Source organism: Panthera pardus, unplaced genomic scaffold (assembly GCF_024362965.1).
Source record: "Panthera pardus isolate Hobbes unplaced genomic scaffold, ASM2436296v1 HiC_scaffold_7, whole genome shotgun sequence".
Classification (NCBI taxonomy): Eukaryota; Metazoa; Chordata; class Mammalia; order Carnivora; family Felidae; genus Panthera; species Panthera pardus.
The window spans coordinates 38,777,595-38,849,683 of NW_026527002.1; the positions used below are offsets into that span (position 1 = coordinate 38,777,595).

Here is a 72,089-nt window from a genome sequence, read left to right on the forward strand (position 1 = left end):
CTACACATTAGTGAAACTGAATTCAAAGATGATTCCAACGCTGCTGCACACAGATGAGCCCTGTATCTGGATCGCATCCAAGCCCAACGGCTGCGCGCACTGTAACTACCATGTGTTATCTGCAAACCAGATCGTTTCTGTGCGGTAAAGACCAGCCAGCTTTCTTGGCCAAGCTGCTGCCATAAAACACACTACTGATTTGGTTTCTCGTGTTTTTTAAGGATATTACACTTTAATGCACGGTATACGCTGGGTCTCAAATTGTCCAGAGCGCTGTCGCAAATGACTGGTTGATGAACGTTTTGCCAGAATCGGGTCACATTTTGTCAGGTTGTTTTGTGTCACTGCAAATCATTGCTTTACCATGAGGACACTTTTTTTTTTTTTTAACTTTTAAATCTTATGTAAAAGAATACAAAGCGCAGTTAAACATTCTCATTAGGAATAATCTGCCTGTAACAATTTACATGCATCAGCTGCCTTTTGATATCGGCTGTGAAAAGCAAAAGCATCATGGGATCTCTTAAAAGAACCGGAAAACTAAATGTCAGAACCGCATTTTTTGCACTGGGCTAGAGAGATTCCCGCCTTGTATAAAATACCTACATTCCAACACCTAGTGTTTGCTTTGGAGACTTACAAAGAGTTAATACAGCTTGTTTGGCATCAGATATCGGTATAATGGGCTTTTACTGAAGTAATTAAAATTTGTTTATAATTAATACAGATGAATTGGTTTCTGCACAATAATAGTTAGGAGATTAACAAAGGCCACATTTTGGCAACAAGACTACATTCTTTTCCAAGTGCTGTGGGACCTTATCCAATGAATGTCTGTCCAATCCGGCTGATTCTTCAGAGATGCCATATGGCACGGCTATGCATTATGACTTTTTTTTCTAAAAGGCAGCCATATGACATAACTGATCTTTAAAACGTTGTCAGAAGGCATTACCTGGGTAGGCTTCGAGCTGCTTTCCAAAAACTTAGCAAGCACAGGGGCTATTAATTATGAGCAAAAGAAATGTGCACGCGCACACTGGAAACTTGGCCTTCTTTCCTCTCTGGTCACAGCTGATCATGTCTCAAGCCGTCCTAACTGGGGAAGGAAGGAGTCTTCTTTTTTTTCTCTCTCTCTCTCTTTTTTTTTTAAACTTAACAAAAGTGAAAAAAAATTCTTCTTTAAAACACATTTTCATTATAAAATGTCGTGTACTTGACCCTAACAGGCAAGTAGTTGGCCACCTGTATGTCACTATATTTACTGATTTTCAACAACAACAACAACAATGCTATTTACAGCTAAAAATTTTAGAACAATGTTTAGGGTACCATGACTGAAAGAGAAAGAATTTTCTAGCTGTGGTGGCAGTTGATTTCTAGCTGACATCTACACCCTCTGTGTTCAATTTTGGATGGCAGAAAATGTAAATAGCTCAAATATTTTCTTTCTGATTTCCTCAGAAAATTAGTTTGTGCAAGGGGGAACATCCATTTTAAGCTTTCCATTTTCGTATGTGTGCTAAGAACAAGTTGATGCATTAGTTTCCATTTATAAATACACTACTGAAATTTGCAGAACTCCATAGAGGGGAGAAACAGGGAATCGAGAGGAAGTCAATTAAATCAGTGGGGTCCACGCAGCTACGGCACCAGTGAGAACGTAAGTAAGTAAGACTGGGTGCTTACTCCCCCTAACCTACTGCTGCCATCTATCTCTTCAGATATCATTTACTGGACTTCTCCATTTGCATCTCAAATTCAAGGTGAATTGAACTTGGACCCCCCTCAGTCTTCCTCTATCTCTATAAACAGCAACTCCGTCCTTTTGGCAAATGAGTCCAAAAATCTTGCAGCCACCTCCGATGCCTTCTTCCTTCGCACCCCCGTCCAATCCACCAGCAGATTCTGTGAGCTCTAACCTCAGAACGTATCCTAACTTACCTTACTCCCCGCTACTTCCCCTGCTAGAAGCCTAGTCCTGGGCACTGCCATCTTTTCCCTCTGCCATTGTGCTAGTCTCCTGTTTCTCTGGTTCTGCCCCTCCACGCCTACAGTCTGTTTCTGTGACAGCAGCCCCAGTGACCTTGTCAAAGTAAATGTCAGACCATGTCAGTTCCCTGATCAAAATCCTCCCTCCACTGGCTTCCTAGCTCATTTTGAATAAAAGCCCTCACCAGAACTTCCCAAACTGAGTCTCGTTTCTTTTCTAAACTCACCCCTACACTCTGCCTTGGCTCACCCCTGCTCCACACTCACTGGCCTCCAAAAGAGCTCTCGAAACTAGAACAAGCAATCCTAAAATTCATATGGAACCACAAAAGGCCCCGAATAGCCTAAGTAATTTTGAAGAAGAAGACCAAAGCAGGAGGCATCACAATCCCAGACTTTAGCCTCTACTACAAAGCTGTCATCATCAAGACAGCATGGTATTGGCATAAAAACAGACACATAGACCAATGGAATAGAATAGAAACCCCAGAACTAGACCCACAAACATATGGCCAACTCATCTTTGACAAAGCAGGAAAGAACATCCAATGGAAAAAAGACAGTCTCTTTAACAAATGGTGCTGGGAGAACTGGACAGCAACATGCAGAAGGTTGAAACTAGACCACTTTCTCACACCATTCACAAAAATAAACTCAAAATGGATAAAGGACCTGAATGTGAGACAGGAAACCATCAAAACCTTAGAGGAGAAAGCAGGAAAAGACCTCTCTGACCTCAGCCGTAGCAATCTCTTACTCGGCACATCCCCAAAGGCAAGGGAATTAAAAGCAAAAGTGAATTACTGGGACCTTATGAAGATAAAAAGCTTCTGCACAGCAAAGGAAACAACCAACAAAACTAAAAGGCAACCAACGGAATGGGAAAAGATATTTGCAAATGACACATCGGACAAAGGGCTAGTATCCAAAATCTATAAAGAGCTCATCAAACTCCACACCCGAAAAACAAATAACCCAGTGAAGAAATGGGCAGAAAACATGAATAGACACTTCTCTAAAGAAGACATCCGGATGGCCAACAGGCACATGAAAAGATGTTCAACGTCGCTCCTCATCAGGGAAATACAAATCAAAACCACACTCAGATACCACCTCACGCCAGTCAGAGTGGCCAAAATGAAGAAATCAGGAGACTATAGATGCTGGAGAGGATGTGGAGAAACAGGAACCCTCTTGCACTGTTGGTGGGAATGCAAATTGGTGCAGCCGCTCTGGAAAGCAGTGTGGAGGTTCCTCAGAAAATTAAAAATAGACCTACCCTATGACCCAGCAATAGCACTGCTAGGAATTTATCCAAGGGATACAGGAGTACTGATGCATAGGGGCACCTGTACCCCAATGTTTATAGCGGCACTCTCAACAATAGCCAAATTATGGAAAGAGCCTAAATGTCCATCAACTGATGAATGGATAAAGAAATTGTGGTTTATATACACAATGGAATACTACGTGGCAATGAGAAAAAATGAAATATGGCCTTTTGTAGCAACATGGATGGAACTGGAGAGTGTGATGCTAAGTGAAATAAGCCATACAGAGAAAGACAGATACCATATGGTTTCACTCTTATGTGGATCCTGAGAAACATAACAGAAACCCATGGGGGAGGGGAAGGAAAAAAAAAAAAAAAAAAAGAGGTTAGAGTGGGAGAGAGCCAAAGCATTAGAGACTGTTAAAAACTGAGAACAAACTGAGGGTTGATGGGGGGTGGGAGGGAGGGCAGGGTGGGAGGGAGGGCAGGGTGGGTGATGGGTATTGAGGAGGGCACCTTTTGGGATGAGCACTGGGTGTTGTATGGAAACCAATTTGACAGTAAATTTCATATATTAAAAAAAAAAAAAAAAAAAAAAAAGAGCATGGCGTAAGCATGCACCTTCTGCCTCAGGGCTTCTGCACCTACTATTTATTCTTTCAGTGATGTTTTGGGGGTGGGATCCAGCTGGCTTGTGAGAGTCAATGTTAAATTGTCATAGACTATGCCAGCCAGTTGTTAAGCCAGTGGTAGCTAGAAACCAGCCGAGGTGGAAATATTTACACCAAGGAAATCGGCAAACTCTAAAAATCAGATCTCCTCATCCCATGGAGAATCTGTTGTTAAACCCTGACCAGAATCCCACTGTATTCTCTCTTCCTGGAGTGTGGCTCCTTTTCTTCCTCACCTTCTTTAGGTCTCCACGCAAGACCTTGGAAGTGAGCCACTCTCAACTCCCTAGCTCTTATCTCTTCATTATTTTTCTCATTAACTGCTAATTTTGTAATTTTCATATTTATTTATTTATATTTTATTGTCGGTCTGTGCAATAGATATGGAATGAACGCTCAAATTAATTAATTAACGATCAATATATCTTCTACTCTGCCAATAGCCAGTTCATATCCATCAGAATTCTCCCTTACCATATATTGCCTGAAGTGCTAGTTTTTAAAACTATTTATTTCGACATGATTGATTTTATTTGAAATAATCTTAATCTCATAGAAGAGTTGCAAGAACAGTATTAAAAAAAACCTTGTACATCCTTCACTCAAATTCAATAGCTATTAACATTTTGCCACTTTTGATCTATGTTTCTTTCTAATGATCTATTCATCATCTAATTTAAAAAATTTTTTTTAATCTTTATTTTTTTATTTTTGAGAGAGAGACAGAGTGTGAGCAGGGGAGGAGCAGAGAGAGAGGGAGACACAGAATCCGAAGCAAGCTCCAGGCCCTGAGCTGTCAGCACAGTGTCCGATGCGGGGCTCAAACTCACGAACCGTGAGATCACGACCTGAGCCGAAGTCAGATGCTCAACCGACTGAGCCACCCAGGCGCCCCTAATTTTTTGTTTTTAACCAGAATCACTTGAGGTATTTTGCCCACTTTATGAACATCTACCTAAAGCATGTAGAATGTCTTTAGGTAGAATGTCCTCAGAAAAAGGCATATACACACACACACACACACACACACACACACATATATATATATAACCACAGAATTATGGTCAACTTCAGGAAATTTAATACTTACATATTTAATATACACTCCATATTTAAATTTTGCCAATCATTCCCCAAATGTTCTTGTAACAATTTCTTCTCTCCAGTCCAGGAACGGAAGTTGTGTTCAGTTTTGTCTCTTTCTTCTTAAAATGGGACCCACACAAGATAGTCCTGAAACAGCTTCTCAGTTTTTATTTTTTTTTGGTCTTTTGTGACCTTTTGGAAGAGTATAGGTCAGTCATCAATATAGACTGTCCTTCAGTTTAGGTTTGTCTGATACGTCCTCTCGATTAGATTCAGGTTATGCATTTTTAGCAGAAACACTGCATACAAGACATCATAACCTTCTTAGTGCCTCACACCAGGAGGCATACAGTAGCAATTTGTCCCCTTACTGATGAAACTTTGATTGATTAGTTAATGTCTTGTCTGCGGGTTTCTTCACTATGAAGTTATCATTTTTCTCTTTGAAAAATTTTTTTAACGTTTATTCATTTTAGGGAGACAAAGTGTGAGCGGGGGAGGGGCAGAGAGAGAGGGAGACACAGAACCCGAAGCGGGCTCCAGGCTCTGAGCTGTCGGCAGAGAGCCCAACGTGGAACTTGAACTCACAGACCGTGAGATCATGACCTGAGCTGAAGTTGGACGCTTAACCAACGGAGCCACCCAGGTGCCCCATCATTTTTCTCTTTGTAACTAATAACTAACTTATAGAAAGATATTTTAAAACTGTATAAATATCTTACACCTCTTCAAACTCCCATCCAGTTGTTTTACAATCTTTTGATGATTCTTGCCTTAATAAATTATCATTACGATAAATGCAAAATAGTGATATATGTACATATATATACACACACACACACATATATATATACATATATATATATATATACATATATAAAGTTTATTTATTTTGAGAGACAGAGAGAGAAAACTGGGGAGGGGCAGAGGCGGAGGGAGAGAGAGAATCCCAAGCAGACTTCGCACTCTCAGCGTGAAGCCTGATGCAGGGCTCAAACTCATGAACCGTGACATCGCTACCCAAGCCGAAACCAAGAGTTGGATGCTTAACTGACTGAGTCACCCAGGTGACCCAAAATAATAATTTTTTAAGTTATTTTTTTCTGGGGCACCTGGCTGACTTGGTTGGTAAAGCACATGACTCTTCATCTTGGAGTCATGAGTTTAAGTCCCTGGTTGGGTGTAGAGTTTACTTTAAAAAGAAAGATAAAAATCTCTTTTTTCTTCTGCTTCCATTATTTGGCATTCTACCACAAAGAAGACCTTTCCCTTTTCCTTTATTTATTACCAGTAAGAACGAATGGATTCTTACTTTATTTGATGGGTTCCAATCTATTATTGCCATTATTTATTTTGATCTAAAGTTGTCCTAGATGTGGTTGGTGGAGCCCCTTAAAATTGGCTCATGTGTACCTTTGACATGTCCCATCTTTCTTTGGAGCACATTTTAGTATAACAAGATTTTTTAGGCTAATGTTGTACTTTGCTGCCCTTACCCTGGAATCAGCCATTTTCAAAGGAATCTTGGTTCCTTTTATCCAGAGAATGGTACTTATTAACCAAGATAGGAGCCCTGGGTGTTTTCATTGTTACCAAGGTGTCATTTCTTCTAGGTCTTTTTAGCAGACAGAACTTGGGGGAAAAGGAATTGTATATGAATCATATGTGTGTATGTGCATGTAAATATATATATATACACATATATACACACACAATTACATATATATACACATATACACACATATATACACACACAATTACATATATATACATATACACATATGTTATATGTATGTAAATCACCAATATTTTTGGAACACACATTTTATGTGTGTGTGTGTGTATGTGTGTGATGTGTGTGTATAAAATCATGAGTTAATGGTCTCTAATTCCAAATTAAGACCAAAGGGTTCTTCTTTATTTTCCATCACTGAGTATTTGCATCTCTCATAGTGAGAACCCTCTCTTCTAAGAATATTAACAATCTTAGTCCTTTGGTCAATCCTACAATACATAATAAAAAGAGTTTCAGAATCACTACACCCATGCTTGTCTAGAAACAAAAATACATCTTCTAAGTAGATTCCAAGGTTTGCTTAAAGTTCTTTTTGGCTTTTATAATGAAGATTTATAATTAAAGTACTGTGTTCAAAAGCTACTCAGTTTAGGGGCGCCTGGGTGGCTCAGTCGGTTGAGCGGCCGACTTCGGCTCAGGTCACGATCTCGCGGTCCGTGAGTTCGAGCCCCGCGTCAGGCTCTGTGCTGACAGCTTGGAGCCTGGAGCCTGTTTCGGATTCTGTGTCTCCCTCTCTCTGACCCTCCCCCGTTCATGCTCTGTCTCTCTCTGTCTCAAAAAATAAATAAACGTTAAAAAAAAATTTAAAAAAAAAAGCTACTCAGTTTATGTGTTTTTAAAAACTCCTTCAAGGTGGTTATATTGTTTATTTGAAATATAGTTGGGGTCTCTTGTTTCTGTGTGTATACAGTTTGGCATTGTTACCCTCTCACCGTTGTTGGTTTAATTTTACATATTGAATATGTAAAACATCAATATGGCTCTAAAAGTCAAAACTGTACACAAAGGGTATTTAGAGAACTGTGGCTGTCTTTACTGTCCCTGTCACCCCATTCCCAACCACCCTTTGTGAGAAATCAGTTTCACTAGTTTCTGACTTATCCCTCCTGGGGTTTTGGGGTTTGTTTGCAAAAATAAACAAATGGGTACTTTTTTTTCATTCTTTCTTCTTCCGTAAACAAAAGACAGCATACTCCATGTATACTTTTTCACATTTTTCATTTTTTTGAAACAACACACACTAGAAATCACTCCAAGTCAGTTCACATAGGTCTTCTTCACTCTTTTTTTTTTTTTTTAACAACTGTATGATACTCCATGGTCTGTATGAATGATAGTTTACTCAAGCAATCTATTATTTATAGATTTCTCATATTTTGCAACTATAAGCAATGCTACAATGATGAAGCGCCAGATTTCCAGAGTTTGATTTTCTTATTTTAAGATCATTGATAACATGTGCAGAAGCTAAACCACGACTCCGTCATTTATATTACACTGTGAGTGCACGGTAGGATAATGCCCGGTTACACTATGCACTAGGAAGACCTTAGAAAACAACAGCATCTACTCCCCGTGCAAGAGAGTGTGCATGGGTGTGTGGGCGTGAGTGGGGGAACAACAGAGGTGGGATTGGGGGGCAGAACTAGGGCAGCTGGAAAGGCAGATTTCTTCTACTTCCGAGCTGAATTTAAGCCTGGTTTACGCTAGGTATTTCATTCATTCAACAAACGCTTATAGGAAACTTGCCTTTTGCTAGGCATTCTTCAAAGCTCTGGAACACGGCAGTGGACAAGACGGACAAAGGTATTTTGGTTGTGGTTATCAGACTTACGGTTACCACAGGTGGGGGCGGGGCAGGAGTGGGTTCCTGGGTGAAGGTAGTCAAAAGGTACAAACTTCCAGGTATAAGATAAGTAAGGACCAGGAAATAGAATGTACTACATGATGTCTATAGTTAACACGGCTGTATGGTATATTTGAAAGTTGTTGAAACTAGATCCCAAGAGTTCTCATCAAGGGAAAAAAAATACTTGCCTCTTTCTTCCTTTCTTCCTCCCTCCCTCCCTCCTTTCTTTCTTCTTCCCTCTCTTCCTCTTTTTCTCTTTCTTTCTTTCTTTCTTTCTTTCTTCCTTTCTTATATCTATATGAGATGATGGATGTTACCTAAGCTTACTGTGGTAATCATTTCACAACATATGATGGCCGAATCACTGTGCTACACATCTTAAACTTACATAGTGCCGCATGTCGATTGTATCTCAATAAATTGGAGGGGACAAAAAGAGACAAAAACTGTGGCCTAATGGAGTTTGCATTCTGCTGTGGACACAAACAATAAATAAATACACCAACTGATAAACATATAATTTCAGAGCTGATCTATATGAAAAAGACAAAGTGACTCAGAGGAGGGAAGGAAACATTATTTTAGGTGGGGTGCCAGAGAATACCTTCTGTAGAGGTAAACTGAGCAGAGATAGGAGTGTTGTGAAAAAAAATATAAACAAACAAGCAACTTTGAACAAAAGTTTTGAAAAAGATTATTCCAGGCAGAGAAAACAACCAGAACAAAGGCACTGAGGTGGGAATGCTCTCTGCTCTTAGTGGCTTCTAGGAACCTGAACTCAAATGAAGGAGAGGAGGGGTCTATGAGGAGGCAGGTGAATGATCATTTAGGGTAAGGATTTGGGTTTTGTTCTAGAAATATTGGCAAACTGTGCTTTTTAAATGATCACCCTGGGTATCACGTGGAGAAATCTGCAAGGGGCAAAAGTGGAAGCAGAGGTGAGGTCACTGTAGCTTAGGTGAAAGATGGTGGCCTGGGGGCGCCTGGGTGGCTGGGTCAGTTAAGCGTCCGACTCCGCCTCGGGTCATGACCTCATGGTTTGTAAGTTCGAGCCTCCAATCGGGCCCTGTGCTGTCAGAGCTCAGTCCTCTTCGAATCCTCTGTCCCCCTCTCTCTCTGCCCCTACCTTGCTCACATCCTCTCTGTCAAAAACAAGTAAAAACATTTAAAAAAATTTTTTTTTTTAAATACGGTGGCTGGGACTAGGGTGGGTACTGTGTGGGTAGTGAGACTTAATGATATTTAAGATAAACTTGTAAGGTAGAGCTCATGGAGACTTGCTAATGGCTGGTGGAGGGGAAGAGAGAGAAATTAAAGATGACTCTTAGATTTTATCTCACCAAGCCTAGGTAGGGAATGATACAACTGTGTTCTTTTACAAGCCCTCAGGAGGTACAGCCCAGTCTCATAAATGTAGGTCATCACCGTGCTTGTTCATTAAAGCCTTGTCAATTTATTCCATCCTTGCCAGAGATAAAGAATTTTCTGAAAAGAGAGGGAAATATGTGAGCCATGAGCATCGACAGAAGAAAATTCTTCCCCAAATGAGCTATGCCAAAATCCAGGCCGCTTTGTAATGACTGAGGAATTAATTCATTCACTCTTATTTTTTTTTCCCCCTTTAGCCAATGAGTATTGACTGCCTACTACATAGCAGGCCCTGTGCCGGGTGCATGTTGGGGGATATACTATCACAGACGTGGACCTGCCCCCAGACAGGTTAAGTCATCCTCACAGCATAGTGGCGGTCAAACACCGGGAATTGCAAACACTGGTTAATTCCAGTATCTGACCTCCACTGCTCTCCATCTGTATTAATTTGAGATTTAGCATCTGATGGCAAAGAAATTTAAGGAATCAATTTATACTAAATGAGGGAAAGTATTTTTTTGTTGGTGGTGGTGATATTTGCTTTAAATGAAAACGGTTGCATTTCTAAGCATTATTTTGTTGACCTTACTAAGATTAAGAGTCCTCAAATTGATAAGCATTTTATGAAGGTTGGCCATGCTTTCTTCATGGCTTTATTTAACCTAAAAAAAAAAAAGAGGTGCAAATAAAAAAAAATTTAGGATGAGATTTTTTTTAAAAAGGACCTAACTGACCAGTAATAACCATTCCTGGTAAAAGGCTTAGAAGATATTAAAATTCCTTGCTTTCGCAACAAATATTTAGTGTGGTTACAATAATTGAAAAGGCATGCCAGATTGCCTTCAAATATAAAAAGTTAGTGCTCATTGATATAGATGTTGATTCCACCATATATGTTCAGTTTGGGCTGTATGCAGGGCAGATCCTGGACTAAAGCAGCAGTTCTCAAAGTGTGGTTCTGGGATTAACAACATCAGCCTCACCTAGGAACATGTTAGAAATGCATACTTTGGGGCCTCATCCTAGAGCTAGTATATCAGAAATTTGGGGAAGGGGGGATGTAAGGGGGTGGCAATCTATGTTATAATAAACCCTCCAGGTAGTTTTGATACTTGATAAAGCTTGAGAATCACCAGACTAAAGGATGCATTTTCCATTCATTCATTCAGCACATTTTCCTCGATTACTTATTGTGTACCTGGTACTTTCCTAGGTACTAGGATATGGCAGGAAATAAGGCAAACTAGGTCCCTCCTGTCAAGGAGTAAGCATATTAGAACAGCTGGGACTAAACGGCGAAACACAAACTGCTTTAAATATTCAGAACAGAGGAAATTTAATACAGGAATTGGTTACACAGGAAACGGAAGAACTGTGAAGGCAACAGGCCCTGAGAGCGAGGCAGTCCAGAGATTAGCAACAGCAAGAAGTCGCTGTTACCCCTGGGCTGGAGCACAAAGGGAGATGGTGTTATCAGAGCGCAGGGGGTCTAGGTCACCTGGCAGGTCTGTGGATAGGCAGCTGGAGAGGCACAGCGCAGGCAAGTGTCGCTTCAGACCCCAGGCCACCTGCGCAGAGAGGGATGGGGAAATATATCTTGACTTTTTTCTTCTTTCCACTGCCCCACCGGTTACTTCTAATTTTCCGAGCCCCGTAGGAAACCTGCTGGCAAAGGGGGCTGGCCTGTGCAGCCTGCAGGGGAAAGCCTGGCAATACTGAGCGGAACAGAGAAGGCTGGAGAGCCAGGAGGACAAACAGCATAGCATTAGGGCACATACGTTCTAGGGGATTTAGAGTATTGCCCCCAATCCTCTGCCTAGGCTGTTCCTTGCACCTGTAATTGGCAGATGAAAGTTGAGAAATATTTTAAACTTGCACAATATAGGAGAAGTCGGAGCAAATTAAAAAACAAGGAGTACGGCAGGGAAAATAAAAGTTCCAATTTATTTTTTTTCTGTCATTGTAATACATTTGTATTCTCTCCTAAATGAATGAGATATTTAGCATGAAAAGATGTTCATGTGCAAATAGAATAGGTGGATTAATTATACCACATTTCCTATCAATTCATTTTTTAATACTGACTACAGTGATTTAAGCTTTCAAAAAGCTAAGCGCTCACACAAATCATGTCTCCGGAGACTGTGTGCTTTGTGCTGATCAATAATTATTCTGTTAATTATGGAGATATAGGGAAAATTAGGCCATTTATAATTCTGCATGCATAAGAACAACTCTTCAAAGCTGAAAATACCTTTCTGTTTAGGTTGGCTTAATGCTCTGGAAGATGATTAGACCACATCCTCAATTAATCTTTTGGCAAGTACAATTTTCTTATTTTCTCTACCAAGCTTATTTTGCTTTGGGAAGACTAAAAACTAAAAATCCCCATCAGCCCAAATATATATTTTTTCTCCTGTTGCGTTTTCTACCAACCTTTAAGACCTTTTCTGTGAAGGGATCTTTGATTCATCGAGTGTTTAGTGCAGGCATCTCTGGTGCAAAAATACTGTAGAGGGTAAAAATACTTTTCATAAGAATGAAGCTTGTACAGAGAGCAGTCTCCAAGCCTGGGTTTGAACAGTCTGCTGGCCAGATAGGCTGTACCTGTTAGATTTGTGACCTGGTTTGAATTAAATTATCTGAGTCCATTTCTTTCTTGGTAAAATGGGACTCATCATATCCGTCTCACAAAAAGCTATGAGAATTTAAAAATAATATATATTTCTATAGGTCTGATGCTGTGTCTGGAATACAGTGAGTGAGTACACTTATAACAATAAGTGTTAGTTTCCTTCCTAAATATTCTGCATACTTTCCCTCTCCCTAGATAATGTCATTCTTTTTTTTTTCAATTTTTTAATGTTTATTTATTTTTGAGAGAGAGAGAGAGAGAGAGAGAGAGAGGTGAGGGGAGCAGAGAGAGAGGGAGACACAGAATCTGAAGCAGGCTCTAGGCTCTGAGCTGTGAGCACAGAGCCTGACCCGGGGCTCGAACCCAAGAACCGTGAGATCATGACCTGAGCTGAAGTCAGACACTCAACCGACTGAGCCACCCAGGCACCCCTGATAATGTCATTCTTTTATATTTGTTCTTTAATATCACTGAGCTCCCTCTGTACCTTTCTCACGGTCTATTTTTCAACATCAGAATAATTGACTGCCATTGGCAGTCATTGTGGAGAGAAAAATCTCTCTAGCTCACTCATATTGTACTTTGACATTGACTTTATTCATTCAAAGTATTTATTGAGGCTCTGTGTTCCAAGCACTCTTCCGATGGGTCCAAAGTTCTCCTAAAACAGACAAGATGTTTTCTCACTCAATTAGAAAGGTGTTTCAAGAACCAGCTACTAAGTGTATATGACATGCCAAGTTTGTTCTAGCAGTGAGAATACAACAGGGGACAAACAAGTCTTTGCCCTCATGAAGCTGAAAAATTAGCAAAGACCAACCGATCGATTAGCAGCCAATGCTAAAATACGTCGTGTAGAGATAAGAACTTGGAAGACAAATAAAGCAGGGTGAGGGCACTAGGGATGGCAGGTGAAAACACGACTCTTAGTCAGAAAGCAGAATGAACAGGGGGAGTAAGCACCCGGAGCGTCGGCAAGACGAGAGGCTGTGGGCAGTGGAGAGGCCAAGTGCCATGACGAAATGCCAGGACACGGCTGGTGCGGGGACGGTGGAAAGCAGGGTGAGTAAGGAGCACAATGAGGACTGAGAGGCAGTGGGGCCAGTTCCCATTGGGCCGTGTGAACCAACATGAGCACTCTTCATCTTGTGAGAAATGAGGGGCGTTTCTGACTTATTTTCTAAGGAGCCCTCCGGCTGCCTGGTGGAAGGTCTGCAAGAGGGAGGCATGGAGAGGCAAGCAGAGAGGTGGCTCTCAGGGAACAGAACTGTGGCTCTGCTTTAGTAGTGTTGAAAGAAATGAGGAGGGGGCAGGTTCTGAATATATTTTCAAGATGGAGCCAATGGGATTTGCAGAAAATTGTAGATGGAGGGTGAGAGGAAGACAGAAGGCAGGCATGCCTTCAAGGGTTTTAATTTGAGCAATTGGAGAAAATCCCTTGCAGAGTGTAAACTCTGGTGGGGGAGGAAGGCACTGAACAAGTAAACCTACTGGAATGGCATTGACTAACCTGATGGGTGGTGGTGAAGGTGGGTCAGGCGGCCAGCGACACTTCTACAGGAAGTAGTATTTAGTCTGGGACCTGAAGGATGAGTGAGAGGTAGCAGGGGGAAGAGGAGAGTCTTAAGGGGGAGGGGAGGCAGTGGAGGGCACAGATGTCAACATATGTGGAGACCCTGACACAGACAAGAGCTTTATAACCGTCTGACTGTAGAGTAGACTCAAGGGGGACCTAGCCTGGTTTGTTCATTTGTATCTCTTCTACCGATGCACAACTTTTGCCCAAGTCCATGTATACCAAAGGTCTTTTGTTTGTTTGTTTCTCATTCAGCAAAATTCCAGTTTTAGCTTCTGGTTGTATAGCTGTCTTATGTTAAAAACCAGTAATTTTTACTTTGAGAAATTAAAAACAAATAAAGTTCAGAAAACAATAAAACACTCGCATGCCCATCATGCAGAATCAATAGCTAGGAACTAAATTGGTTTCCAGTCTTTTTTATTTTTAAGTTGTAATTTTTTTTTTTTTTTTTTGGCTGTTAAAGATGTAAGTAGAACTAACATATAATGCTATATTTGTTTCAGGCATACAATATAATGATTCAACAAGTCTATAAATTACTCAGTCCTCATCAAGATCCATATACTGTTAATTCCCTTTGTCTATTTTACCCATCCCACCCATGTTTTCCTGGCAACCACCAGTTTGTTTTCTGTATTTAAGCTTGTTTTTTTGTTTATCTCCATTACTTTGTTTTGTTTCTTACATTGATTTCTTGGTTTACTCTTTATTTATTGACTTCTTAATATAGAATCTGTTTCTTAATATAGAATCGGTTTTCTCTCCTTATGCTTGCCACACATAGATCCATTCCGTTCCCCCATGGACATTTGTCGTTTAATATTTTTACTGTTATGATTCTATTAATGCTATTCACAACTGACCATAGGGTAAATCATATGTATTTTTCCTTTCCTGTACACTTTTGCTTTCTCTGAAGTTAATAACTACCCTTTTGTTTTGATTGTTTGCCTGATTTTTTGTATATTTAATCACAAATCTAATCGCAGACTCTCATCCTGTTGCCTGAGCTCATGGTTCAGGCACTTCAGATATTCTATCCATTTAATTTTCTGCTGGAATGACATCGGAGACCTTGGCCTGCTTCAGTCCTGGCTGGGGGTGTCTGCGTCTCGTGTAGAAGTGGTCTTCTGGGACCTCCTTCTACCACTATTCTAGGAGTTCCTTTCTCCTCCCTCCTCCTGTGGGTACCTGTCTCCCTGAACCTGATGTCCTCTTTGCTTTTGTTGTTGTTGCTGTTGTTGTTGTTTTACTCCCTCGTTTGGATACTGCTAATCCTTAGTAGCACTGTGAGAAAGAAGGCACGAGCAACACATTTTTGATACCTTCTATGCTTTATTCTAGCCATACACTTGTTCCAGTTATCTGGGTGCCTCTTGCTATGCTGGAGGCTCTGTGAGGGCAGGGACTCTCCATTCTTCTTAGTGGTCCCCTGGGGCCAAGCCCAGCTCAACAATTAAGTACAAGAACAAATTGGTGAAGTTTATAACATGTACGCTTGGTCCATCAGTATCATATGTTTGAAAACAAGTTGTGAAACTTAAATTATCATAGAGGCATTTCCAAATACTTGTACACATGGCATCGGGTTGACCAACTATACGGATACTTGAGCTTTTTGGCATTAATGTGGATGTTTGATGTTTAATAGTCCTCTAGGCCCATTGTCAGATTTTATTTTGGGGTTGATAATTTCCATTTAAGTGCGTCTAATATATATCAATATATCTACACATATCTATATCTAAAACTAAAAAATAAAAATAGATTATATAAAATAAACACATAAGGGGTGCCTGGGTGGCTCAGTCAGTTAAGCTTCCGACTTCAGCTCAGGTCATGATCTCATGGTTCATGAGTTCAAGCCCTGCGTCGGGCTCTGTGCTGACAGCTCAGTGCCTGGAGCCTGCTTCAGATTTTTTCTCTCTCTCTCTTTCTCTGCCTCTTTTCCACTCATGCTCTCCCTCAAAAATAAGTATTAAAAAGAATAAAAAATAAAATAAAATAAACAAACAAAATGTAATTACATATATGCAATTAATATATAAAAATATAAATACAAAATATGTTGCGTAAAATTATATCATATAATGTAATTATATAGTATTAATACAATATAAAAAATATATGCAATTTTATATATGCAATTTTATATAAATGAATCAATGCCATTTTTGTTGCTTTTTTACTGTTTTATTGTGGTAAAAAAAATAAATATGACAAAATTTGCATCTAATACTATTTTGAAGATCAGTCTTTAATGTAGAAATTTGTGAATCTATGACTACCTGTGTCTGATAGGACTAATGAAGAACTCAGACTGAAATTCACAGGGCAATAATGGGGAAAAGATCTGCACTTTTAAGAGTTTAGATAGTTTTTTCCGATGTAAAGTCAGTATAAATCTGTGTTGCATAAAGTAATTGCATATGGTCAGGATGGGATACTACTAGATAAGAGTTAAAGCAATTGTATATGTTATATGTTACAAACCGAATAGAATTGTAATAGTAACCAAAAATTATTGGGCTATTCGTATCTGCTGACACAATGCTAAGTGTTTTACATATATTAAGTTTTTTTGCAAAAAAATTAGTTCTCATACAAATAGTGAATTAAATAGTACTGTTTTTCCCCTTTTTTATATATGTGGCATTAGGCAAAAAGTACAAAGTTATGTAATATTAACTGGTCTGGCCAGGAGGTGAACCAAGGCAGTCACTCTAGAAACTGGACTCCTCGGGGCACCTGGGTGGCTCGGTCGGTTAAGCGTCCGACTTCGGCTCAGGTCACGATCTCGCGGTCCGTGAGTTCAAGCCCCGCGTAGGGCTCTGTGCTGACTGCTCAGAGCCTGGAGCCTGTTTCAGATTCTGTGTCTCCCTCTCTCTGATCCTCCCCCGTTCATGCTCTGTCTCTCTCTGTCTCAAAAATAAATAAACGTTAAAAAAAAAAAAAAAAGAAAGAAAGAAACTGGACTCCTCACTGCTAGGCCGTCCTGTCCGTACTGGAATCAATCTTCGCGCTTTTGGAACGAGAACTTGATTTAGATTCAGAGTGTATTCAGTTTAGTATTCAATTTAGAGTTGAGTTCCTATCTCAGCTATATCACTTACTAACTTTTTAAACTTGGCTTCAATCCACATGACCTCACGCCAAAGAAACAGGGACAAATAATATCGATTTACGCCGAAAATTACATGTGGCAGTAAAGGATAGCCCGTTGCTTTTTTCCCTTAGGACTTTGAAATTCATCTCAGCATAAAAGATATTGTTCTATACCCAAGCATTAGTATGTCTAGGAAGACAGTATTTGTAATAAGAATTGACCATCAAAATCAGGAGAGCACCCCTGTCCTTTCAAAACTAGCATATATTAACTTTTTGCAGGAGTTGAGAGATATAAGATTCACAGACATCCAATTAACAGTCTAACAGGACAGAAACAGTTACAAAATTAATTACCTATGATTATCACACAAAAGGAGGTGATTACATTACTTGAGCGACAAAAAGGAAAGTGTTCAGCGAAGACAAAAAAGCACCAGTGGTTATAAACTGATAAAAACAAGGTTACCCATGGTTCACATAGAAATAGCACGCTTTGGTTTCTGTTTTTACAGTAACATTAAAATAACGTGTTTTCCATTTTCTTAGGCATCAGTACATCTTTTCAAGGAACATATAGTTATCATTAAACCTTTGTTTTGCTTTTCCCTTGCTACATTTTATAAACATCCATCACTAGAGAAAAGTATAAAAGAAACAATCTAGTGGCAGCTGAATCACATCAGAGGCATAATTAATATCTTCCCAACTCCTGCTAGTCCATTCAGATTCAGCTTAAAACCCTTTTCCTCACAAGCTTTGTTTAGCCTCCTTGATTATTAGGTGCCTCGTAAAATTATGCTCTCGGAGCACCCTGTATTTCCAGAGGAATTAAAATCATATACAGTTGCTCGCTTAATGTTTTGTCATACGGCCTGGAAGCTTGCTCTATAACCATGCGCCATATTGACTTAGTCCATGCCCTGGCCGGTGCCTGGCATTCCGAATACTCTAAAAACTTAGTTCTATACTTGACACTTTATGCTAATTTGATGTACACCTTTTCTTGTCTCAGTCTCTTTTCCCCACTAACCTCCAGACCCTCTCATAGAGCACTTACTCTTAATACTCTTCAAAAAAACAAAAGGGAGAGAATAAATCAGGAAAAGCTTTCATCTTTAGACACTGCCTCATCACTGACACAGTACTGTCCTCAAAAACATGTCACCTCCAAGCAAGTTTCTCGTCACTATATCACGTTTACCAAGGGTCAGTCACGGGAAGAAGTCTATCATTGCTGTCAGCTTTTTATATTGTATTTTGTAAGTCTAGTACTCCAGAGGTTTCTTCATAGTATTTTCTCTGTAAATAAAGTGCATGGTCACTTGGTGGCCCATGTGACTTGGTTATTTTTTTCATTGGGTCCCTACTGATATTTGAAGGTAAGTAAAGATACGGAATTCAGACTTGTGGCAAAGTCATACAGTAAAGAAATAATTAGAAAAAATGTTAAAATTTCTTTGCTCCCTCTTTAGCAAGGGAGAAATTAAAGAGTTGTCTGTCTTTGTTTTTGCCACTTTCTTCCCTCTCATTTTCTCTTGAGCTTGTTTTCATCAGGCTGTTATCCATTTCACTCCAATTCAAGAACTCTTGTCAAATCACTAATGACTTCTCGCATTACCAGATTCTGCGTTCAATTCTCAGTCTTTATTTTACCTGAACTTCTTGGCCTGTGGCACAAATAATTCCTGAACCACGCTCTTTACCCAGCTTTGGGCCACCCCTAAGATATGGCGAACAGACCCCTTTTGGACCTCATTCTTATGTACGAGATCTATTTGCTCAAGTGCCTAACTTTTCTACTTACAGATGATGTTCAAAACTGAACTCATGGTTTTCTCCCTGAAGTCTGCTCCTCTGTTGGGCTCTCCACCTCAGTTAGTCACAAACCTCAGAGTCACCCTTTGCTCCTCTCTTTTTCATTTAACCTTATCTCAGCAAAGCCTCTTGTGTCTATTTGCAACATCTGTTTTTTGAATGTATTCTTTGATTACTACTTCCAGAATGCTCCTTGGTCCACACCAATGTCCTCTCTTATGCAAGGCTGTAGTCACTTCCTAACCGGTCCTAATCCCCCTTTCTTCACCCACTACCCACCCCCACCTCCCCAGTCTATTCTCACAGCAACCAGAATGATCCTTTAAACGTATAACTCACATTTTACTCCCGATTCGAAAATATTGTCATGGCTTCCTCCGAATAAAATCCAAGTGCTAACAATGACTGAGAAGGCCCTGTGTGATCTGACATCTATCTACCATTCTGACCTAAATTGTACAACTCTCATTGTTCTTGTTTCAGACACATCAGACTCGCTCACATCTCAAAGCCTTCACATTTGTTCTTTCTGCCGGAATGCTCAGCTATTCCGAGGGCCCACTCTCTCACTTCATTTAGATCCCTGCCCAAACATTACTTTCGTATCTAAAATAGCATCTACTTGTCATTCTCTAACCCCTCAGCAGCTTTAATCATCTTCACAATATTTATTAATGCTTGACACTATGTTATTCTTTCTAATATGTTTGTTTGATGGTTGCCCATTTCCCCAATTAAATGTCAGCCCCATGACAGCAAAGGTTTTATTTTGTTCCCTGCATCCTCAGTGCCTAGAACAGAGTCTTGCAACAGAGTAGGTACCAAATAGTATTTATTGAATGCATAGATGAAGAAATATATAGAAAGCTAGAAGTGGTGGTCATGTAATATACTTAAAGTACTGAAGAAATTGTCAGTGTTTTCATTCAACAGACCTATTCTGAGTGTCTATTATCTGTGACACTGTGCTGAGCAATAAAGCATGAAAAAAGATTCCTGTCCTCTGAGTTCTCATGGAGTCCATAGTGGTAAATATGGAAACATACCAGTCACTTTAGAAACAGGGACACAGTGTTCCCATTGAGATTTCTTATACCGGCCTTTCAGTTTTGTCCCATTAGTCATACTGGAATTACAGATCTTCAAGATACATTGGTCCCCTCATAGTCAACCAGGATGAAACCAGTCATTTGATTTCGTCCCCAGATGAAAGCGATTCCACTTAAGGGTCCCCTTGTGATTCCATTCAGGGTGGAGGCCGTGTCTAAAAAAATAAAGCCTTTGGAATATATCTGAGTTGTGTCAATAGTTCAGGTAGTCTTAAAACTTGATTTATTTATAAGCATTTTCTTTAGAAATAGATTTATCCACATCCATTTACTCTGCTATCATAGGGTTAATAGGTGTCAAGATATTTATCTTAAATAGAGATTAAAAAATGGTCAAGCAAATGCTTCCATATAACATCTACGTGAGGATTGTTTATATAATTGTCACACCTGCTGTCTTAGTCATTTTGGGCTGTTCTAACAAAATATCAGTCTGGGTGGCCTAAAAATCAGAAATTTATTTCTCATAGTTCTAGAGGCTGAGAAGTTCAAGATCAAGATCACTGTCTTCAAGGGCAGTTCATTGATTTGCTTTCTTGTAAGGACTCTTCCTGCCTTGCAGATGTCTGTCTTCTCGCTGTGTCCTCATATGGCATTTGCTCAATGCATGCCACCTAAGGGATGCGGAAAGGGTAGAGAGAGAGACAGAAAGAGAAAAAGGAAGAGAGAGAGGCAGAAGGAGAGAAAGGAAGAGAGAGAGGCAGAAGGAGAGGGAGAGGGAGAGAGAGATCTTCCTCTTCTTGTAAGGTCAATAATCCCATCACAAAGGTCCCAACTTTATGACCTATTCTCACCTTAATTACCTTCCAAAGGCCCCATCTCCAAACACCATCACATTGGGGGTTAAGGACTCAACATGTGACTTTTGGAGGGACCCAGGCATTCAGTCCATAACATCATTTAGCACAATAAATAATGTTTATTGTATTAAGTAGAAATTACAGGTGTGCTGGTTGATGGGGAAGAGGCAGGAAGACAGGATCTGGAGACCCAAGAATTGCTGGGAATAGTGAGGGTTGAGGTCTGTCTAGGCTCCATAGGTTCAGAGCCCAAGGAAAGGATTCTAGAGTGGTCTAGCACAGGAAATCATGATAAGGCAGAGGGTAAGAATTCAGAGAGACAGCAGATAGTAGCACAGAAGACAAAAGGAGATGTGTTTTTGAAGCAAAGGTAATTAGTACCTGATGCAGCATAACCTTTATATGCAGCCTGCCTGCAGGCAGGGAAGTCGGTCCTCCAAGCGGCCAGTTGGGTTCCTGAGAGTAGAAGCTACTAAGTCACATAAAGGATGAGTTGTACATTACACTGGCTGGAGTCAGGTCTGGGAACAGAAGTAAGGGCAAAAATGGACAGTTCTTACCTACGCTATAGCTGACTAGATAGCAGTTTATTTATTATGTTTTCAAGCAACACCCATGCTCTCAAATTCCACCAGCATCTCAAACATCCCAGCCATTAACCCCGAGCCTAAAACTATCTCGTAGGGAAAAACACTATGCTCAAGACCCAGGAACCAGGGGAAGGAAAAGATTTATGATGTGTCTCCTCTTTTCTTATTTCTTTTGACTTATTAATAAACTATAGAGAAAATTGGCCTCATCTTTGTCTATTCTACGACTCCTGCAGATTAGGAATGTGGTTTTAAGCAAACTATTAATTTTAACACAATTATATTTCAATAAAGCATTCTCGATTTCCCATGGAGTTTATTACAGTGGGGGGTTTACTTGAATTAAAAATAGTTTTGTGGCACCATTTGTCGCACTTTATACTAGACTGAATTACACAATAGCAAGCAAACAGTGAGAGAGATCTGAAAGTAATTTATCCACTCCGTGTTTGAATTCCTTCTGTCGTATCCTGGTCGCATTCTTCCCCATCCTGTGCTTGAACACCTCCAGTAATAGAGAACTCACTGTCTTCAAGGGCAGTTCATTTCATTTTTTTGGACAGACCTGAATTTTACCAAGTTCTTTCTTATCCTGAGCCAAAATTTATCTGGAGAATTGGCCTAAAGTCAGTCCTGCCTCATGGCAGAGGTGCTAACATCACCCTAATGGCAGAGGTGTTAACATCACCCTAATGGCAGAGGTGCTAACATCACCCTAAGTGCTAACTTGGATGTGCTTTTCTCTTACTCAGCTGCTTCCTCAATTTCCCAGTTTTCCTTTATTTTTGCTTCTTATTTTCTTTATTTTTGAGTTAAAGAAAAACAACGAGATGGAATTTTTGGACTATTTAGAAATGAATGACACTGATAGTATAAGCTGTGCCCTAAGATAATATAAATCATACACTAAGAGTTACTTGGGAAAATTAAAAGCCTTAAATGAATTTATTATTAAAAGGCATAGATCAAAAATACATGGGTTAAGTATTAGACTCAGGAAACTAGATAAAATCTAACAAAATATATCTAAGCAAGTAGAAGACAGAAATGAATGAAGATAAAAACAGAATAAGTGACATAGGAAACAAAATGAATATTAGATTTGATCAATAATATCAGAGTTTTTTTTTTTAGATCAATACAATAGAAAACAAAATCTTTTTGTAGGTGAGTTAAAAGATAATGAGAGTGTGTGTGAGAGAAAACACAAGAGACATTAGTTAAAGACCGATAAGAGTTAGTATATTGTATGATTGGAGGAACGATTATAGAAAAAATGAAATGGTTAATCAAATATGTAATACTTAAATAAATAACAGATCTTTATAAATGTTACCTGACCATCACATCAAAGATGTGTTATATTATTTAAATTCTAAAGGGGCACCTGAATGACTCTGTCAGTTCAGCGTCTGGCTTCAGCTTAGGTCATGATCTCCCATTTTGGGAGTTCAAGCCTCACATCAGGCTGGCTGCTGTCAGCCTGTCCCCCTCTCTTTGTCGCTCCCCCGCATGCACTCTCCCAAAAATAAATATTAAAAAAATTTTTTTAAGTAAAAAAACCCTAAATTCTAAAGACTTAAAAGAGCATTGGAAAATATGGAAAACTGGCTAATAGAGTCCATGTGCATTACATAATCCTAACAAAGTCTAGATAAGGATAGTTCAATTAAAGATCAATATCCTTATTATTATAGAGGCAGAAATATTAAATAAAATTAATTAAATGCAGCAGTATATTAAAAGACTTAACATTATGATCAAGTAGAACATATTTCTAGAATATAAGATTGTTGAATATGTGTAATAGACTATCCACATTAACAGAATGAAGAATGATATACATATTAGGTAAAAGGAAACAAAAGGCTAAATCTTAAAAGAAAAACAATAAAACCCTCTAAAAGTATTATTTTTATGAACTTTGCAGAGAAAGGTACAACTTTGTAGGACACAAAACCCAGGAGATAAAAAAAGGAAATATTCATAGATGTAAGTAAGCACAATTCAAGATCACTAATCATTAGGGAAATGCAAATCAAAGCCACAATGAAATACCACTTTACATGGATCAGACTGGCTTTATCAAAAAAGAGAAATAATGGTGAGAATGTGGAGGAAAGGAAACCCTTGTGCACTGTTGGTGGGAATGTAAATTGGTGAAAAACGGTATGGAGGTTCCTCAAAAAATTAAAAATAGAACTGCCATGTGATTCAGCAATTCTAGGTCTGGGTATTTATTCAGAGAAAATGAAAACACCAATTTGAGGGGGTTTATGCACCCCTATGTTTATTGCGGCATTATTTATAATAGCCAAGATATGGAAGCAACCTAAGAGTCTATCAGTAGATGAATGGATGAAGAAGATGTGGTGTGTGTGTGTGTGTGTGTGTGTGTGTATGTATATGTATACACACACACACACACACACACACACACACACACACACTGGAATGTTATTCAGTCACAAAAATAGTGAAATCTTGCCATTTGCCACAACATGAATGGACAAGAGAGTATTATGCGAAGTCAGACAGACAGGAAAAGGCATATTCCATATGGTTGTAATTATATGTGGGATCTAAAAAACAAAACAAACAAGCAAACAAACAAAGCAAAACAGAAGCAGACTCATAGATACAGGAAACAAACTGTTGGCTACCAGAGCAGGACGATTGGGGGGGGGGGGGGGGTGGATGAAATAACTGAAGAGGATTAGGAAGAACAGCCTTTCAGTTATAAAATAAATGAGTCATGAGAATGTGAGGTACAAGATACGGACTATGGTCAATAATATGGTAATAACTTTGTATAATGACAGACAGTAGCTAGACTTATTATGGAGATCATTTCATAATCTGAAAGAGTACTGAATCACTGTGATGTACACCTGAAACCAATAGGATACTGATGTCAATTATACTTTAGTAATAGTAATTTAAAAAACAACGTTTTATATATGTTGACCTTGGATCCAGTGATTTTGCGAAACTTACTCAATGATTCTGAAATTACCTTTTGGCATTTTTAGATCTTCTGTGATAAAGCAGTATCGTTCTTTTCTTCCCCACCACATGAAAATAAATCTTTTGCAAGAGTTGTGTAATAGATCAAGAGAAAACATTTTTCCAACTTATACAAGGGGCAAGGTTAGTGTCCATAATATATAAAGAACATTTAGGAATCAATAAGAAAAAATAACTAAAATTGGTTAACTGAGAATTTATGTAGAAATAAACACTACATATGTATTATAAACATAAAAAAGTTGCTCAAGCTCAGTGGAAACCAAGGAAATATAAATTAAAGTAACAATTTTGCAGGTATACTTTCTCATCCTTCGTAGGCATAGAGTTAACTGTTGTCAGAGCCTTAATATAATTGATCATTGTATGTGTTACTGGTAAGAGTATATATTGGAACAACTGTAGATGCTTATATGTTCTTGACCTAGAAATTCCATCTCTAGAAATCTGTTGTGAAAAAATATTTCCACATGTACATAAACATTGCAGCATTGGTTACAGCAGAAAAATATAAGGCACAATATAAAGGTGAACGATTAAATAAATTGTGATTCCTCTATACTATGGAAAATGATGCAATCGTTAAAAGTAATGAAATAGATAAATGGAGAGATGGATGGAATTATAACAACAACAAAGGATAGTATGCACATTATGTTCATATTAATGCCGAATATATATGCAAATGTACACAAAATAACTGGAAGGATATCAATTAATGTAAGCAAATATTTAGTGAATACTTACATGTACTCGTGATTGTTCTAAGGTACTGGTTTTATGGCAGTGACAAAAGAGGTAGATACCCACTACTTTGTTTATCTCTAGGGTACTGGACTGAGTACTGAAGAGGGACTTCCACTGTTATTCTACATGTTATTGGATTGTTTGAATTTCTTCTTGATTGGTATGTATTAATATGCTACTTTTATTTCTTTTTTTTTTCAATATATGAAATTTATTGTCAAATTGGTTTCCATACAACACCCAGTGCTCATCCCAAAAGGTGCCCTCCTCTATACCCATCACCCTCCCTCCCACCCCCCATCAACCCTCAGTTTGTTTTCAGTTTTTAAGGAGTCTAACATATAAGATAAAAAAGAGATAAAAACTAAATTCACATGTAGTCCTTATCCATTTGAATCTTATAAGTCCATTGGCATGAAATTGAATAATTTGGTAATTATTGATAATTACATATTTAGATACTTTTGCTGATTTATCTACCAGCAAGGGACTAAAATAGTGTTTATACACATACTAAAATTTTTAGGGTTAATATGTAGATTGCTTTCATCTATACTATGAAAGGAAACAATTGCAGCCACATCTAGAAATCGCTATCTGAAAGGCCGTATGGTGTTAGCAAACTTCAAAGAAACTCTTCATTTCTTTAGCTAGGGCATATATGGCAGCCAAAAAAAAAAAAAAAAAAAAAAAATATATATATATATATATTTTTTTTTTTTGTGGGTGATACTTTAATTTGAGGAGGAAGAAAGAGCTTGCACAAGTAATTTGAGATAAATCATTTTAAGCAGATGCATATTCATTCAAAACAAGTAATTATACCTGTGTTTATACAACATTTATAATTTATCTAGTTTCTTTGAGAATGATGTGCTCTGTCTCAGTTTATAGACTTAGTTTTATAGCCAATATTCTGCAGAATGTGGTGTAACTTGCACTGCTAAGGCCTTTCTGTTTCCTTGTGTCAGTCATTATTAATCTGAATTGTTGAAGTAGGTATAAATAAGTCTAAAGGAAAAGGGAAGTTCTTCTTTGTCCCTATTGAGTTTGAGACGGTCAGTTCGTAGGCTCTAGAACTCAGAAAAGTGGCTAAGAGGTGATATAACAATTTGGGAGTCTCCGATACCAAAATGGTAGCTGAAGCTTGATCATGAACGCAACACATAGCCGAGGAAGAGAGTCCGAGGAAGATAGCGAGCAGAACAAGTTGATGATGAAAGCTGGGGATGTTAGAAGAAGGTGCATCCAGTAAAAGACAGAATCAGGAAAGAGGGGTGTCACCGACAATAGGAAGGAACATTGAAGTTGGTATCTACCTCTATGTATCTTTTAGATTGTTTCCATATCCTCTGAGTCATTACTTAGATATAAAAAGGTTCTGATGCAACTGTACTAATCATATAACTGAGTCTCAACTCTTGGCTTATGTGTTTTGCTTGGTGGTATTTTATGATTCAATGAACTACTTGGTCAATTTGATAGCAACTGAAAATTAAAGAGGTTTAATTTACCTGTTTATGTAGTCACTTGAGTGTCCTACTTTTCTGTTGTTTTTTTTCTTTTAAGGATACCTGATAACTGTCACCTATCATATCTTCTAACTGAGCTATTCATTGTATATACATATCCTTCCTTAGTACAGATTTTGTGCTCTATTTGGCTGATGTCAAATTTTGGTTTGTATCATCTGCTTCCTAAGGAGATTAAAAAAAATCCTAACGTTAAATACGTTGCTAACATTGATATAACTAAATCAATAAAAGCACTAATATTTCCTGTATGCTATGCTGGTTTTAAAGGTGAGAAGAATTCGAAATGCTGATATGCTTCAGAGTGGTAATATTAGGGGTGGTGGAATTATTCAGTTAAAATTAATTCAATTAGACACTTTTTTTTTCAGAAAACTGGGGTTATATTTTTTTTACAAGCTGATTTATGTGGTTTCAACAGAAATGATCAAATTAATCAAATGCTAAGTTTACTCTTTTTTTCATGCTACATAGATTCATTTGGTCTACAAAGGTTGTTTGGTTGAATTTACACAACTTTAGCAATGTGTGCATTAAAGCTGCATTTCCCCCGAATAAAGAGCTGATTTCTCAGGCCCTAAAACACACCAGGAGTTAAATACCACTTATCCAGTCAAATAAGAGGTATTTTTGAAGCATTACAAAAGGAGAGAATAGACAAATATTATGGTCCAATGATTCTGATAAATACAAACGATCCAAAACCTTCAATCCGAGAATCAAGCATAAGCAATGCCCAGTTTTCCTGAACTCCCTGGAGAAGAAATAATGGAAATAATTGTAATGCTGGAGAAAAGCTTAGCAGAAAGAGTCTAGCTAGGCTTCCTGTGCAAACTCTTGCAAAGACAAAAAAAAAAAAAAAAAAAAAAAAAAAAAAAATCGCCGAATCTCACACATGGTGAATGCTGGAAGTTCTGATTGCTTATCTGAGCTCTCCAACCTTTGGCTACCTGCCCACCTTCAGGGCAGACCCTGTCATCCTTGGCATGAAACAGAATGAGGTGATCTGAACCTAGGAGTCTATTTCTTCCCTAGATGCATGTGTACGATTCCTATTAATTTTAATGAGAATTATGTTTGCACATCGAGGCAGGATAAATCCCTTTGGGAGGAATCTTGCCCTTGGATGCGAACGCGTAATTTCCATTAAAGGGACAAAACCCCAGGGGAACCATACATGGGCGCCCGAGGGCAAGCTTTGACCCTCTGCATAAAAAACACTGCACAAATCACCGGGTCATCTTAAACTTGTAGATGCCAAAAACATAAGAGGTAAGTGAGCATTTATTTAAGCCTGGATTTTCTATTCGGTTGCTGTGGATTTGTCAGAGAACTACCTTTAACGTGTGATAATATAAAGAGGAGAGGCCACCAAACAACAGACTCTAGTCAGAATCAGGATATTATTAAAGAACAGTAACCAACATAAGGTGAATAGTATTTTTTTCTTTTTAAGAAATAATACGATTGGAACGAAAGAGCGAAGGAAAACTGTGTTCATGAAGAAAGTAACCTACTTCACATACTCTTGCTTCTAAAAGAGACATTGAAGATTATGGACAATTTAAATCTTTTCATCAGTGAATCTGGTGTGAAAACTTTTTAAGTGGCCCTAATATATAATGAATAATCTCAGGGCAGAGATCTGTTTGAAGGAGATATGATTGATGGTCTATCATTCCTAATTCACTGTTTATACTGGTAGCGAGCCTACTGGGAAAATACCTCATTCATCAGGGTATTAGTGAATTCAACCAACGTATGGCACCTTCATTTTAACAAACTAAAGGAGAAAAGCTAAATGGGGGAAATTGACAACCATCTCTGATTCTATGATAATGCAATTAGGCTGCTCCTCTCCAGAGCTTTTGCTAATTCACAAAACAGCTTCAGTCGGCAGGTCATAAATATATGATCATTTTTCACACTTTGAAAAGTAATGATGCCTTGACATGAATCAATAAATCTTGGTGAAGTCCTTTATACTTTTTATGTTCAGCATGCAAGTCAGTTTTAAAACTCATGTGTATTAAATCTGACTTGCTATCCAGCCTGTGTTTACATAATCTAATTTAACAAAGTCTCAAATAAACGTGTAAATGAAGTGTTTATAGTAAGCACAAGGAAAGTTTCCCTTTCATTGAGAAAGTGTGATATGGTGCATCAAACTATTTTAATTTGCACCCTGAAATACCCATATTTGCAAATGTGCCACATACAGAGAGCTGTTGCTCTTAAAATTTGGTAGTTTCTATATTGAGCTTTGCATGTTATGCTCAATAGATGAATAAAAAAAATTCTACTGCATATGACACAGTGTGTAATACATTATTTATCTAAAATGGATCCATTGCAAAACATCCAGAAAGCATTAATAACCATCTTCCAGGCCCCCCCCCCGCCCCAAAAAATGTTTGTTCATCTTTCTAAAACAATTGCATAAAAATGTGTGGCAAACATATATACATGTATTAAGTAGGAAACACTCACAGCAGCACAACATTTTTCTAACAATCATAGTTCTGCACGCTCTATGGGGAATAGGAAGATGGACAGGCTAATGAATACAGCAGGTAGCAAGCAGTTGAGGTTTGCTTAAGAATGAATTATCAAACAGCTACAAATTGCCAATTTAAAGAGGTTATACCATACAGTACATAGCATTTTATTTTTTATTCCTGGAATGGTTGACAATTTTCCTGGATGAAAACTGAAATGATACTAAATCATAAATATACCTGCTGTGCTGTCATTCCCATTAAACTCCCCCTTTGTTTTGTTTATTCACTGTTCATGGTTGCAAAAAATGATGTGCTTTATCACTGGGGTGGACAAAGCAGCACTTTCATCAAAGACCTGGGTGACAATATATTTTTAAATTAAAAAGAAAACAATCGGCGCTTGGCTCGTGAGTCTTTCACAGTCATTTGGAATTGCTGATGAAAATAAATATTACGTAGAAAATTGTTTTTGAAGTGTTCATGCATTCTGCTTCATCTTCATTATTTGATATTTGCTATGATGAGTAATTGATATGATAGACTATCTATAAATAGACTGTGTCTTCACAATACAACATGGAGGGGGTGATGTGACTTCGATCCCACTGATGGAAATTTCCATTTTGTCTTGTGCTTGGTAAGTCTAGCCTTAAGCATACGTATTCCCCACAGGCACTGTCGTACTGGGCGAAAGTGGGCAACGGTTAACCCACGTTATAGGTTCTTAAAAACGTGACTTTTTGAAAACCAGATCATCAAATCACAAACCCTGTCATCGGGATACTTTGGCACTGGGTGTGAAGTGTAAGTGGTGGATCACTGAATTCTACTTCTGAAGCCGAGATGACACTAGATGTTCACTAACTGGGATTTAAATGACAACTTGAAACAAACAAACAAAAAGGACACTTTGGGAAAGCCATCCTGAGAACTCCCTTCAAATGTTCATAGACACCACCTGGCACTTGACTACTAATATCAGGGAAAGATTTGCATCCTTCAGATCCGCGCACAGCACGTTGAGCTCTCTTGCATCGCTCGTTATAGCGGATCCTGGTTTGATGTGGGGTGAAATGGGCTGTTTCCTCCAAAATAACCACCTTTACTTCAAAACAGGCCGTGCAAAGGGATGCAAAACCACCTCAAAAATTATTGGACCGGATCCTGTGTCTCGCCCTCTAATTCTGACCGTGAGTCTGCTGGAGGCCTGGCATCCATTTTATGAAGGTTCTTGCAAGGAAAATATTTGGATTAATGATATAATTTAGTGACAATTTAGTGACAGTAGGTCTAACCTCAGCTGAGTGACAATAGAATTGAAAAAGTCAACCAGTGGGGGAGAAGCCACCGTGGCTGTTGGGGCAGCAGCAGGGAGGCTGCGGGGGTCACTCTGATTGGCATTGTCACTTTCCCCATTCATCAAGCAAGGCCAGACTTCCCGAATCATTTACCAGATGGGGCAGCTCGTCAGTTTAAACACCTGATATGAAGCCATCCGTCATCTGATAACATGATCGTTGGGCTGCAGCTGGCTGGGTGCTCTGCAGCCCGAGCGCACATGTGATGGACTGAAGCCAGGGAGGCAGGCTTAGCCGGGTTGCCCTCCCTTGATAGGATTTGCAGTCCTCCACTGGACCATGGAACAGGTGGAGGCTGAGAGAGAATGAAAAAATTACCATGTGTTGCAGGGATTAGAGCCTTACACACTCACCACTCCACTTGAATACCAATCAAAGCCAGACACCCCCACTGGAGTCAGGCTAACTTCAGGCCTGGCCATACAACAGAGAGTGAGAAGAGACGCAGAAAAACCTGGAAACCCTGGTTTCCTGCAGTGAAGAACAACTTTTCACATGGGTAACCTGCCTCAATTTTTTTTTTTCCCCAAACCCAATGGCCAGAGATGAGATTTGTCGCGAAAATTCAACTTTCTTTTTCTTTTCCTTCCTCAAAAAATAAATAAACAAATAAACAAAACAAGCATCTTGAGCATTTTTAAAGGGGGGGGGGGGGGAGAGAAAGAGTAATCTCTAGGGAATCATCACACATCCTGTTATGTTGTGCTCACCATGGAGAGAACTAATGGAACAAAGAAATCAGACAAAGGGACAAATTACGCGCACTTACGCTGAGAGTGTTTATTGCCATGTGAAATATAATTACGCTGATTTAAAACGTTCACTGCTTAAATGGGCTAGAGCTTGCTGGAGTTAGGGCCAACCCCTCAATGGAGAACGGGGCTTGTGCTAAATTCCAAGGTGGCACAGGAAATCGGGCCGTGCACAAGGGTGGCCTCATTTCTCACCCTGGTGGATCACTCTGTGAAGCCGTCCCTTTTTTGGTGAAAATCAAAATCCCTCAATTGGAGAGTCTATCACTGAGATAACAAGTTAACTAGCGAAGACTTAATCCTCTTATGGCTGTAGGGGAATAATATAAAGAAGTTTATTCTGCTTAGCATATGACACCCCTCATTGTCATAATTCCTAGTGAGGGTCTCTTCCAGCTTATTTCCTGTTCTTCAGCAGCAGTGAACAAGCTCGCTCGCTCTCTCTGTCTCAGGTGACCGACTTGGCGTGTCCGCCCGAAGCGACTTTGTGCGTCCAAGCAACCTCGCCACGGACATGATTTTGCAGCTGTGAGGGGGTGGGGCCATTTCTGAGGCCCAGTCTCCATGTAGTTTTCACTTCCTTGTTTCACATTTGCCGTTCAGGGTACGTTGTCTCTTGCCCTGAGACGCACCATGGAAGCGCCTGTCTGCTCCGACTTGGATGGGACCTTTAGACGATTATTTAAACATATATGAAGACAGAAAAAACACGAAACCCACAGGACAGCCAATCTCCTAAAGCCGTGTGAGAAGTTTTACTTTCTTCTTTCTTCACTCATATTTATAGTTAAGTTTTATGCCCAAATAGTGAACGGAGAATGTCACAAAGATGTTACTGAGCAGAAATAGGGAACGACGAGTAAGAATTTAAGGAGCATATGTGGTTCAGAGAGAGAATGTGGAGAGGAAAGAGGGGAGGTTGGAAGTCAGACCGACCTGTGTGCAGACCTTAGTATTGCTGGAATTCACTAGGTAGCTTCAGACGAATTATCTTCTTTGAACTAGAACGTTTTGATCTGTGAAAAGTGGTTATTTAATATACTTTTTGAATCGCTCATGTTTAGCCATTGCAGGCTCTGTACAGTGGTATATCACTGTGCTTTTAATTCTCATGCGTATGGTTTTTTACTTGTTTTCATTAATGGTTTCCATTATTAAATATCTTTCTCAGTTATTTTAACAGTTAAACACAGTACTGAATTTAAATAGTTAACAGTGCTCGGCACGCAGGGGGATCTCTATTAATAATAGCTGCTATTTTGCTCTATACACATTGTATGAATAACAATGAGACAATTTATCCGTAATAGGCAGCAAAACTTTTGCAGTTTTAGTTCAGTAACACTCATTACGGGTTTACTTTGTGCCACTTGCCATGCCTGGGATTAGAGACATAAAAAGACACTTACGGGCGCCTGGGTGGCTCAGTCTGTTAAGCGTCCAACGCTTGATTTCGGCTCAGGTTGTGATCTCATGGTCGTGAGACTGAACCCCACGTCAGGCTCCACGCTGAGCACGGAGCCTGCTTAAGATTCTGTCTCCTTCTGTCCCTGTTCCTCGCTGGTGGACTCTCTCTCTCTCTCTCTCTCTTTAAAAAAAAAAAAGACACTTAAGACATAGTGCTTCTCCTTCAGGCATCTAAGCCAAGGAGGTTAAAGTTACACAAGGAAAACTTTTTTTCACGGTACACTTTTATTGCTTTTAAAGGTCCGATCAGCCCTTGTAGAACTTAAATCACAAATTCTTCCCCACATATTGGTGTGACACATAAAATGGGCCTAACACTGCTTGGGTCAACATAAAAAATTTTCACATCTTGAGCATATATTAGAAAAGAGACGGTTTAATGATTAAAATAGTATATTCTCTTGGTCTGTGGTTCATAACGATTCACTTTACAAACACTTGAAAACGTAAAAATGCAGTCTACTGTGCGAGGCACAAAGAATGCGGAGTTAAATAAGGGAGTTTTGCAATTAACTGAGGTGACAGACATAAAGATAATTGTTATATGATATGAAATATGCTATAAAAGATTTGTAATAAATGCAAGGAGAAAGCAGAGTGAAAATAATTAATTTTGTGTAGGGCATATGGTCATCAGGGAAATCTTTGTAGGGGAAATAATATTTGAATAATGAGTAGGATTGAAAAGAGGCAAAGTTCATTCTAGGCTGAGAGACTAGCACAAAGGCCCTGGGGGACTTCTAACAATGCAAAGAGCATTTCGTTTATTCATTCAACAAATGTTTCAAAACAAATATTTATCGACTTTTATACAAATGGTCCTGTGAATTTACACTTCGAAGCACTCCTTAGTTCCAAATACATAGTGATGATAGATAAAATTTTTAAAGTAAAATTTAAAAAGATACAGCTGTGCTAAAAACAATAAAGTAAAGCAAGGGTCTCTGTGGAACAGATACAAAATAGAAACGATTGGTAGTCGGCAGAGGCACAGATGAGGGAACAGGCCTGACTCTCTCTGGGCACAAAGCCTGGTAGTTGATGCTTGTGGAGTAAATTGCTCCCTGTAAGGTGGTAGAAAGAAGAACCAAGCTCACTAATTGAAATCAGGGCTGGGTGAGAAGCCACTCTCTTGTGAAAGGGGGAAAAAATCTGGCTCATATGAAACTGTGGAAGACAGAAGAAAAAAAACACAGGCTTGTGACCAGAAAAGGAATTGAGCCCCAAGATGACTTTGTGACAGCAACTGCTTTATAGTATCTAGTCTTCAATGTAAGTTGTGGCCTTGGGGCACCTTGGTGGCTTGGGCGGTTAAGTGCCTGACTCCTGGTTTCGGCTTGAGTCATGATCTCATGGTTTGTGAGTCGGAGCCCCACGTTGGGCTCCAGGCTGACAGCTCAGAGCCTGCTTAGGATTCTCTTTCTCTCTCTGCCTCTCCCCTGCTCATTCTCTCTGTCAAAATAAATAAATAAAAACTCAAAAAAATAAAAAAGATGTGGCTTTGATATGAGGGACTTGGGGGACAGAGTAAAAGCACCACAAAACTAGACATGGAGGAATAAACAGAGAAAGGAATCCTGGAGACCATTGATGGCTCCTGAAACCACAGGGAGAAGGAAAAAAAAAAAAACCCTATTATTAAAAAAGTAGTCAAGAAAATAAAAACCTTGTATATTAATTCAGTACATCATAGTTAATGTAGTAGGACAACCTGATAAGTAGCTTAAAATAAATATGCTTAGGATGTTCAGGGAGATGACTAAAGGAATAACATCCATAAAGAACAAAGAAATAATTAAATAAAACCCAGGATAAAAGGAAACAAAAAAAGAGCTGGATATGAAAAAGAGTTAGTTAAAAATTCTGAAAATGAATATGATAGGCGCTGAAAGTAAAAACTCTACAGGTGGAAAACACTCTGAAGTTTTTTTTTTTTTTTAATGTTTATTTATTTTTGAGAGAGAGAGAGACAGAGTGTGAGCAGAGGAAGGCGGAGAGAGAGGGAGACACAGAATCTGAAGCAGGCTCCAGGCTCTGAGCTGTCAGCACACAGCCCGACATGGGGCTCGAACTCATGAACTATGAGATCATGACCTCAGCTAAAGTCAGATGCTTAAAGACCAAGCTACCCAGATGCCCCTGAATACACTCTAGGTTAGACACAGGCAAGGAAGAATTAGTAAATTGGAAGAGAGTAATAAATAATTCACCCAGAAAGCAGTGGTGTTAGAGATGAGAAGTATGTATATGAAAGAATATTTAAGAACCTGGAGAATACAAGGACAGGCTCCTGTATACATCTAACAACAGTTGCAGAAAGAAAAGAATACATTGCAGCAAATGCAAAGGAAGAATAACTCTCAGAGAAAAACTTCTCAGAAACAGTATATGTCAGAGATGCACCAATATAATCAGTTTAGGAAAAAACTACCAACATAGAATTTTATACCTAATTGAATTATCATTTAATATTGAGGTCAAAATGAAGACATTTCAGGCACACAAAGACTAAGAGAGATTGCAACAATCAGACACCAAAACAACCACTAAGCAGGAGGGATAATTTTGACCCAAAATTTGAGCAAATGAGTAAATTCAATAATATACTAATTGGAAAATACAATGTATGTGTGTACAAAATATAAAATAGGGGTGGTTAATGTGTAGCCAGAGTAGGTTAAGGGCTTTGTGATCTGAGCAAAAATAATTTTGAATAATTTCAGACTTAAAAAAATTTTATTTTATTTTTAAAAAATGTTTATGTATTTAGAGAGAGAGAGAGAGAGCACAAGAGGGGTGAGGGGCATAAAGATAGAGAATCTTTATTTGAGAGGACGCATGCTGCATGTGGAAGCTTACATGGGGCTCAATCCCATGATGGCAAGATCATGACCTGAGCCGCTATCAAGAGTTGGATGCTTAGGGGCGCCTGGGTGGCTCAGTCGGTTAAGCGTCCGACTTCTACTCAGGTCACGATCTCGCAGTCCGTGAGTTCGAGCCCCGCGTCGGGCTCTGGACTGACAGCTCAGAGCCTGGAGCCTGCTTCCGGTTCTGTGTCTCCCTCTCTCTCTGCCCCTCCCCTGTTCATGCTCTGTCTCTCTCTGTCTCAAAAATAAATAAACGTTAAACAAAATTAAAAAAAAAAAAAGAGTTGGATGCTTAACTGACTGAGCCACCCAGGCACCCCAATTTTAGACTTACAAGAAAAAAAATTCCATTGCTGCTCAGAGTGAGTAGGCCCTTTTTCAGAAGTAGCCTATATTCAATAACTGGTTGATGTGGGAATACAAAAGTCTGGTTTATTTTCCCCAGAATTGGACAACTCTGAAGTGTCATCCAACTTCCTAACACTTCATGGGATCTGCTGAGGTCTATGCTACAAATGCATCTCACTTCAACTTTCTTCCTGCCCTGTGCTGCTTTCCTTTCTACTTATAGAACTTCTCAAAAACTCTTCAGCGTGCAAATCTCTGTCTCTGAGTCTGTTTCCAGGGAGCCTGACATAGGACCATTGGGGATGGGAAGTGGTCCCAGGAAGCAGACTCTACAATGGGAAATTAAAGCTGGATTACTTCCTGACCAGCTGACAGTGAGAACTCCATCACTGCTGGTCTGTGGAGTCCTGATATCTCCAGGTTGATGTAGCAGTGAAAGAATTAAATTTCTTTCCGGTGATGACCCTGGATTTGATACTAGTAGAAAAGAACACACTGGCAAGAATAATATCTCAGGAATTAAGAGATTTAAGGGAAGTAGTAAGTAACTATCTGGACCATGGAACTAGATGGCTTTTGCCATCAGCGAGAAGAAAGCACAGTGCTTGGTAGGCCTTCTTGCATTCTGGAGGAAGCGTATTCACACTTGAGAAAATTGCTGTGATTTATTTACCAAGTCTGGCCCAGGAAGGAAAAGGTACTGCAGCAGGTCTAGGCTGTGGGGCAAGTGGTCTGGCCACATGGACCACTTAACCTTCATATAACCTTGCAAGTCCAATGGTATTAAAGCTGCCAATGGTATTAAAGCTGTCTGTGGTACGAAAAGTCTCTCGAATTTAAGGCAAGCCCCAATAGGAAAATCACAACCAAGATTCCTAAGTTTTCAGAGGGAGGCCATGACCTCTGCCGAAGTGAAACTATACTCCACTTTAAAAATAGCCCCTGGAGTGTTCCTGAGTCCTGATGAGAAGAAGCATCTGATCATGGAAACTCAAATAACCAAGTGATCAGAGCTGACTCTTATGAGCTGTGTTCTGTCACAGCCATCATGATATAATGTCAGGAAGGCTCGGTGCAATCCATTAATAATGTGGAAGGGGGATCAGACAAGATTGGGGCCAGAACTACAGGAAGCCTTCAACAGCACGTGGCCCAGGACTCCATATCATCCGCTATGTTGGCTACACCGGGGGGGGGGGGGGGGGGAAGGAGAAGAAAGGTGAGGAAGAAGGAGAAAGGTCAAGCATAAATTAGGGATGAATTGATTTTCTATGTGGGTTAAAGTTAAAAGTGGACTATTCAGGAGTGGCCCTAAAAGAGAGTTGTGTGAGGAGATCCTCCCAATGGGAAGAGCTTTGAGTGGAACATCTGTTTCGTGTGGAAAGTGAAGTAACCCAACAAAGAGTATACATGGACTTATGAACAGTGATGAATGGTCTGGCTAGTTGCCCAGGAACCTGGGAGGATGGAGACTGGAGGGTTGAGGAGAAGGAATTCGGGAGAAGAAGCATGTGCCTGGACTTAGGGAAACTGGCATGAGTATCTTTACGTCACAATTAGTATGGAACAGAGAATATCCAACATGAAAGAGAGGAACCAGCCAAGCAGCCAGAATGACTCAGCGATTTTGTTTTGGCCAGAAGCTGTCGTCATTAGTTAATCCATTGCTGCAACAGTGGTCTTCTGAATGGAGCAGCCATACGGGCAGGGATAGAGTCCATGCAAATGGACTCCCACCCTCCAAACTTGATCGAGCTACTGCTATGGCCAAGGTGTCATCTGCCACCACAGCGGCCAAAGCTGAGCCCGTTTTTGCGCTATGTCTTAAAGAGACCAACTTGCCTTTTGATTACATGGGTCCCTATCTTGCCCAGGAGGGGCAGCATTTCATTTTGGCTAGAATTGACATATCTTCTGGGTAGAGTTTATCCTTCCTGTCCTTAGATTCTCAGATGATATAGATTGTCTAATTCGGTGAAACAGATCACACAAATCACCTCACAACAATGCATCCATTTTGTAGCAAGTGTGGGTGTAGCACAAGGGATCCCTGGGATCCATGATCCTATCACATTCTGCCCCTCCCAAAAGCTGGTAAAGCAATGAACAGTATTGCCAAATATCTTTCCTTGTATGGATATGTATTATAACTTGTGATATCTCTGTTTTATTGCCATTTGTAGCAACTCTTCTATGAACATTCATGTACAGGTCTTCATGTAGACATTTGTTTTTGTTTCTCAAGGGTAAAGGCCTAGAAGTGTAATTGCTGGGTTTTAGGGTAGGTAAATATTTAACTTTATATGGAACTACCAAATTGTTTTCCAAAGCAACTGTACTATTTTACATTCCTAAGAACAATGTACAAAAGTTCCAGTTACTTCATACTTTTCTAGGATTTGGTCTGGTCTGTTTTTGTTTTTGTTTTTAATTGTCATTCTAGTAGAGATACAGTGCCTTTTCATTGTGTTTTTAATTTGTACTTCTGTAATGAATGATGGTGTTGAGCATCATTTTATGTGCATATTTGCTATCCACACTTCTTAAATGAACTGTCTGTTCAAATCTTTTGACTATTAAAGACACTTTTTGGTCTACTTATCAGTGAATTGTAGGAGTTCCTTATATATTCTAGATTTAAGTCGCTGATCAGATATTTATTTTTCAAATATTTTCTCAGTTTGTGTCTTCTATTTTTCTTTTCTTTTTAAAAAATTTATTTATTTTTTTGAGAGAGAGAGAGAGAGAGAGCATGAGCAAGAGAGGGACAGAGAGAGAGGGAGAAAGAGAATCCCAAGTAGGCTTTACACTGTCAGCATAGAGCCCAAGGTGGGGCTTGATCCCATGAACTGTGAGATCATGACCTGAGCCAAAATCAAGAGTCTAACGTTAGCTGACTGAGCCAACCAGGCACCCCAATCTTCTAATTTTCTTAACAGTGTATTTTGAAAAGTAGTTTTAAATTTTGAGGAATTCCAATTTATCCATTTTTTTTTATGATTTGCATTTTTTGTGCAAACTAAGAAATTATTGCCTAACCTAACATACATTTTTCTCCTGTGTTTTCTTCCAGAAGTTTTATGGTTTTAGGTTATACATTTAGGTCTATAATCCTTTTTAAGCTAGATATTTTGTATGGTATTAAGTAACGGTTTAAGTTCACTTTTTTTGGCATATAGATGTTCTATTACCATTTGTTAAAAACAATATTATTTCTCCATAAAGAGATTAACTTATGTATATAGATAATTTTATGTATCTTATTATACATCTTATGTATATAGATGACCTAAAACAATTAAAAAAATAAATAATAAACTGTGTTATTTTAGTACAGTTTTAGATTTACAGAATAATTGAACAGATTGTACATAGATTTCCATATACCTACCTACTCCTACCCCTTGTGTACATGCAGAGTTTGGTTTATTATTAACATTTTGCTTTAATGTGGTATATTTGTTGTAATGAATTAACCAATATTGATTTTTTTTAATCTTGAGAGAGTATGCATGAGCAGGGGAGAGGCAGAGAGAGAGGGAGAGAGTATCTTAAGCAGGTTCCATACCCAGCACAGAGCCTGACATAAGTCTTGATGGCACAACCATGAGATCATGACCTGAGCCAAAATCAGGAGTCAGACTGAGCCATCCAGGCACCCCAATATATTATTATTAAGTATAGTCGATAGTTATGTTAAGATCCTCTCTTTGTGTTGTACAGTTCTCTGGGATTTGAATTAATAAATAACTTTAAGTAATTATTAATTATTTAAAAACAATTTGCATAATGACATATATTCATCACTATAGTTTCATTTATGCCATCTGTTTATCTTCTTTGGTGAAGTGTCTATTCTGATTGCTTACCCATCTTTTAAACTGGGTGGCTTTGTTTTCTAATTATTGTTCAGTTTAGAAAGTTCTCTGTATATTCTGAATACAAGTCCTTTTCTGGATATAATGTTTTACAAATATTTTCTCTAATATCTTCACCATTTCTTAGCTGAAGTTTTTAACTAAGTTTTTAAAGCTCTTAAACTAAGTTTTTCTGTCAAAAATTTAAAGTAACTACTAAAAGAAATGAAATCAATAGCCTCCAAATCATATAGAAACTAAACAGCATTAGAAAGTATTAATGATCCATAAGTGGAAGAATGTTAGAGAAAAAATGCAAATACAAAATATTAATTGGAAAGCAAAAAATGGAAAAAATAGAAATACAGCTAAGTATGTCAATCACAAGTATAAACGTATTCAACTCTCTTATTAAAAGAGTCTAGTCTAGTATCAAAGTCTAGTCTCAAACTAGACTAAAAATGTGTTACTGAGAACATATAGAAGAATTAATAATCAAGAAATGGAACAAATAGTTGAGTATGTACTCTGAAAATCATGACCAAAATAAAGTTATTCTAGAAATATTAATATCAGACCAAAGAGAATATAGCATGCATTCCTGAAATGCAAAGATGATTTCCCACCAGAAACAAGTGTATTCACACAACACATCATATTTCCAGATTAAAGGGGAAAAAAATGTAAATATATGAATGGACACATAAGCATCTGACAAAATTCAACATTTAAGTATAGTCAAATAATGTTACTAGGCCGTAGTTAAAATCAATTAACTAGAGAGACAAGCATTCCAACATGGACATATTTTGAAAATGTGATGTTGAACAAAAATGTTATAAAATAGCATCTATTATCTGATACCATTCATATAAGGTGTAATTACTTATTAAATCAGTATCATCCTGTATATGGATATATGATCTATTATATTAAAAAAGTATAAAAATATCTTCAGGAAAAATAAACATTACATTCATAATAGCTTTTACCTCTGGAAGGGGGAGAGTATTCAGAAGGTTTGAGCTTTATTTGTGATATATGCAATCAAAAGCAGAAGCAAAACACCAATAAGTAGTATTCATTGAATTCCCAATTTTGAAGATATTTTCTAGGCACTGAAGATACTGGGATGAGTGGGTCATGACCTCTGTTTTCAAAATACTCTCATTTCAGGAGAGGGACATAGTTGCACCTAAAATGGAGACTCTAAGGAAGGCCCTCGTTGATTTTCATCTGAATTACCCCAACAATAATTCTGTTAAAAGCTCCACATACGTCCGTTGTTGTTACTGTTGAGAGATCCTAATACAACTGCACATAAAGCCTCCGCTTGTTGTTCATGTTAGGAGAAAAATATAAATCTTAAGTCTACTTCCTAGTAAAAGATAGTACATTGTGTATAGTGCTTTATGAGACCATCAGTCCAGCGATAACAGACCAGATCATTCCTTCCCTGTCCCCTCTTCGAATCCAGGCAAATGCCCTGGTATTCAGTACAAAAAGTTTCCCTAGTGAAGTTAGCCTATAACTGGCTTGTAACTGTAAGAGAATTCAGTTGAGAACCAGAGAAGAAGGCAGGACGGATAGGGGCTGGGAACAGAATCCAGGAGGCAGAAATGGAGACAGGATCAATGATACTCAGCACTGGGAGAGATTCCCATTCACAGGACTGTAAGTTAAAAAAAAAAAAGAAAGAAAAAAAGAGAAAAAAAATCATTGTAAACCTTCTCTTCATGCCACATATAAAGAAAATCTTCCTCTTTATCTAGTGAAACATCGATTCTTTCTCATAGTTAATTGCTCTAAATTAAATAAAATGTTTCTCAGAAACAAGATGAAATACATTTAGATATTTTCCTATACATTTGGAATGCTCTAAAAAGCCATTTACAGCCCTTAAAATGATTGGCTCCATTTCTACTTCCTGTTCTGTAAATGAACCAGAATCAATAAAATATTTTATGGTTCTGAATATATTTAGTAAAATGGTTCCTCCCAAACAACACACACTTATGCCTAATATTCAAATTTATTTTATGTTCAACCTACTTAAAATGAAATGTAAGCTGCAATGAAGACCCAGGTAGTGATATAAATACAAAGAGTAGATGGGCGATCTCTAACATATTTCAGAACAGGTTTTCTAGTATTGACTTAACATTCAACATACATGAACAAAGAAGTTATGCGTAACTTCCTTTTGCAAGATAATTAAGAATTAAAGTACAAGTGAAAGTATGTTTTAGTCAATTACCTCCGGAATTTTCAAAAAAAGGTATATGTTTGTTTATAATGATAAACAGAAAAATTTTGAAGCCAAATATTTTACTTTCGGTAGTCCAAAGCTATGCTTTTTAATCTTAGAAGATGATTATGCCTTTTAATCATGGAAGAAATTTCAAGAAAGCTGGTGGGGGGCGGTAATATAGATTAAAAAATAGCAAATGGCTTACGATCCATGGTAAAAAAAGTCTTTCAACAAGCATACAATATTTGAAGAAGTCTAAGTGAAATTTTTGTGTGTTTTTCTTTTTAATGTAGAGTAACATAGGTATAGAGGGCTGTGTAATTAGTTACATTTTAAATAAAATTTATCAGATAAATATTTCTTATGTATTTGGTGGGTCTTAAAAATCCATATATGGACTCAAATGAAAGGTTACAGAATTTGGGATTGTTTGGCCTGGATATTAGAAGGATAAAGGATTATTATCAGAAGAACATTCTCTGTCTCCACAGAGGACAAAGCAAGAGTAAATGAGCTTAAACTGTTTTAAAAGAAGGTGAGTCAACATGGCTATACCTTCAAGATCATTCTGACTGAGTTCACCAGTTAACAGAGTTCCACCTAAATGACTGATTGGATCAATTCAGCAAACAATCCATCAGCTAGTTATTTTGGCAAAGAATGCAAATGCAAAGCCTTTGATTAGAAGGAAGTACTCCTTTAATTAAACATTAGGACATAAATTCAAGTAAGATTATAGACTCTATCCCTAAAGGTCTTTCAAATTAAAGTAGACAGCTCTATAGATTGAATGGTTTAATCAGTCAATGAATATTTATTTAGTACCTACTTCATTCTTAACATTGAACTATTGAAAACAAGGGACTAGATAAGAGAATCAATTGAAATAACTGACAGTCTGTTACAGAATGAGTTTTGTCCCCCCAAAAGATGTCAAAGTTTTCATCCCCAGTACCTGTGAATGTGACCTTCTTTGGAAAGAGGGTCTTTGCAGCTGTAATTAGACTAAGATGACATCTTAAGGCTAGGCCCCAATCCAATATAACTGGTGTCTTTATAAGAAGAGAAGACAGAGACAAAGAGGGAAGGTGGCCATACGAAGACAAGGAGATGGCCATATAAATATGAAGACAGAAACTGAGGCATGCACGTATAAGACAGAATGCCAAAGATGATTGGCATCCCCCAGGAGCTAGGAAATAGGCAAGGAAAAGATTCTTTCTCAGGAAAAACCAATCTGGCTGACACTTGGAGTTTGAACTTCTAGCCTTCCAGAACTGTGGGATAAGAAATTGCTGTTGTTTTAAGCCACCCGGTTTGTGGTGCTTTGCTATGGCGGCTCTAGGAAATGAATACACAGTTTTTTTGTTTTTTGTTTTTAAGTTTGCTCATTTTTCTGTAAATGTGGCTAGTAATTTTGGGATTTTTTTGTTTTTAAAGCTTATTTATTTATTTTTAGAGAGAGAGAAAGAGCTCAAGTGGGGAAGGGGCAGAGAGAGAGAGAGAGGGAGACAGACATGTGGGGCTCAAACTCATGAACCATGAGATATTGACCTGAGTCGAAGTCAGACACACTTAACCAACTGAACCACCCAGGCATCCCAGTGAATACACAGTTTTAAATTATTTTTTCTGTTACATTAAAATACAGTATAATCTTTTGTTTTATTTTAAAAAATGTTTACTGTTTATTGATTTTTGAGAGACAGAGAGAGAGAGAGAGAGAGAGAGAGAATGAGCAGGGGAAGGGCAGAGAGAGAGGGAGACACAGAATCTGAAGCAGACTCTAGGCTCTGAGCTGTCAGCACAGAGCCCAGTGCAGGGCTCAAACTCACGAGCCATGAGATCATGACCTGAGCCAAAGTCAGATGCTTAACCGACTGAGCCACCCAGGCACCCCAAGTATAATCTTTTATAAGTCATTGACTTATTCTTTTTTTGAATTGATTTTTAAAACCCAGCTTTATTGGCATATAGTTCACATATGATACCATTTACCCATTTGATAATATTGATAATAAATATTATTTAATAAATATTGATCTTGAAACTAAAACTACTGGAAGAAAACATAGGTGAAAATCTTTTCGATATCGGTCTGGCAATGGTTTTTTTGAATATGGCAACAAAACACTGACCACAAAAGCAAAAATAAATAAGTTTGCATCAAACTAAAAAGCTTTTGCACAAGAAAGGAAACAATCGACAGAGTAAAGAGACAACGCATGGAATGGGAGAAAATATTTGCAAACCATACATTTGATAAGGAGTTCATATACAAAATATATAAGGAGCTAAAACAATGCAGTAGCAAGGAAATAAATAACCCAGTGAAAAAAATGGGCGAAGGACCTGAATAGACAGTTTTCAAAAGAATATATACTAATGGCCAAGAGGTATATAAAAAGGCATTCAATATCACTGATCACAGGTTAAGGCAAATCCAAATCACAATGAGTCATCACCCCATGCCTCTTCAAATGGCTTTTTCAAAAATATAAACAACAACAACAACAACAAAACAAAAAATGAAGTGTTGGTGACAATGTGGGGGAGAAAAAGAATCCTTGTGCACTGTTAGTAGGAATTGGTACTTTCATTTTGGAAAACAGTATGGAGTTCCTCAAAAGACTAAAAATATAGCTATTGCATGATCTGGCAACCCAACCTCCCAGTATATTCTAAAGGGAATGAAATTGGTATCTGGAAGAGATATGTTCATTGCAGCATTATTCATAATAGACGTGAAATGTAGTCTACCTAAGCATTGACATATGAATGCATCAAGAAAATGTGGTATGTATAGAGATGGAATATTATTCAGCCTTAAAAAACAAAGAAAGCTTGCCATTTATGACAACAAGGATGAGACCAGAGAGCATTATGCTAAAGGGAAATAAGCCGGACCCAGAAATACAAATACTGCATGATCTCACTTACTTGTGGAATCTGAAAAAGTCGAATTCATCCAAGCAGAGAACAGAATGGTGGTAATCAGGGATTGGGGGTGGGGTGGGGAGAAATGGAGAAAAGTTCATAAGAGAATATAAAGTTTCAGGTTTGCAAAATGAATACATTCTGGAGATCTAACAGTGTGATGGCTGTACTTAATTATACTGTTTTGTTTACTTAAAATTTGCTAAGAGAGTAGATTTTAACTTTTCTCTCACACTCACAGAAATCTCTGTGATGTGATGAACATGTTAATTATTTCGATTGTGGTAATCATTTTATAATGTATATGTATTTTAAAACATGTACACCTTAAAAAAAGTATACAGCTAAGTAGATTTTAGTATATTGACAAAATTGTGCAACTATCACCACAATCTAAGTTTAAACATTTTAAAAATCATTTTTTAAGTTTATTTATTTATTTTCAGAGAGAGAGAGAGAGAGACCGAGCATGGGGGAGGGACAGAGAGGAAGAATTCCAAGCAGGCTCTGCACTGTGCAGAGTTGCTTAACCGACTGAGCCACCCGGACGGTCCCTAAATTTAGAATATTTTTAATATCCCCGTGCTTCCTCATTCCTCTCCTCCAGTCACTGGAAACAAGTCTACTTTCTGTCTCTATGGCTTTTACCTATTCTGGAAATTTCACGTAAATGGAATCATATTTGGTTTTTTGTTACTGGCTTCTTTCAATTAGCCAAAGTGTTCCAGACTTACCCGTACTGTCACATGTATCAGCACTTTAGTTTTTATTTCCAAACTACATTCTCCTGTATGGAAACACAACTTTTGTTTCCTCATTCATCAATTAACGAACACTGAATTTGTTTCCCCCTTTTGGCTGTTGTGAATAATGCCGGTACGAACATTTGTGCGAGCGTTTGCAGGGACGTGGGTTTCATTTCTCTTGGGTATAGGCCTGGAAGCAGATTGCCAGGTCCTGTGGTAACTCTTTGTTGAGCCTTTTGAAGAAGTGCCAAACTGTTTTTTCTAAAGTGGCATTTCATATTTTCACCAGCAAATACGAGAATTCTAAATATGTTCTGAGTATTATCTTGCACATTCCTTATAGCAACCCACGAGGTGGGTACTGTTTATTGCCACCTTGTAGGGCAGAGTACACGGAGGTATAGACCGGTTGAGTAAATCGTCCAGCCTCACAATTTCCTCAGACCCCTTCTGAATGAGTAGGTTTCTGAAACTCCCTACGTCCCCCCATCCGTTCTCCAGGACAAAACAGCCTCTTCTTCTCAACACATACTTTTGAAGGCATCTCGGCTGTTCGTTCTCTGAACACTATGTTGTAAAGAGGATTCTGGGTGAGAGGGTACCACTGTCCACGGCAGTGTTCGAGGCAGGAAGACGGGGAAGTGTTCCAGGGCAGACATGGAAATATGAGATCCCAAATTGCTTTTATTTTTTCCTCTTGACTTTGTTTTATTCGGACATTTTGTAAGACTCAGAAGATAATGTATTTTTTGAAGACATTAAGGGTGACTTCTCACTGGATCTAGGAGGAAACCATGCCCCCAGACCAGCATGAGCAAGATCCATGATACTTACCTGACCAAACTATGAATTAAGTAGTATTTCTTAGGGGTTTGTGTGGGTTGAAATAACAAGGAAAGCAATTCATTTCTAACATTATGAAAAGAAAGAGTAAACGGATACCGTGTCTATCTTCAAAGGCTAGTGAAAATGGAAGCAACGGTGATTTCCATCCTGATGTGAATGACCATGTAGCTTGAAGTAAGGTGAAGTCTCTTAGGATTCCTTTAGCAGTACGCGTTATCGTTTTTCTAAAAATGCTGTAGCAAATTACCGCTAACTCCAGTAGCTTAGAGTAACAGAAATTTATTCTCTCACAAGAGACTAGAAGTCCAGAAATAAGGTGTCAGCAGGATATGTTGTCTCTCTTCTCACTTCTGATGGTTGTGGGTCATCCCAGCCATGCCTTAGCTTGCAGCAGCATGACTTTACTCTCTGCCTCCATCGTGACAAGGAACCTTCTTCCTTATGTGTATCTGTGTCTTCACATGATGTTTCTTCTCCTGCACGACTCTTTCTGTATCTCTTTTTTCTCTTCTCTCTCTCTCTCTCTTTTTTTTGAGATAGAGAGAGAGGGAGCAAACACGGGAGGGCAGAGGAAGAAGGAGAGGGAGTCTTAAGCAGGCTGCACGTCTAGCACAGAGCTCAACGCTCACTACCGTGAGATCATGACCTGAGCCGAAATCAAGAGTTTCTGACTTAGCCACCCAGGCACCCCTGTGTCTCTTCTTTTCTAATATGGACACCAGTCAGATTGGAATAAGGGTGCATCCTACTCCAGAGTGACCTCATCTGAATATGTATCTTAATTACATCTGCAAGGATTTGGACCTATTTCCAAATAAGGTCACACTCACAGGTACCAGGAGTTGGATTTTCAACCTATCTTTTAGGGAGGACACAATTCAACCCACAACACAGTAGATTAGTGTCAATAATATGACTCCACTGGGACTAGTACTCCAATAGTATATTCCACTAGTATTCGTTTCTGATGATCTTTTGGACTTAGGTATTTGTAGTATGATTAAAAGGCACTGCTAAGGTATTATGGCAAATACTGATCATTATACATTCCAATCCCTATAAATTCCTATCTCCTTTGAATTTTTTTAATGTTTATTTCTGAGAGAGAGAGACAGAGCGTGAGCAGGGGAGGGCCAGAGAGAGAGGGAGACACAGAATCGGAAGCAGGCTCCAGGCTCTGAGCTGTCAGCACAGAGCCCCACGCAGGGCTCGAACCCACGAACCGTGAGATCATGACCTGAGCCAAAGTCGGACACTCGACCGACTGAGCCACCCACGCACCCCCCCCCCCCCCCCACTATCTCCTTTGAACTAGAGGCAACCAATTTTTAAAATTCTGATTCTGATAATTCTGCCTTCACTCAGTGTATTTGTGGGAACTTCTATTTCAAAAGTGATGTAAGGGATAGTAAATTATTCCAAATCATGGCATGTGTTTATTCTTTGAAGAGGTAGTATGCTGTGGTGAAGAAAGTAGCTAGACCTAGTTGGCTAAAAACTGGGTTTTAAACTTACTGGTGAAGTGACATTGTTCAGCTATAGCTATTTGCTCCAAGCAGAGGAGAACTGGAAAATCTTGTCTGCAGAGTCATGCTCAGTGAGTCTCAACCATAAAGTTTCACTGTTAAAATGCAGAAAGCTGGTCTGTCTTCATCTCTTGGTCCGTCCACTGACCGGCAGTGGCCAGGACACATCACCATTTGAATCTGGTGACCCTGCATGAAGAGAAGTGTTTGATCTAAGAGTCCCTGAGAGGTAGTGCCTGACAGAATTTCGCGGGTCTCCGGGTCCAAGAGGAAGTCTCCCTTCCTTGGTGTCTCTCAATTCTCATAGATCCTTTTGCCACCACGGTGTGTTTTCAGTCAATCAAATCTCTTTACCTGTATGCACAGCCATTATTTCCCAAGTTGCCATGGCAGGGGTGCTCTGACACACACCGGGCTCAGGAACACCTATCCTTCTGATCTCTCTATGCCTTCTGGAGAGTAGAGCAAGCATTGCCTCCGTTGCCTTTTGCAGATGGTTCGGGGAGGGTGTTAGAATGTGGGGCTGGTGGCCAACCTCCCAGATGTGAATTGTCTCCGTCCCATCCTGCAAGGAGGTCGGACAGTTTACTTACCCACCCCGTGCTTCAGTGTGCTCAGCTGTAGAAGGTGGTAATAATAGTACCTACCTCATGCGTTGCCATAAGGAATGTGCAAGATAATACTCAGAACATTTCCTGGCTCTGCTCCGCAAATGCTTACAAATACAGCAATTTATAGTAATTGTTGTAATAATAATCACAGCTCAACCTCCGCTCTTCCCTATTTTTCTTCTCTTACCCCCAGATCTTCATTCTTTGGTCCTTCTGTGTTTGACCCTCAACTTGAGATTGGAGAACCACAGGACTGGATTCTGGGTACCCAAGTCCAGCCAGCATTATCGTTGCCTGTTTTACCACAGTTGGCTCCTAACCCACCTCCTTACCTATCTTGACCTCCTGTGATTCTTTTTCCACAAAGGAGAGTCATTTTCTAAAACATGAAGCACATCATACTATATCTCTGCTTAAAATCCTCCAGTGGCTTCCCAACATATTTTGTTTGTTTTGTTTGTTTTTGGTTTCAGGAGTAGAGTTCAGTGATTTGTCACTTGCATATGGCACCAAGTGCTCATCACAAGTGCCCTCCTTAATACCTATCACCCATCTAGCCCATCTGCCACCCACTTCCCTCCAGCAACCTTCAGTTTGTTCTCTATGGTTAAGAGTCTCTTGTGGTTTGTTTCCCTCTCTTCTCCCTGCCCCCTTCCCATATGTTCATCTGTTTTGTTTCTTAAATTCTATATGTGAGTGAAATCATATGGTATTTGTCTTTCTGATTGACTTATTTCACTAAGCATAATACATTCTAGCGCCACCCACGTCATTGCAAATGGCAAGATTTCATTTTTTTTGATGGCTGAGTAATATTTCACTATCGATATCGATAATGATATAGATATATACAACATCTTCTTTATCCATTCATCACCCGATAGACTCTGAACTGTTTCCGTAGTTTGGCTATCGTAGATAATGCTGCTATAAACATTGGGGTGCATGTACCCCACTGAATCTTTATTTTTGTATTCTTTGGGTAAATACCTAAATGTGCAATTGCTGGATCATAGCAATTTAGTTTTTTTAGGAACCTCCATAGTGTTTCCCACAGTGGTTGCCTCAGTTTGCATTCCCACCAACAGTACAAGAGCGTTTCCCTTTCTCCCCATCCTCCCCGACACCTGTTGTTTCTTGTGTTGTTAATTTTAGCCATTCTGACAGCTGTGAGGTGGTATCTCATCCAATGCATTTAAACTCTCAACTTCCCACCTTTGTTTACAGATCCTTATGCATCTGGCCTCTTCAGTCATTGGGACCTCATGTCACCTGAGCGTTCCAAGCTCACTGTATTTAAGTACACTTGTGACAGCTCTCCCGTCTGCCTAGAAGGCTCACCCTCATGCCACTTCCTGTCACCTCATCTTAAGAGGCCTTTTGTGGCCTACTAATTCAAAATTCACATCCTGTCAAATCAACCTACTGAAATTCTCTTCATTGCACATATCACCTTCAGTGCTTTCCTTCCGCTTATTTATTTGTACTGCTTACCTCTCCTCATTTGAATGTAAGCTCAGTTAGAATAGTAGCTTTCCTTGTCCTGTTTAGTGTTCTATTTCCTTCACCCAGAACAGTTCCTGGCACATAGTAGTTACTCAGTAAAGTTGGTTGTTAGATTAATACTAATACTAACATTGCTTTCTGTCTCAGTAGATGTACATTCTTTCCAAAGGAAACTCCATCTTTTTATAGGAATGGTGACATCTACTTACCACACACCTTATTATTTAGATTAGATACAAAAAACAGTCTTGCCCTTAATATAAGGACAGGTTTTTTGTTAATGAATAGCCCCTACAGGTAGAGAACAATCATGGTAAATGGGCAGGGTGATGAGGCATGTAAGGTCACATACCCAAATGTCCCATACTGAAGAAATTTTCCTAAAGCACCATTACATCATCTTTTTAAGCAATGAATATTTCGTCTTCTATTCCATACTACCTAATTTTTGTTTTAATTTATAATTTCTCTAAAAAAATTCAGGTGAAAATAACACTCTGGAATGATAAACTAAATTGTTAGTAGCACAGAGTAATTATTCAATTAATATTAATTAATTTTCTTTTATTATCTTCCATTCCAGAGACCATGCCTTTGAGAAACAGTGAAACATCAGTCAATGTGGTACATTTGTACATGGATAGAGAAAGTCTGGAATAAATTAGCAGCATCAATAACTTCTGGCAAAGGGATGAGATAAGCACACGAAGAGATACTTCAAATTTTTGTTCGACTTACTTCTGTGTAGTTTGGATTTTTAAAAAAACTTAAAAAATATATCCATGCAGTCCTTGTGTTCTTAAAAACAAACTAATGGAAGCAAGGAAATAAAAGGTTGAAAATTCCACACTTTTTCATTAAAGTAAACATGAGGAAATTTGGAGAAATTTTAGAGCGATGCAAGACAATAGTTTAAAAAATGACTATGTTTTGAATTGGCACCGACATCAGTTTTTTGTTTCTAAAGTGCAGCTCTGAGGATTAAAAAAATAAACAACTTGCTGTTCATAGCAGCCGCAGTTTATTTGGAAAAAAAGATCTAAAAATATAGCGAATTAGTAAGTTATTTATAGCATATTAAGAGGAGTAGAAGAAATGATTAATTTCTGTAATAATATTTTGGTTGTGACTATCAGAACATCAAGTGGCTTAACGGAAACGGCAAAAGAAAAATTCCACAAATGAGACCATTTTAGAACTAAAGGAAATTAGTTGCAAGTAAAGGTTCGACTGTGTTCAGACAGTTGTATGTTTTCCAGTGTGTGCTTGGATAAAGTAATGTACGTGAACACCCACAACATGACAGTGGGATTGTATCATTTTCTTAACAGTTTTATCTAATGTCACGTTTTAGCATTTTAATTTTATTATTTAATTATTTTTTAATTTTTAATCTTTATTTTTGAGAGAGACAGAGCGGGAGAGAGGGAGAGGCAGTGTGAGCGGGGGAGAAACAGAGAGAGGGAAACACAGAATCGGAAGCAGGCTCCAGGCTCTGAGCTGTCAGCACAGAGTCCGACACTGAGCTCGAACACGCAAACCGCGAGTTCATGACCTGAGTCAAAGTCCAACGCTTAACCGACTGAGCCACCCAGGAGCCCCTGGAATTTAGCATTTTTTAAATACATGAAAAATTTAAGAATTTGCGTTTATTTTTATGTTGCTTATTTTTGTCTTACTTTTGTAATCAAATAACTTATACTAAAATTAACACATAAGAATTGAGGATAAAATTATCTATCTCACATGCGTTGTCTTTATTCTTTTTCTTTTATTGTCTTAATTTTTGTTTTAATTTTTCACTTTATTTTTATGTTTTCAAGCCACGCTTTTCTCTTTTTGTCCTTTTCTTTATGCTACCTCTAGTAATTATACTTTTTAAAAAGTGAGATGGATCATTTTGGGGATGAGTAAAACATTCCAATTTGGGATTCGATTCCAAATATCCAATGAACGTGTGTAGAAAAATATTCAGGTTATTTTTCCCATTTGAATACAGTAATCTATGTGGAAACCTAATGGGGACAGATGCTCTGAAAAATGGTTATGTTTACATTCAAGATTAGAGTCTCCTGAAGAATAGGAAATAAAAGATCTTTGTGAAGCATTTCAAAACCAAAGACAAAGCAGAAATCATGCAATTAGATATAGGAAAGCATATGAAGATGTTCAAGCTCAATAATACAGTCTGGTTAAAATTAAAGAGAAGGAAAGTATGATTAATAAAGCTTAAGTATATAATTCAGCCATCAATTTCTATCTTGTTTCCAAATTTCAAATTGCTAATAAAATTATTATGATATCATTATCACAATGATAAGTAATTACAAAACCCACAAATTATATATAAAAATGATTATTAAAATATGTAATAATAAAGTAATTATTCTTGTGTATAGGTAAAATATAATGATTGCTTTTTAAATTCAGGGTATAATAAATGTCATGGTGTGATCAATGATAGTACAGGATAGTACAGGATCAAAGTTTGAGATGAGGTCAATAAAACCACAAACAACCTTACATTATTTTCAGTGGATTTCTACACACGATGACAAAACAGCTGTGCTTCAAGCCTGCCTTTACAACAAATTATGAATAGGCATGAAAAAAAAATGACAATTACTGTAGCTATAAAAGGATCCATTGCCTATAGATGTTTAAATTGTTCCATATCACTTAGGTTGATATATAAAATCTCGTGTTACCAAGAGGGCAGTAAAATTAGCCCTACTATCCTAGATGAGTTAATACTTGGAATGTTTAAATGATGTGCCCAAGTCAAATAACCAGCTATTAAATCAAGAAGAAAGGGCATATGGGGCGCCTGGGTGGCTCAGTTGGTTAAGTGGCCGACGTCGGCTCAGGTCATGATCTCTCGGTCCGTGAGTTCGAGCCCCGCGTCGGGCTCTGTACTGACAGCTCAGAGCCTGGAGCCTGTTTCAGATTCTGCGTCTCCCTCTCTCTGACCCTCCCCTGTTCATGCTCTGTCTCTCCCTGTCTCAAAAATAAATAAAACGTTAAAAAAAATTAAAAAAAAAAAAAAAAAAGAAGAAAGGGCATGTAAGTCTACTCCATGAGGCAACTGAGGAGATAAGATGTTGCATAAACCGTAAAGTTTGGAGGCATCTCTAATTTTTAATAAAAGTTAAATAAAAAAAAATATGCAAAAACGGTTAATAACCAAATGAGACTGAAAGGCTCATAATGAAAACCAGCTACTCTGTTTTCTACCTTCCCCACCACTTTTGACACCCCTTCCCTGACCACTTCCTGCTCCAGGTACCATTGCCCAAAAGCAACTACTTTTAATTATTTAGCTGTTTCTTCTGTTAGTTACACTAAGGCTCAACAGTATAAAAAAACCAAGTAACCGAAATAATGCATATAGCAACCAACTCTAATACCAAGTCTTAAATGTTTCAGAAACACAGAAACTTAGTGCCATCAGTGAGAATATCAACGGTCATTTTATAGAAGTGCTAATCAATAGATTTTTGTGAGAGCAAATGATGGACAACAGACCTTTTTTGTATATAGGATTTTGTGGTCAGCTCTTTTTATTTTCACTGAAGACAAAAGTCATCTCTATAATATCATGGTATTCAGAGAGAATTATGTTGGCGTATGCTTTGAGTAGGATTGTCTCGACAGCAAAGTAGCATCTGCCCAATAAAATGTTCCCTTGAAGCATCCTTTGGCAATCTTTGTCTTGGCAAAGGCAGTCCTCTGGTCATGTTACCTGGCGTTGGTCTTTTGAGGACAACAGAGTTAGTGGATGCAGGCTCTGAACCCAGCCTTTGTACATGCCTCGTGATGGGCAGGGACTGGATGAAATCTGTTCACAGAGAGCTGTCAGTTGTCGGGTGGGTACCTATGGGATCTATCAAGCATCACAGCAAATTCTGCCTTATACTGTCAATGCTTCACGTTATCTCCAAAATTGCATCTTTCTTTAACTAGTATCTGGTGGGATAGAGATAGCCTTTCAGAGGCTAGGTGTTATCTCCTATAAGCTGTCGTATTTTTATTGCTTGCCTTGAAATCTTAAGGGGCAAGAAGTATGAAGAAGCCGTCATTTATTATTTTTATGACAATATATTAAACTGGATTATTAAAGCTCATCTCGTTTTCATAATCATATGCTAAAAAATGGATTGTCAAGGTGTAGATGCACCCAGAGATCATGGAATTTAAAAAAAGGAGATTCCTTCCTCTCAGATGCTACTATTGAAGTGTCCAACTATTTCCTTCCCTGTACTGAAGTGGAACAAGGAAAGCTAGACCTGCTTAAATGATGCTAGAAAGACTGCTTAAGTAATTGGATACATTGTCAGTGGCTGTCAGAAAGAAGGTCGTAGAATACCACACTCAGTGGCTCTTTATCTGGGTTCAGCGATAAATGCCAGCTCAGTTCACTCAGTCAGCTTGCCTCCCTAATGATATGCTGAAGCATTAAAAATGGATTTCTTCTTTGTCAATAGTACATCATGTATATCTAAAATGAGTGGCAGTTTTCCACTCTAATTTGGTCCTTAGAATTTTCTTTTTTCTTTTTCTTTCTCTCTCTCTCTCTCTCTTTTTTTTTTAGGAAGTTGGTACATGAACTCGGTTTGTGACACGGCTATAGCTCTACAGATTTTCAGTTTTGAAAAGTAGAGGGGTATCACAGAAAGATGAGTAGCCAGAATCTTTGGGTGAGTACTTGCTATTAACAACTGTGGAAACCAGTTAATTAGTCATTTCTCTGCAGCTCAGTTTCCTCAGCTGTACGTGTGCAATTAAAATATCTTCCTGATGGTGCTGTGAGGATTAAATAGAATAACGTAGGTACAAAACACAGTAGGTCCTCAGAATATGCTTATCTGATTCTAGATAATAATGCCTTTAAAAATAAAAAAAAAATGATTCTCTGATGTTCAGTTGACATTTTCCTGGTTGAAAATGATCTATGTAAATTAGATCTAAACAATAACAATGGTTGGAGGCTATGGACCAACAGGAACACTCATTTAATGCTGATGAGAGTGAAAATCGGTTCAATCACTTTGGAAATATTCTGCTATTACCTGAAGAATGTGACTAGCACGGAGTCCAGTAGTTCTAATCTTAGTTATACTTCCTCAGCCAGAGATATTCTTGTTATATGTACCTGGAGACATAATTCAAACACGATTTTAGGAGCACTGTTTGTAGCAGAAAGAAAACTATAAACAATCCACATATCTCTCAACAACAGGTTGACAAACGGTAGAATGAATAAGCTTTATAAAGGGGAACTTCATCTGTTTAAAGCAACATGAAAGGATCTCACAAACATAATATTAACCCAAAAGGCAAGTTAGAAAGATATACAATGTATACAGTGTTCCATTTTACATAAAGTGCAACAACACACAAAACCAAAACAGCATAGTTTAGACTATCTATCTATCTATCTATCTATCTAATCATCTATCATGTATCTATGCATCTATGATGAAACCGTACAGCAAAACAAGGGAATGCTTAATATAAGGTTTAGGATAGTGATTACTTTTGGTAGGGAAGGAAGGTGATGCAACTGGGAAGAGATACCAAGGTAACTTAACAAACTGGTTTCAGTCCTTTTTAAAAAAATCTGCAATTGCCTCTCTTTTACTTTCATTTTTAAAAAAGCCTTAAGTTTTTAGAGCAGTTTTAGGTTCACAGTAAAATTGAAAGGAAGTTTCAGAGATTCCCTAGGTAGTTTTTGCTTCCACACATGGATAGCCTCTTCGTTATCAACATCTCTCACCAAAATGGTACATTGGCTACAATTGTTAAATCTATATCAACACATCATAATCATCGAAAGTCCACAGTTTACATTGTGGTTCATTTTTGATGTTGCATATTCTATGGATTTGGGCAAATGTACAATGACATGTATTCACCATTACTGTATCATACAGAGTACTTTTCCTTCCCTAAAAATTTTCTGTGCCTTTCTTGCTTATCCTTTTCTGTCCCTCACTCCCCCAAATCCTGGCAAACACTGATCATTTCACTGTCTTCATAGTTTTTCTGACCTATTCCAGAATGTCATACAGTTGGGACCATACTGTATGTAGCCTTTCCAGCTTGGCTTTTTTTTAATCTATGTAGTATGCATTTAAGTTTCTTCTGTGTCTTTTTATGGTTTCAGAACTCATTTTTTTCTAGTATGGAATAATATTCCATTGTCTGGTTGTACCACCTTTTGTTTATTCACTTACCTACTGAAAAATATCTTGGTTGCTTCTAAGTGTTGGCAGTTATGAGCGAAACTGTTACAAACATCTATACCTTTGTATGGACTTAAGTTTTCATTTCCTTTGAGTAAATGCCGAGGACCATGATGGCTGGATTGTATAGTAAGTGTATGATTGCTTTTGTAAGAAACTAGCAAACTGTCTTCCAAAGTGGTTGTGCTGTTTTGCATTTCCACCAGCGGTGAATGAGAGTTACTCCACATCCCCGCCAGCATTTGGTGTTGTCAATTTAATCTATTTTAGTTTTTCTGTTAACAAATTAGCACAAAGTGGAAGGTTTAAGACAATTGAAATTTATTCTCTCTCCATTCTGGCAGTCAGAAGTCCAAAATCTATGTATCAGCAGAGTTCTTTCCTTCTGGAGGTTTAAAAAAAAATTTTTTTTTAATGTTTATTTATTTTTGAGAGAGAGAGAGAAACCCCGAGCATGAGCGGGGGGAGGGGCAGAGAGAGAGGAGAGTGGGAGGGGGGAAAGAGAGAGTGGGGGAGCAAAGAGAGAGGAGGGTGGGAGAGAGGGGCAGAGAGAGAGAGGAGAGTGGGGGGGGAGGGGTAGAGAGAGAATCGGAAGCAGGCTCCAGGCTCTGAGTTGTCAGCACAGAGCCCAGTGCAGGGCTCAAACCCACAAACTGGGAGATCATGACCCGCGCCAAAGTTTGATGCCTAACCGACTGAGCCACCCAGGCACCCCATCCTTCTGGAGGCTTTAAGAGAGATCTGTCCCATGCCTCTCTTTTAGCACCGGTGGTAATTCTTGGCATTGCTTAGCTGGTGTGTGCCTCAACCCACTCTCTGTCTCCATTTTCACATGGTCTTCTCTGAAAGTCTATATTCTCCTTTTCTGTCTTTCACGAAGACATGTGTCATTGAATTTAGGGTCCACTCAACTCCAGGATGATCTCCTCTCAAGATCCTTAGCTTAATTAATCACATTTGCCAAGACCCTTTCTAAAATAGTCCCATTTACAGGTTCTAGGTAAATGTATCTCTTTGAGCCTCCATTATTCAACCCACTACAGTAGTTGTACATTTTATTGTTATTCTGTGAGTATAACAGACATGTTTATTCCTTTGGGTGTTTGATATATTTTTCAACAAAAGTAAATATGCTTAAAATAAAAAAGTGAAAAAAAGAAAATAGAGAAAAAATGTTCTAATGCCAATTGTGTGATTACGTTGTCTTCCCAAGTTGACAGCATAAAATAGAATTTTCTCAGTAAAGAAGTATTTTCCTAACATTTTGAAGTAAAATATGTTGTTTATATATTCATATTTATATACATGTATATACATACTACATATTGAATTCTCAATAGAGTCAATTTCGAAATGTACTGAAGCTGAGTTTTCTATTCCTACATATATCCTATTAGAAATAACATTAAGCCTGATGTGATGCTTGAGATTCTTTTTAATTTTGACGGTTAAAGTTCTGGATTCAAAGAATAAAGCATTAAATACAAATTTTATGTTGATTTATGAGTAGTTTCTTCTGATACCATTGGGCACTTCATGAAAGAGGAAAAAGAAAGGATCATCTGAAAGGAAAAGGTTCATCCTGACTGATAGCATAAGAAATACATGGCTATCATATTGACCACTAATTTCTAAAATATTAATAACCCATGTTGGAAGGGATGTGAATATACAGTCACCTTTTTCATTACTGGGAGGAGTGTGGTTTATCATCATCTTTCCAGAATGAAACTTGGCAGTGTATATCAGGAAGCTTACAAGTATTTTTATGCCCTTTGACCTAGTAATCTACTTATAGGAGTTTCTATTGAAGAAATAAGCAAATATTCGTCTAGATTTATACAAAACATATTTAATAGAGGATCATTAACCATAGTATAAAACTGGAAATAACTTAATTTTCCAGAAATAGGATGAGTAGTCACTACCCGTTCCAGTTTCTATTACCATGTAAAAAACTGTCCCCCAACCGAGTGGCCTAAAATAAAAATACGTTATTACATCTCACGATTTTATGTTCGAAGCGCACAGATGGTACTGTCTCTGCTCCACCATGTCTGAGGCTTCAGGGGGGTTCACGTGAAAGCTAGGAGCTGAACGGAAGAGCTGGGCGTGTCTCTTTCTCCCTACAACATCTCCACGTACCTAGTTTGGGCTTCTCCACATCCGGGTGGGCTCAGCATAGCTGGCCATTCACGCGGCAACGCAAGAGTTCACTACTGCGTTTTACAAGAGGAAAAAAACGGAAACTTCGGTTTCTCATGGCTTGCTTGGAATCTGGAAGAGCGTCTGTCACTTCCACCATATTCTCCTGGTCAAAGCAGTTAGAGAGCCTATCCATATTCATGGGGAGGGGACACAGGCCCTAACTTCGGATGGAAGGAACGTCAAAGAATGTGTGTCAGTCTTCAAATTTTCGCATTTGACGATAAAATCGCAACCAGTTAAAAGTATTGCACGGCTCGTTGTTGGAAAACAAAGAGGGTAATCATTCTGAATAATACGTCTTGGTTGTAATTATAAGAGAAATCAGCTGATTTCCAAGGAAATTCCAAAATAAGAAAAATACTTTGCATAATGGTGTGATCTCTGAACCAGAATAAAAATCTTCTATGGGAGCTCCTTTGAAGATGGGTGTGTATTTGCATGCGATGTTTTGAGAAGTTTATGCAAGTTGTGAACATTTTTATAGCTTTATTCTTGTGAATATCAGAAACAATTGAACTTCACATTGACATCAAAGTCAAAAAGAAATTGGTGACACAAATTAGTTGCAGACAGGAGAAATGGTGACAGGTCTCTAGGGACATCTGCAGCCTAAAGATATGGGAAGAAATACAAAGATTCAGTAAAGGAAAAAACACCAAAAAATGATGAAAAAAGACAAAAGGGAAAAAGTTTGAAGCATATTTTAAGAAGAAAAAATGTCAGGGGCTCCTGGGTGGCTCAGTTGTGTCCGACTTGGGCTCAGGTCAAGATTTTGCAGAGTTCAATCCCAGAGTTGGGTTCTGTGCTGACAGCACAGAGCCTGGAGGCCACTTCAGATTTTGTGTTTCCCTCTCTCTCTGCCCCTCTCCCACTCGTGCTCTGTCTCTCCAAATAAATAAATAAATAAATAAATAAATAAATAAATAAATATTAAAAAGAAGAAGAAGAAAAATATCAGCATTTACAAGGAAATAAGTGAGATTTGTAACTACTCGAAACTTGTGACACCACTATTTGGCATTTATTGAAGGTGACAAATTAAAGGCATTGCTTTTTCAGAGGTGTCTGTAGAAACAAAATGTTGAAGACAAGAAATATTGAAACAAACGGAGTCATGATTAGAGTAATGGTCAAGGAAATTATGGAATAGCAATGTATGAGAATATTATATAACCATAAGATTAAAAAATTGAAAGACTAAGACTGAGAAAGACTGCATCATAAAGCTAACTGAAAATATATAAAAGTGTCAGCATGCTAGAGTTAACATTTTGTGAAAAATACAAGTGGTAAAAACTGGTATCCAGCTCAGATACGAAAATCTAACAGGGTCTACGGATAGCTGTTCCTTGGTAGGTTTGCTTAGTGTTGCAAATCTTACATTATTATGTAAGGGAGTGGTAAACCACTGTTGCTAAATATAGGACAGCAGAGCTGGAAATTCAAAGACTCTTTATGTTTCCTTTTTTAAGGATCAAACGATTTATGTTTTTAAAGATTATTTTAAAATATAAGGAGAAAAGGGGGACGGAAAGCTGTATGCATACGAAATTATGAGATACCAGTTTTATAAACTCCTCCTCATCCTTCTGCAATTATGGTTTTGCCAACTACGGTAATATAGTCATAAACCAACACTGATCCTTTTAAAGACGTGAGGTTCTGTTTAGTATCCTTACGCCCCAGAGCCGCACAATTATTGCCCTTCCTTTACACACAATGAGAAAGAAGGGCTGTTTACTTTTTAATTTACTTGTTATTATTTATTTATTTATCCATTTATTTATTTTAAATATGGAACACTTCACGAACTTGTGTGTCACCCTTGCGCCGCGGCCATGCTAATCTTCTCTGTATCCTTCCAATTTTAGTGTATGTGCCGCCGAAGCGAGCCCAGGAAGAGCTGTTTACGCGCTATTTCCGTAATGCATGGCCAGGGTTAAACCAGGTCCACAAAAATGTACTTTTCATCATGATAACTTGTGAATACGAAAAATTACTTGAAGGCATTTTTTTTCCCCCTTCTACCTTGGAAGAGCAAATAAGGAAGAATGCAAGTATTAGTTGCCCCATTTTAATTCAGAAGCGTATTTAAGACGTGGGATCTGAGCATCATGAAACTTGTAAATACTTGCCTCAGTAGACTGTGTTCCAACAGACAGTGCAAAATCATGCCTGTCTCTTCCTTGACTCAGAGGGTAGTTAATGTCCTGTAATAGTGACAAGGACAAAGGTTGCAGGGCATGGATAAAAGGAATTTTACTAATAGTTCAGTTTCTAGGGACCCCAGGGATACAGTCCAACTGTAATTTAGGAGGTCTAGCAACAGTAAATTATTTGTTCAAGGGCTCAAAGCTATTCAGTGAGTCAGGGCTTTGGCTGTGCTATCAGGTGTCCCATCTGCTGCGTCAGGTCACCTTGGTCCACATCCCTGGCCCTTGCTCTGCCCAGTACCCGTGGTCCCGGAAGGTTGGTTGCCTGAGACTGTGCCCTGGAATCTCTGGCTCCTCCCATCATTTCCATTTGTAAGTAACTTATGTCCCCACATCGTGATATCAAAATATTTTCTTGGAATATAGGGCTAATGTGTGTAGACTAGTCACCCTAACTTTTGTGTCCTAATATGGTGGTTCTGAATGTCTAGCGTGCATCCCGGTCATCTTGAGGGCTTGGTGAAAGAGAGATGGCCAGGCCTCGCTGCCAGGCCTTCTGATTCAGTAGATGTAAGGAGGTGGGAGGGTGGTGGGGCTGAGAGTTCGGATTTTTAACAAATTTTCACATAGTGCTGATACTGCTGGTTAAGGGACTGTATCTTGAAAGCCAGGGCTCTTCTAAAACATTTTTTGTGTCATTGTGTTCATGGCAGATTTTGTGTTATCTATATGCCGTAGGAATTATGGATGTTTCCTAATCCTTCCACACCCTTTTGCTGGATGCACACTGAACTTATGAGCCCAGTCATAAGAAGACTGGCCAACCTTCACCTGGTGGTGTGTGTGGAGCTCCTGATGCTAACTGAGATAAATCCTGCCTCTACCGTCCAGGACCTTTCATGTTTAGGCTAAAATTGCCCCCTCCAGAGATTGCTTAGCCCAATAGATTAGAAAATCCTTGGCACGATGTCATGATCTAATGAGATTACTCTTTAACCTTCAATTTCCAGTAACATTCCAAATGCTAGGGAACTATTAAAGCCACAGTGCAATCATAAAATGTATACTAATGATCTCTCAGGGACAAATGTATTTGGAGTAGGAGCCATTAGATAGAATAAGAATTCTAGATACATTGTTTTGATTCATGCTAAGAATTTGTGGTTTATCCTTCACATGGGTTTCTATATTCCTTTCCCCATATATCATTTTTTAAATGAAAAAAAATCAGTATCACAGTATTGGATTTTCCAAAGAGTTCACAATTACCACCAGTAGTTAGATAATAGTATTTTGGATGTTCGAGAATTACTAGTAGAGGTCAGCTGAAGGGAAAAGAGAATAACTGCAAAACTAGCCAAATAAGAGCCTCACCTGATGTACCTGCATCATTTTTCTCTACTCTCGTCTCTGCTTTGGGATGAAGGTTGAGTTCCGGAAGAGCATTAAAATATCTTGTGGCTAGGGGTGCCTGGGTGGCTCAGTCAGTTAAGCGGCCTTATCAGGTCACGATCTTACGTCTTGTAGATTCGAGCCCGGCATCGGGCTCTGTGATGACAGCTCAGAGCCTGGAGCCTGGTTCAGATTCTGTCTCTGTCTCTGTCTCTCTCTCTCAAAAAATAAACATTAAAAAATTAAAAAAAATCTTGTGGCTTCATCGAGATGATGTAAATAAGGCACATCCTAGCACATATTAGAACTTCCATATCTGCCCCACCACCCAACTCTACGATATTCTCCTTTGTGTGGAGGAAAGGCACGTGGCTAAAAGAAAAGTTATTCATGCATTCTACTTAGGCACATAGTTCCCTGCTGCCTGTCTAGCCTAGAAAGGAGTCTAATTTGCTGATGATCACAATTAGGAGGGAATGATCCATTACATTACCTTTAATGAGCTGCAGAAGGTCACTTGGTTATGGATGGTCCCATGCAAAGGTTGCGGTTCAGGGTGATAGGAAATCCCTGACAGCGTCTTCCTGACATTTGTGCAGTGGCCATAACAAAGGAAGGATTGCTAGTTTGTAGTCATTGGAATGCCTAAACTTCACTGCATCTTTCCATTTGGACAAGCTTTAGTGTTACTACCTCAAGTGCTTAATAATTTATATACAGAGCTTATGTAACTGGCAGTTATGATGCACAGCATTAACTTAGAAGTGGTCTCGTAGTTGAAGGGATGATAGAGTTTCCACATTTATTATATTTCCTCTCCCTTGATTTTAAGGGTACATTTAAACTTCTGCCAGTAAGTTCAGGAGCTCTGAAAACCAATTAATGATTTAGTTAAAAAGTCTGCAGCAGAACGTATTAGACTGACTTGTCTCTGAGAGCGAGGAAGACATTTCTATGGGGAAATTTCCACTTTGAGACATATTAATATTTTTATTTGTATTACATTTTTTTTGATGTTTATTTATTTTGGAGGGAGAGAGAGAGCATGAGGGGGGAGGGACAGAGAGAGGGAGACACAGAATCCGAAGCAGGCTCCAGGCTCTGAGCTGTCAGCACAGAGACTGATGCAGGGCTCGAACTCACAAACCGTGAGCTCATGACCTGAACAGAAGTCGGACACTCAACCGACTGAGCCACCCAGGTTCCCGTAGACACATGAATATTTTTAAACATCGATGAAATATAAGCCTTTCAAGAAGATGAAACAAGAGGAAGGCAAATGTAGAATATTTGCTTTATCATGCACTGAAGGGGTACTTAACTGATGATATGAACTTGGCTCTGTTGTATTATTCTAGTCAAGCAATAAATAGAACGTTAAGGTTTATACAGCATTCAGTAAACTGTAACAGAATGTGCTTGAAAGGCTTCTAATTTTTCAAAGACAAGTCGTTTATTTTGTAAAAGCGAATAAAAATGAAACTAGAAAAACATGTCGTTTCTCAAACCGTACCTGTGGTGTAAGAAAGGTTATTGGATTAACTAAAGGCATTTTTGAACTCGTGACTGAAAACCCTAGCTTTCCTTATGCCCAAGTAGAAAATATCTGTATGTTTAAAACATGGATGGCTGGGGAATGTTCCAAGGGGAATGGTAGCAGGGGAAAAATAAGGTCCGAGTCTGGAAAGTGAGTCCATTTGGATGTCACTTCGATAAAGGCATAAATCCCTGAGAACCTCTCCATTCAAGAGGATAAACATATCACAGGTGAAGAACACTCACCTAATGATTTCAAGCTCACAGCAATCTTCTCTACACCATTATCATAAATTGCTGGCTTGGCAAGGGAGACATAACTAAGGAATTCATTGTTTGAAGCAACTCTTTTGACAGAGTTTCTTTCCCGGTTCGTATTTCTATGTGTGCGGCTGCCCCTATTTGTATCTTTGACAACGCAGCTTCATTTTCATTCAGTGTGGTTTTTCTTATCATGGATATTTTACCATTGCACGTCCAGTTATTTTTCCTAAGTTCTGTCTACAAAGGGAAAACAGAATATAGAGGTGCATGGATAAAAAAAAAAAAGTTTGGTTTGGGCACAGTCGCACGGTCTCCCTTCATGTGGGTACAAACACTTTAGCCGGGGCTAATTGTGGGCTAGTCACATCCTCAGAATTAAGTGTCTAATTGTTCCCACAATGGTCTTGGTCCAATTGTGGCTGCAATTAGCTACAGGTGCAATGTTTGCACCTGCAGCTAATAGAGGGCTTAAGCTACCCAAAACAAGTTGCCTGAGCAAAGTTAGGGCCCTTGCCTTCCAGGTCCCCAAACCCTTGAAGCAGCCTGTTTTTATCCCAAAGATACTGTTTCGCAAACATCCTTTATTGTGCTAGAACTTCCCTTGGTCTATCATCCTTTGCATTTTGTGTCACAGTGTATCATTTCTCCCCATGAGAACAGAGTAGATCTGGGCATTTATATATATATTTTTCACGGAAACAAAATCTTTGTTAAATAGTTCCTGAAAAGAACAGATGTTGCCCATTATCTGAGTGGAAAGCCTCGTTTCTGCAAAGAGCAGATCAAGGAGTAAAGAAAAGGGTTTTTTTTTGATGGCAAAGAGCCACGACTGGGGCACCAGCCATCAAAGGTGCCCCTTCATTATCAATATAAACTTATATAAAATTTAGCAAGTGAAAACAAGACAGGGACTCGCATAAACATCTGGTTCACAACAGCAGTATTTTTGCCCATAGACTCATTTTTAATAGCCCAGGTGTATTTGCTAATTTATAGTTAGTACCCGAGGAACGTAGCACCTACTCGCCAGGCACATTTTTCTGAATGAAGCAGACGATATTGAAGCAGTGGCTCGTGGGTCATTTATACCGTTTTAGCCACGGAAATTTTACTTTGTTTTCTTTTTCATCTCTCCCCGTGCCGCCTTCCCCATCCCATTTCCTCTACTTGGAAGAGGGCTGATACGCAATTCTCATTGTTCTTCCTGGGAGTGCTGTACATCTGGGTCGGACTTCCTAATGAAATGGTGGCCTTTCTGATGAGTCCAGCTGGTCAGTGACATGGCGTGGCCCTGTTTTGAGATGAACGCAGCGTGGAGTCAAGGGAGAGAGACGGTCGGCGCTCCCTTGAAGGCTGGGCCGTGGGGAAGAAGGCCTCACGGAACAATTGGCCAAGGCGTGGCCCAATGATTAGCAGGTGCTGCCCTCTCTGACCTTGGCTGTATTTCCTGGCCAGCGAAGAAGCTTGTATCAACACGCTTGGAACGGATGAAGACATGGATGTTTCCCAATTGTTTGACTTCTAACCTTCCTGGGTGACCTGCATGTCACTAGCTGAGAGGCCACAACAGAGCCCGGATGGGGCCTCCCGGCTTCTACGGTGGATTGCCAACTAACGAATAAGGCCATTTGATGCCGGTCTCGAGGTTAGAAGCCAACAGTCAGGATTTTCACAACATCATCTCTTAAAGACGTTACTAAGTGGACACACATCATCCTTACAACTCCTGGAACTCAGAGAGGAAACCGTCTGACTTTGGAGCTGTTGCCAATGATGGCTTCAACGGGATTTTTGTGATATTCGAGTAGAGTGACACCAGAAATTTTTACAGATCCTCAAAATCTCCGAAAGGCATTTAAGTAGTTGTGGCTACATTTAAATCTTCTTGAAGAAGTAAGTATCTTTTAAAGTATGACGTTGAATTGGGATACGGGCACGGACACAGCTGATGCTATAAGTTTCTCTTCAGAAGTAAATTAGTGTCATTTCTTATGGTAAGTGTCGTATATCTCTGTGATGCACCATATTACATATATAACGTTAAACTTTATAACATAAATGGACACTTCCAAGGGATTCAGTGTGCTAGCAGTTTTAACATTATGTATTTCGTGTATAAATTTCAAAATCTGGCCAACTCAATCAAAAAATTCTAGTTAAGTGCCTTAATCCTGCAAACTTTGATGAGTCCTGGGTTTTAATTCTGGCTTCCTACGGTGAGACAAGTAATTTTACCAGATACATTTTTCATCCCTATTGCTAAAAGCATCTCTAAGGGATTTTGCTTCTCTATGTATGAAATGTGAGTCCATGGGCTGATCTTCCTGAAGGAACACCAGGAGTTGGTGAAACCATTTATGTACCTTTGTGGTTCATTTATACACACTTTTCTCAGTTTGAAGAAATGTTGAAAAACTAGAGATGATCATTATTAGTATCTAAACAATGATTTAAAAAGCCTTCTTTCTCCAGTGATAGCTTGGTAGCTCATATCTGGAATTTGCTGCTTAGGCTAAGACTTTCTAAAAAGTTCAAATCAATAGCTGTGACATCTTCAAGGATGCCAGTTTTCTTCTGATAATGTTCTCCTCATGTCATATTTTGGAAGAATACCATTATGATATTTAAAAAGTGAAGGGTATACTTTTCAATTGGCTATTATGTTCCCGTATTTCTAACTGTAGATACAGCAGATGTAGCGGACCCTGTGATGTGCTGCCCAGATTCTCCCTTCAGGAACAAGGCTCTCATCCCCTCAGCTGCCGGGAGCGTTGGCATAGCTCATATGCCAACATAGGAGATCAAGACGTGGCCTAATTAGCCTAGTTTACTCTTAGCTGAGTCACTTCCTAGCAATCGCCCTCTGCCAAAGATGACTGCCTTCCCTAACACTGTCGTCTCTCTCTAGGGGCAGCACACATTCAGTGAGGGGGTGATGCAAGGGTAAAATGGCCTTACCCTTTTGCCTCATTGGAGACAAATCTGAAGGCCTATCCAGCTGCAGAGTTCTTTGGGGGACTGGCTGAGATCTTGGTTCCAACTTTTTTTTTTCTTTAACTTTTTTTGCTACCAAATCCTGCTTTCCTCATTCTTTTATCAGTTCTGAGAGTACTCCCGATAAAAATACTGGCCTCCAATTTTTAATTTGGAGGCTTGAGTTCTCAAGGAACTCAAAACAGCATAGGAATACAAAGTTCAAAAGAGTATACTATGCAGAAGACACTTCCTGAAACTTCCTTTCTCTTTTGCAAACACTGCTCTTTTACAGTGTGTGTGTGTGTGTGTGTGTGTGTGTGTTTTCCTTAAAGCCTGTATACTCAGGATCCACAGATGGGCCATTTTAGTAGAACTTCTGTTAATATATTTCTAAATCTTTTAGTGCTAAAGCAAGCACCTAATACTAATTCTTTTAGGCTATTGCTAGGCCATGAGATTATCGCCCAGAACAGACTTGGAAACAGCATGCGTTGAGAGCTGAGGAGTTAATGGGGAAGACCATCTTAGTGAGCACACACTAAACCATCTGCAAAACTTCACATCTCAGAATGCAAGTGACCGGGTGACTGCACTTTCTAAACACAAAGGGAAATGTTTCAAAAGTCAGGCGCCAAGAATGATTTGTTTTGCACTTAGTAAATCCCTTACAAAGCAGTCAGATATATGGATTGATCTCCTGGAAGGTTTGCCCCTCTGTCATGAGTATGCGGATATATGGCCCTGGGGGATTCTTCCATTTCCTGGGAAGATAAATGGTAGATGGTATTACGAAAGCTTGGCATTTACAAGTTTTTGGGAGATAATTTGGGACTTTCTGAAGGCTAGTTTCAGGGATGTTATAAAGAGGTTACAAGGCAGAAATACGAAATAAAGATTGACAGAAGGCAGAGAGAACAGGAAAGGATTTTTTCCTAGTTTTTGGTCACACTGGTCCTCTCATTCTGTAATTCCATCACTCATTCATTTATTCATTCATCCATTCATTTAATATATGCTAAGCTGGGCTAAAAATATTAGATGTTCAGACTGGCACTCTTTTATAGGAGCATGTGCTGACAGTGCCTAAGTTTCAGAATCTGACCAGCTTAACTTAACAAAATGCAGATGTCTAAGTGCCTCATTCCTACAAATGTCTACCATCTCTCTATGAGTAAGACATTGGAAAGGTACAAATTTTGTGAAAACTGGTGGTGCCCTGGCAAGCTTTCTTGCAGGGAATATTTGACTTACAGTGGGCACTCAGTCAAGCACTATGACACAGCAAGAGAGCTTCAGAAGAGTAGTTTGCTAGACCATTTCTGAGTAGTATGGGTGGTGGAGGGCAGTACAGGGTGGGAGACCTACAGATTCAGGTATTGTTTTGGCAACCTCTCACCTGTGAACAGCTACATTGGTGTGCAAAGAAAGCAAATGTTGCCTTCACCCACAGTCAGGAGACTTTTGTGATCCATTTCTGTTGCCCTTACTTGGACTTTGGTGACCTCAGCAACTTCACTGTCATCCTTCAAGGTTCGTTGTCATGGAGGCTGCGGTGGCAGTAGAAGTTCTGGAAAGCCATCAAATTTACTCATTGATCGCATCCACAGGACCTGCACTTTGTTAAACAATGCGCATAGAATGATGAACAAGTCAGGTAAGTTTCCTGCTCTCCAGTGGAGATGATATGTTACTGTTGAAGAGAATTAGGTGAAGCAAGAACACGGGCCAGTGCATGGCTGTATACACATTTGCTTGTAGAGCTCTTGTCAGATTTTGTATGGGCACATTTTTTGCTACTTAGGACAAGGTTTGATAATGTCAGGGGAATTGCAGTTTGGTCGGGGCAGGGGAGGGATTACATTTTCGAGACAATATAGTAGCTCTGTGATATGTGTGAGGTACATGGCTCATATTGATATTTTGTGTTCTAAGTATAGAGAGAGGGATCTGTATGGACTTGTTGAAGTTTGAAGCTTAATATCAGACCAGAAAGTTGGAGGGCATGGCCCAATAAATTATCTTTTGTTACATAGCAGGTGTCTCAGCACTTTGTATATTGCCAATCTTGGGTGAGAAGTCACTGAAGACTGTAGGACCATGAAATAAAGGCCATGGCTACTCTTGGCAACAGGGACCCCTGGGAGTAGATTTGTTGGTGTATTCTGGGAGAAGATGCACCCCTGTTGGTGTCCCAGGAACTGCCAAGAAACCATGTTTCCACTGGTAGGCAAGTTCAAAGGGTTAACTTTAACTAGGGGAGTCGTCACCACCTGAGGCATTTTTCATCAAATCGACCTGGCTTTGTAGAATTCTGTGAACTCCTTAACAGGCAAGAATCCTTCCTAAGGCTCTTTGGGACATTGCCCTTGAGTTGAAGAGAAAAAGGTTATAAGTGCCTCTACCAATATTCCAAGACCAAGGTAGTATTGCTGATAGAACTATGGTCCTGTACAAAACTACATAAACATTATTGTGACACTTTATGCACCATTTTTTAAAAAAGGATATTTAAATTTGTTCTATTTATGAGTTAATGAATTTGTTCTATTCACTGTTAGCCTATTACTTATACCTACTCTTTAGGAGGCTTGTATAAAGATAGCTGATAGATTCATAAAGTTTTTAAAATACTGTGCATTATTGGTTGTTGAATATAATCTCCAGGGAACCTTGGTTTATAAGCTTATGAGTTACATGAGACAGCGCATGCTACTTAAGTAGTCAATTTGTATTCTTTGATGAGAATGATTTTTGACTTTGACGGCTTGACATATAAATAGGAGGAGGTATTATTATTAATCCTTTCCCCATAAGGATCCTTCTATCTGATTGCGTTCAATAATGTTCCATGAAATTAACTCATCTTAGAGCTATGGAGAGAGCAGAAAGAAGTAGAAAACTAGTGAGATCACAAGTATGCAGCTAATCACGAATCTTCTTTGGTAACCAGTTAGAACTCAAAAAGGATAGCATCATAAGAAAGGAAAGAGCATCTGGTAACTGGAAATCTAATATTAGCCATTTCTCAGGAGAGTTGCTAAATTTAACTGGTGAGCTAAGGAGTGAATTTGAATATATGTATCTAGTATTTCTTGTGGTCAATAGTACTTTTAGGAAGCGAGTGACACCGATGATACTTAACAGTTCTAAGAAAAACCAAATAAGCATCTTGAGTAGAAGTGTAATATATTTACATTGAGATGTAGTTACTCAGATTTTAAATCTTCCTAGAAACCAATCAGAGAATGGTCAATTTAGGCATGCCTTGAAAGGAATATTAAATTGAATTGGGAACTTAGCGTACCTTTTTTGAGAGACACTAGCAGAAAATTCTCTGTTATTATTAGAAGCTGATTTCCCTTAAGGTAACCTCTCGAGTTTTTAATGTGTATGAGTATGATTTGCATCAATTTACTTTCATGAATCTGGATTTTCTGTCAAAGCAGCCATCAAAACAAAATGAATCATCTCTCTTATTTAGCCAGAAGGTAACTTTTGCCACTTATTTTTTTTGGCTCATAACTCTGAGCTAGATAACATTGACCTTGACCACTGTAAGTTCAATGACTATGGTCGGTGCATATAAGGCTTGCTTCACATAAATATTGATGCCATGTAGTAGAACGTGCTTACCTGGTTTACCTAAATGTTTAATATAAATAGGGACTCATATGCCAGTTTTCGTAGAGATAGTATAATACAGTGATTAAGAGCATGGGCTTTGGATCAGATCTATCTATCTATCTATCTATCTATCTATCTATTTTTACTTTGTGGAATTTATTTATTTTTTAAAATTCCAGTCCAATTAACACACAGTGTCATGTTAGTTTCAGATGTACAATATATACAATGGAATGTTTCTCAGCCATAAAATAATAATGAAATCCGACCATTTGGATCACACACATTTAAACCTGAATCACATTTCTACCACTTACCAACTGAATGACTTAGGGGAAATTATTTAACTTCTAAGTCATAGTTAGACCCATATTACAGAGAGCTGTCAGTAGGATTGAATGAAATGTCTACACAGAACTTGGCATAGAAACTGGCACACAAGAAAGTTATCATCTGCTGAATATACTTGGATTGGATCATTCTTATTAAAACTCTAATGTGGTCATATCCACATGGCATTTTATAGGGCTAACAAAGAAATTTTTTGATAAGGGACTAAAATTATATATATATAATATATATATATATATATATATATATATATATATATATATATTATATATATCAGCTAATCTCAGTTAATTTAGGAATAAATATATTTATACAAATGTATTTGGATGATATGTGTATTATTGCAAAATATTTATTATGGTGTATTTCTCTTGTCAGTAAAGCTCTTAAAAATGAGCCCAAAGTTACTTAGTTATTTATTTTTTATGTTAGTATGAATTCATCCTTTGTCTCTAAATCCAGTTCTGTTTTTCCAACTTGCATTTCCTAGTTAGGCTTCTCACTGTGATTTACTCCAGACTGATTATTTCCTGTGCCAGTACTGATCTAACCACTGGGAGGTCTCAGCCTTATTGTTCTGAGTTTAGACTTCAAAAGATAGATAGATCTCTGCTCAGCCACATGGAGCTCATCAACTGACTTCTTTCCCTATTTGTTTTAGCAAAAGTCTTTGTGTGGAGCTGCCAGGGTGGCTCAGTTGGTTAAGTGTCTTACTCTTGATTTCGGCTCAGGTCATGATCTTACCATTTGTGGGATTGAGCCCTGTGTCAGGCTGTGTGTGCTGACAGCATGGAGACTGCTTGGTGTTCTCTCTCTCTCTCTCTCTCTCTCTCTCTCTGCCCCTCCTCATTTCGTACTGCTCTCTCTGTTTCTCCCTCTCTCAAAATAAATAAATAAACTTAAAAAAAAGTCTTAGTGTCCCAAGCAAGAATGAGGCATGCTATGATCGGTTAAGTTTTCTTTCCTTTTATCCATTTATTTGTTGAATTATTACTGTGTGTTAGTTA

General features: G+C 38.7%; 2 long non-coding RNA genes and 1 other non-coding gene across 4 annotated transcripts in view; 2 read left to right on the forward strand and 1 right to left on the reverse strand.

The window, feature by feature from the left end:
* The first annotated feature begins 25,308 nt into the window (after nt 1-25,308).
* Nucleotides 25,309-51,114, forward strand: LOC109269485 (uncharacterized). 2 transcript variants are annotated; one of them, XR_002081096.2, is made up of 3 exons: nt 25,309-25,388; nt 31,998-32,116; nt 50,917-51,114. It is a non-coding gene; the product is annotated as an uncharacterized LOC109269485 (long non-coding RNA). The 2 variants fall into 2 exon arrangements; XR_008419978.1 differs by lacking the exon at nt 25,309-25,388 and having other exon boundaries at nt 31,975-32,116.
* A 9,460-nt stretch (nt 51,115-60,574) lies between these two features.
* Nucleotides 60,575-60,679, reverse strand: LOC128775394 (U6 spliceosomal RNA). The gene has a single exon (XR_008420118.1). It is a non-coding gene; the product is annotated as a U6 spliceosomal RNA (small nuclear RNA).
* Nucleotides 60,680-65,338: 4,659 nt separating this feature from the next.
* Nucleotides 65,339-72,089, forward strand: part of LOC109269486 (uncharacterized) — a 13,124-nt gene continuing 6,373 nt past the window's right edge. Inside the window, exons 1-2 of the long non-coding RNA XR_002081097.2 lie at nt 65,339-66,125; nt 68,638-68,761. This is a non-coding gene — a long non-coding RNA (uncharacterized LOC109269486). The remainder of the gene's footprint in view (nt 66,126-68,637; nt 68,762-72,089) is intronic.